Source organism: Bos taurus, chromosome 8 (assembly GCF_002263795.3).
Source record: "Bos taurus isolate L1 Dominette 01449 registration number 42190680 breed Hereford chromosome 8, ARS-UCD2.0, whole genome shotgun sequence".
NCBI classification, from domain to species: Eukaryota; Metazoa; Chordata; class Mammalia; order Artiodactyla; family Bovidae; genus Bos; species Bos taurus.
In genome coordinates, this window is record NC_037335.1 from 107,931,689 (window position 1) to 108,003,777 (window position 72,089).

Below are 72,089 nucleotides of genomic sequence, written 5' to 3' on the forward strand. Positions count from 1 at the left end.
GAAAGAACCCAGGTCTTCTACATTGCAGGCAGATTCTTTACTGTCTCAACCATTGGGGTTAGATAAGTATAACTACAAAATTAAATCAAGTCAGGCTTAAACATGAAGCATGCATTGAGATAATTCTGTTTCATTCATTATTGAGATGCAGTAGTCTTTTTTAGTTGGAGAAGGCAATGGCACCCCATTCCAGTACTCTTGCCTGGAAAATCCCATGGATGGAGGAGCCTGGAAGGCTGAAGTCCATGGGGTCGCTGAGGGTCGGACACGACTGAGCGACTTCACTTTCAATTTTCACTTTCATGCATTGGAGAAGGCAATGGCAACTCACTCCAGTACTCTTGCCTGGAGAATCCCAGGGACGGGGGAGCCTGGTGGGCTGCTGTCTCTGGGGTCGCACAGAGTCGGACATGACTGAAGCTACTTAGCAGCAGCAGTCTTTTTTAGTATAGTTGATTTACAATGTCATGTTAGTTTCAAATGTATAGCAAATATATATATATATATATACACATATACACATATATATATGATATAGAATATTATATATATATATAATTATACCAATTATAACTATATCAGTTATAGATATAGATCTATAATTGTCTTTTCAGATTCTTTTTCCTTATAGGTTATTATAAAATATCCAAAATAGTTCCCTGTGCTATACAGTAGGTCCTTACTGGTTATCTATTTTATATATAGTAGTGTGTGCATGTTAATCCACAATTCCTAACTTATCCCTCCCTTTCCTTTCCTTTTTGCTAACCATAAGTTTGTTTTGTATAACTGTTTAGGTCTATTTCTGTTTTCTGTATAAGTTCAGTTGTGAGATGCAATTGTCCAATTGTGACCCTACGTAATAGCTCATCTGGCTTAGGAACCGAGACTCCTACTCAGGGTTCAACTCAATATGAATCTATAGTATGATGTATCTGGTCAAAAAAAAAAGAAAGAAAAAATAAAAAGGATCTCATATAAATATCATCTCAGATGAAGCTCAAGCTGCTGAGGGTGAAGGTTATACGCATTCCAAAGGACCTGGGTATTACGATATTAAAGTTTCTCCTGACTCCAGAAGTTCACTCCTCTGGGAAAATTGTTTCACTAAATTTAGCAGCGTCAAGCTGGTAAGTTGAGAAGAAACAGGAGATAAGGTGAGCTTTTTTAAAACTTGAAAATTGCATATGTGAGCTCTGAACTCAGCATCTTCATTCCTTTGTAAGGAGCTGGCTTTTGCATTAGGGCTCCCTGTGGGCCTGAGCTCTGAGGAAGGAAGCAGCTGCCTTTGAGGTGGCAATGGACTGCAGGTAGAGGAGGTCCGCCTGCCTTGCGGGTCCTTCGCTGGTGGACTGCTTATTGGGTTCGTGATTGTTTTTGTTACTTTTGATAACCTGTACAATCATTTTGCTGCCAAATTCCCCTTGTTTCAGGTTAACATACTCTGGTCTTTAGGTAATGCAGTGAGGATGCCAGACAAGATCGCAACAAGCCCGGCTTCATTTCTTTTTTAAAAACTTTTATTTATTTCCTTATTTTAGTCTGTGTTGGACCTTCATTGCTGGGTGCGGGATTTTCTCTCGCTGCGACAAGCAGGGTCTGCTCTCTACTTGAGGTGAGCAGGCTTCTCATTGCAGTGGCGTCTCTCGTGAGCATGGGCTTCAGTAGGTATGGCATGCAGGCTTAGCTGCCCCACAGCATGTGGAATCTTCCCTGAGCAAGAATTGAACCGGTGTCCCCTGTATTGGCAGGCACATTCTCAACCACTGCTGCTGCTAAGTCGCTTCAGTCGTGTCCGACTCTGTGCGACCCCATAGATGGCAGCCCACCAGGCTCCCTCATCCCTGGGATTCTCCAGGCAAGAACACTGGAGTGGGTTGCCATTTCTTTCTCCATCTCAACCACTAGACCACCAGGAAAGACGCTAGCTACATTTCTGTCTCCAACAAATTGCTGACAATGAGCCACTTATATTCTCTGCCTCTACTTTACTACTCACTGAATTGAGTCATTCCAGTCCCTGGCATTTGTGTAGAAGCTGACAGTTTTAAGTCACCTTTATGGTCATTTTTTTCTTCATTAGAATCTCCGAATTACCCAATGAAGAGATCAGGGTAATACTGATATAGATTTTTAAAAATCGTTTTACTGAAGAGGAAACCCACAGGATGATAAATCAAGTGCTTGCTGAAGGTTAGACTGCAATAAATGAGGAAGAATGTCCTTGAACTCAGAGTTTTTGACTTTCATCAAAAGATACAAAATTTGAAAAGATAACGTTATGCCTCTCATGCAAATATAAAGTGAACATATTATGTTATTTAACTTGTTAATAAGGGTGACAGTCAGATATTACAACTGGTTCAAAGGAAAACTCAAAAATATCACACATTATAATGTGATCAGAAATGCTGCAATCAATGTACAAGTGAATTTTTAAACAATTTCCCCCCCAAATGTTCAATAACCATAGCATGATAATCCATTGCATTCCATGGAGATAATTTCTATTTCTATAAACAAAAATTATTTGTATTACTATTAGTTGTCTACAACTTGCAGGATTGTAAAATAACTCAAAGACAATGTGAGGCAGAGACAACTTTAATGGGTGAGCATCTTACAAAATGTTTAACAATGGCTTCCTAAACTCAAAATGTAATGTTCTCATTGTACAAATCCACACCCTAAAGAATAATCTTTTTTTTTTTTCTCTGACCCTACAACTGATCATCCATATTTGTTATATAGATATCAATATTTTAGAGTTGTTAGCATTCAGGAATAGATGCAAAAATACTCAGGTAATTATCATATGGTAAAAAAATTTTAAAACATAATGATTAGCATTTATTGGGCACTTACTATGTACTGAGAGCCAATAGCATCTATTAATAAATGACTTTGTTTTTCTTATGTCATATAATCATCAAAGCAATCTTATGACATAGCAGCCCATTTTTCAGACAAGAAAACAATCATGAATACAGAACTTATACCAAGTATCCATTTAATATTCAGTAGAATAAGATCCTAGATTTTAATATTTTTGTAGTACTTAAATGAATCACATTATGCATAAAATACTTAACTGCCCTGTACTTGAATTTGACCATCTAAAACGGAGGTGATAATATAAAAATATAGTGCTATTAATGCCAGGAGGGATTCAAGAAATTTAGGAACAAAAATATTATATCAGCCTAAGAGTATATCACTAAGAATTATCTGTGAAATCTCCATGTGAAGTAAATGGTTTTCATCAATGCCTCTCATAGGACTCCTACCGAGAGACTGTTCTGGAAGAGAGGGGTAGGGAGTATATATCTCTATTTATAACATAAAAAGCACTCTCAATTAAATCATGGTCTTCAGAACTGGACAAATATAACACTTCCTCTGAGCAATTTACAAGATTTATTTAAACTATCTGAGCCTCAGTTTCTTCGTCTTAAAATGGATAAAGTACCATTACAGATCTCAGATGGCCTTGTGGGTTAAATGAGATAAAGTACTTAGGATTATGCTTGGCACGTGGTAGAATTCAACAAACGGAAATTTATATGATTTATTGTTATTGTTAGGCCCCCTGTGTTCAAATTCAGCATCCGCCTTTAATATTAATATTACTTTACATTTTAAATAATGACTTTGTCTGGAAACAATTTTCAGTAATAGATATTTGAGAGAGCATATTTCCTGACCCTGCCATCTCTCTGAGGATTCTCTTATATGCCCTCGGGGAGCTGTGCTTTCTCCATTGAGAATATGAGACTAGCTCTTCAAGGTCCCTTTGAATTTCATCTTATAAGGCAGGCTATGCATCTTGCCTCTGACATCAGAATACGGAAAGGGACAGGGCACAGTTTAATTCTGCTGCAGTAGGAGTAATTCTTAGCTTTTGTTGGGATGAGCAACTTGAGACAACTACTTTCTTGATTTGGAAAAGATGACTTTTAAATTGTTTAAATCAAATCTCTCACTTCCAAAAGTACCATTTATAAAGCATTATGAATTTAACCCGATTCAGCCCTTCATCTACCTTGTTTCAGGTTGTCATTGAACTATGGAGGGCATAGTTCAATGTGTCCAGGAAGGATGACGTCCGTCTCCTCCAGGGGCTCAATGTCTAGCTGGGAAGCCCAACAGTCACAAGGAAACAATTCATGCTAGATTCAGAAAGTTAACATTAGAAATTAAATCCAGAGGTTAAAAACCATTGGCCAGTAGGCCGGCTTGACCTGCATATATGTATATTTGATTTGAATTCTGTTGCAATCTTTCCAAGTTTAAACATAAAAATCGCAATTTTCTAAATTAAAATAAAAGTAGATCTCATAAGAAATTCAGGATTTCAGGTATCTCCCTAACATGGACTTTAAAATCCTATCCAGCAACCATGAGTTATCTGTGAGCAGTAATAGTCACTTCTAAAAGGCTCTAGGGCTCTCTAGTTCACCATATCCAGTTTAAATTACTGATTTATCCTAACTACTCAGTCCCTGAGTATATTTGATCACGTGACCCTGGAAATAGTGACCCCTAAGGAGTATAATGTGTCCAGGAGAAGAGATAAATTCATTTCAACAGGGTAATGAAGCTGGGAAATTAGCAAAGTAAAATCTGAGCATCTCCTGTGTTTCTCATATGTCACATACATTTTCTCAATTAATTTTGCAATGACTGTCTTAAGTAGGTGGCACTATAACACTTTCAGAGATTATTTAAAAATAGCCTAATTTGCAGAGCTAAGATGTAACTCCAGTATAGCAGACAGAAAATAACCCAAGAAGATTTTATTTTTCAGTGGATATATTTGCTTTGTAGTTTATGTTAATCAGGACAGAGTAAGCTCTGCTGTAGTAATAAAACCAATATATCAATGACTCAACATACAGTAGTGGGCTCAGCAAACTCTAGGGCAATAAGCTCCTTACCTGAGGCAACCAGTGAACTCAGCGGTTTCTGTCTTGTGGCTTCATCATGGCAACAAGAGTTTCCCACAATTGCTACTGCAAGAGGAAAGGGGAGCTCAACCGTTTTGCATGGCTTTCACTGTCTCAACCTAGACATGTTACTTCTGTTCACAGTCCGTTGTTCAAAATTAATGGAATGCCCTGTTAAAAAGCAAAGAGCCTGACAAGTCTGTGTGCCCAGGAAGGAGAGGAGGCTACATGTAAGTGAACATGAGTAATGTTTATCACGATCACCTTTAGCGAGTTACAGAAACTCTTGTCTCACCTTTGTTTCTGGGACAGGATAATAAAATCTTTCTCACAAGATTTTAATGATGGTTTGAGATGTTCTTCATAAAGTCCTGTGTACAGTGGATGACTTCTAACAACTGATAAAGGCATTTTTTTGATTTGCTAAATCTGATAAACAGAATGAGAGATCCCGGTGCTATTCTGTGTGGAATTAGGCGGCTGAGTTGTAGCCTCAGTTCCAATACTGATGGTTAGTAGCTGTGGGAAAATCTCTGAAGTTTCATCCAAAGGGTGCAGGTATGTGTGCTAAGTCACTACAGCCGTATCCAACTCTTTGCAACCCTATGGACTATAACCCTCCAGGCTTCTCTATCCATGGGATTCTCCAGGCAAGAATACTGGAGTGGGTTGCCATGCCCTCCTCCAGGGAAGCTTCCCGACCCAGGGATGAAACCAGGTCTCTTACATCTCCTGGCATTGGCAGGCTGGTTCTTTACCTCTAGCACCACCTGGGCAGCCCTTATCTGAAGGGTTAGAGGGTGAAAATACGCGATCACTGGGCTCCCCTCTGCTCCTATAGTCTGGGTCTCTGTACAGTTTCCTTCAGAACAACTGTAAATGTTGTCTACCAGCACCTCGCACAATCCTCTGACCCAGAGTTGTTCCATTGGCGGAAATAGAGACCAAAAACAATTTTCCATTTGAGGATTCTACCATGTAGGGCGTCCAGCACTGTTAGATAAAATAAAAATAAATATTTGAGGAAATAAGTGACTCCCTGTATTAGACAGCTCAGGCTGACATAAAAAATCCCATGGACTGGGTGGCTTGAACCGCAGATTGTTTTGTCATAATTCTGGAGGCCAGAATTTCAAGATTAAGTTGCTGTCAGGGTTGGTTCAGAGAAGGCAATGACACCCCACTCCAGTACTCTTGTGAAAATCCCATGGACAGAGGAGCCCGATAGGCTGCAGTCCATGGGGTCGCTAAGAGTCAGACGTGACTGAGCGACTTCACTTTCATGCATTGGAGAAAGAAATGGCAGCCCACTCCAGTGTTCTTGCCTGGAGAATCCCAGGGAGGGCAGAGCCTGGCGGGCTGCAGTCTCTGGGGTCGCACGGAGTCGGACATGACTGCAGCGACTTAGCGGGGTCAGTTTCTGACGAGCGTGGCCTTCCTGGCTCGCCGACAGCTGCCTTCTTGCTGTCCTGACACGGCCTTTACACCATGTGCACACATGCCTGCTGTCTCTCCGTGTCCTTAGAAAGCCGTCAGTCCTATTGGAGGCGGGCTTCCCCCTTGTGATGTTAATTAACCTTTATTACCTCCTAATAGACTCTATCTTCAAATACACTTACATTAAGAGATAAGGCTTCAACATATGAATTCACAGGGGACATTATTCAGTCCATAATGCCACCATAAACCATGATGATTGAAAATATGGCCCTAGAATCTGGACCATAAAAATTGTTTAAAAGGATTCCCTTTTCTACAGGATACAGTGATTTTCAACAGAAAAGGCTCTACTTTGGGAGCACTTTCTTATCAAATTCTTATCGCTTCTCTTGGTCTCTGCTTCTTATCTGTGATATTAAGGTAGTAACAAACCAATGTATATGTTTTATCTCTAATCCAATCCAAAAGATTAATGGTGAAAACAAAAGAACTGAGATCATGTCTGGGATCAGCAAGAAAGTATTGTATGATTAACTACAGATGCTTTTATGGGCACAGAAAGTGACAAAATGATATTCACAAAAGTTATGTATCTGACATTTTTGTTTGAGTAAATTTTAAAGGGCCTACTGGCTCTAACATTATCACTCTATCAATGAGCACAGTCCCTTTTAGAAAGAGAGTCACTTAGACTTAGAAAATCAGAAAGTAAACAGTATTTGGTCACTTTTTCAAGTCAAGACCTAAAAGCAAATTGGAAGTAAATAATGGGGTCCTGATGCCCAAGGGGAGACCTTTGTCAGACTGAGTAGGAGACATGGTGAAGTGAAGTGAAAGTAACTCAGTCGTGTCCGACTCTGTGATCCCATGGACTGTAGCCTGCCAGGCTCCTCTTTCCGTGGGATTCTCCAGGCAAGAATACTGGAGGGGTTGTCATTCCCTTCTCCAGGGGATCTTCCTCACCCAGGGACTGAACCCAGATCTCCCGCATTGCAGGCAGATTCTTTACCATCTCAGCATGGTGATAACCTCTTAGTTAGATAACCTGAGCAGAGACCCTGCTGTGTGTTCACCAAAAGTTCAGCAAAGTAGGCCAGAAGAACTGCTCTGGGCCCACAGCCGCTGCTCTCCGTTAGATGCCAGTTACCAGGAGAACGCATGAGGGGGGAAAGCCTGATGCTTAAATGACAGAGCAGGAGTGATTTTTTTTTTTTTTTTTGCCAAGGAGCACTTGTACCATGTGGAGAGAAAACTATGGCTTTCCGTTTGCTTTGAAATCATTCCCCTCACCATCTTGAACTTCCTGACCCGGACCAGCACTTTCACCCTAAGTAGGAATAGCAAATTGCACGTCTCTTGTTGACCTGGGAGGGCTGGGGCAGAGCGCCTGGCGATTCTCATTGCAACCCCCTGCCAGTGTTTATTCCTATCTCTTGGAGGAAAAAGGCTTGTTAGGGAGGACAATTAACTCATCAGCTACTATTAGCAGGGCCTAATGACTGCCAGGTTTTTCTGGGAAATTGCAATCCTCTCGCTGCCCTTCCCAGAAAGGACTTCCTCCTTCCGGGAGGCTGTTTAATCAGAACCACAAACAATCGTGAATCAGGGGAAAGTAGTGGTATGAAGCAGTGTCTCTCCTCTGGGGAACCCAGTGATTGCAGAGGAAAAGCAGAACAAAGCCTGCTTTCATCTCCCCGGGGCGTAGAGACTGACTTCCTTCCGTAGCGTGTGAACAAGCTGCTCTTCGTTTTCCAGATGACCTCTAGCGATGCTGATCTTGATTCTGCTGCCCATCCTCTTAGTAGTTATACATTCAGTCCACATTACATAAGTATGCTTATATCCTTTATATTTAAGAATTGAGCGGGTATTTATTCTGGCCATACATGCTAAACATTCTCCCCTCCCCTTATATTGCTTTCTCCAAGACTACCCCAGTAACCTAATTGAGTTCTTTTTTTTTTTCCCCAATTCTTACCTCTTTCAATCCATTCATCACAATGATAGCCAGAGTGATTTTCAAAGAACATTGCTTTGTCAGATCATGATCAGCAACTCTCTTGGAAATTTCCAGTGGTTTCTCACTGCATTTATAGTGAATTCTCAACTGCTTACAATGACCTCCCATGCCAGGCTTGGTTGGCTTGGTAGTGGAGCCTGCCCACTCTTCAACCCCGCTTCAAGATACCATTCCCCATACTCATTCTGTTCCGTGTGCCTTTTAAATCCTGGACAATAGAAAGTGTCTTCCTTTCTCAGTGCCTTGGTACATCCTTGCTTTGTTGAGAATCTTCTCCACCTGCTCCTTACTTAGATTCTACCCATTTTTCAAGCCTAAGCTTCAATGGCTCTTTTTCCATAAATGTCTTTTCTGATCTTCGTAGAGGTTGTAACAGTCATTTAGGGCTGTCATAGCAAAATACCACACCTTGGATGCCTTCAACAAGAGAAATTAATCTTCTTGCAGTTTTTGGAGTACAGACGGTCAAGGTCAAGGTGCTGATATGGTTGGTTTTTCCTAAGGTTTCTCTCCATATCTTGCAGCCAAAGCTTAGCCCATGTTTTCTCCTTCTCTCAGTGTCTTCATATATATATACACATATTCTATTTCTGCATTTCTGTTATTTCTTCCTCTTTTTGTAAAATATTTATCTATGTATTTATTTGACTGTGCTGGGTTTTTAGTTGTGTCTTTGTGGGATCTTTAGTTGCAGCTTGGGGGATCTAGTTCCCTGACCAGGGATCAAATCCAGGCTTCCTGCATTGGGAGCATAGAGTCTTAACCACTGGACCACCAGGGAAGTCTCCTTTTTCTCTTTTTATAAAGACACCCATTATATTGGATTAGACCCTCATTCTTATGCCCTCATTTAATTAGTTCTATAAAGAGCCTATTCTCTAAATATTGTCACGTTTGGAGTTAGGGCTTCAATACATGAATTGGAGGGGGACACAATTCAATCCATAATAGAGATCTTTCCTTATCTACATTCCCCATGAGATTATCTGTTATAGTACCCAGAGCTTTTCATTCAGAATTTTCTTTCTATGTACTTTAAATTTTGTCATTATTCTAAAGCTTACATTTAATTGTCTGTTTCTTGTAAATTCCGCTAGATCGGTAAACTTAATACCCTTGTCACCGTTCTACCTCCAGCACCTGGGATAGTGCCTAGAACACAACATGCACCCAAATATTGATTAAATGGAAGAATAATTTGACTGTTCAGTCACTGGGCAGAGCCTAGGTCTGCTTGTTCATCACCTAATCACCAATATTACAGCTGAGGCTATTACCTGTATCAACTTGAATGAAAGAGCAACTCGTTACGGGAAGCAGGCCCTCAATACTAGCACTCCTAACATAGTGTATTGATCAGGGTCCAGTCCGGAGATGAAATGAATTCTTAAATTGAAAGGGAGTCCACGGCCGTACCACCCTGAATGGGCCCGATCTTATCTGATCTCAGAAGCTAAGCAGGGTCAGGCCTGGTTAATACTTAGATGGGAGACTGCCTGGGAATACCGGGTGCTGTAGGCTTCAAAAAAAGAAAAAAAAAAAAAAAATTGAAGGGTAAACTTTCAATATAAAAATTTATTAACTAGTAAATAAGGATTAGGGCTTCCCAAGCGCTGTTAGTAGTAAAGAACCTTCCTGCCAGTGCAGGAGATTTAAGACACATGTGTTTGATCTCTGGGTCAGGAAGATCCCCTGGAGGAGGGCATGGCAACCCACTCCAGTATTCTTGCCTGGAGAATCCCATGGACAGAGGAGACTGGCACATCTGAAGTGACAGCATGCAAATAGGGATTAACTGCTAAGAGGGGAAAAGAGAACTCTGAAGAATATAGTAATTGCAGACAGAGGAGTCTTTGCAAAGCTCACCTCCAGTATCACAAAACCAGGTTGAGAAAGGTGGGTTTGGAGTTGAAATAATTTGATAAATGTAATACTTACTGCTTAAGAACAGAGACCTGAGTATAGGAATATCTGGGTAAAAATTCAGTGTAGGACCATAGATTTTGATTTCTAAATTTGGAGGGGCAGCGAACTCTTCAAAGGAGAGGTAGAATTAGAACTAGACTTTGGTAATCACATCAGTCTATAAGATGAATGGTTGCTGCTCTTAGTCACTGAGTCATGTCCAACTCTTTTGCAACCCCATGGACTATAGCCCACCAGACTCCTCTGTCCATGGGATTTTCCAAATAAGAATACTAGAGTGGATTGACATTTCATTCTATAGGGGTTCTTCCTGAACCAGAGATGGAACCCATATATCCCACATAGCAGGGAATTATTTACACTGAGCCACTGCGAGAGCTTTTTTATAAGAAAAATACATATGATAATAATGTTATGTGAAGAAAAATTTGATATAGATTTTAAAAACTAAAGACCTAATTCAAAGTAACTTAATTAGAACTTTTTTCCCACTAAAAACTGTTTAAGATAGGTCTTGTGTTAGTTAACTCAATGGCTCAATAAATTTTCAAGGACACAGATCTTTTAACATATTTCCCCTTGGCCACATCCAACATGTAAACCTGTCTCCTTATAAAATTTATCTCCTGGATGCATTTTGTTTGCAGTTGTTCAAGTGATCATGTTGACTGACCGACCACTCCCAAAGACGGAAAAGGAATTGTCCTTTGCATGAACTTCTTTTTAAGAGCAATGATTTTTTTTTTTTTTTCCCCCAGAACCTCTGCTTATGATCTTCTTGGCCAGCACCAAGCTCAAGGCTGTATTTAAACTAATAATTATTAAGGGTAATAGGACAGCCATATTGACTTAGACCCAAAATGATTCAATCTTCATGGTGAGGTTGAGCATAATATTTATGGAACCACAAATGGGATTATTTTAGGAAATACAGGGATGCCTGTTGAATAGAAAATCAATAACATCACTGCAATAGAAGAAGATTTGCCCAAGGAATAGAACTTGGTGAGGGCAATTGTGCCCAAAAGAAGAGTTGATGAGAAGACACAGGTATTGGAAGCTATTAGACTTAATGAGGGAGTGGTTGACCCTTGAACAACATAGGTTTGAACTGTGCAGGTCCACATAGATCAGGTCAGTGCCCCTAACCCTCGTGTTGTTCAAGAGTCAGCAGTATTTCAAATCACCCCACTTAGCTGGACTATAGATTGTGAAAGGGGAGAGTGAAGCACAAGACTGGTAAGTCATTTGGAACATGCTTACAGTACCGCTGATGCCAAGCAGTGGTTTTGGATGAATGAGAAAACTTTGGAAAACAGATGTTCAATATGCAGTTATAATTACTGTACATGTTAAAAGTATGATTTTTCAAGTCCTGAACATGTTAAAACAGATACAATCTCTTTTACTAAATTTGTAATTTTACAGAACCATACAAAGATCTATATGGGCTTTCCAGTGATTAAGTGGTAAAGAATCCACCTGCAATACACAAGCCACAGGAGACTCGGGTTCAATCCCTGGGTCGGGAAGATCCCCTGGAGGAGGGCATGGCAACCCACTTCAGTATTCTTGCCTAGAGAATCCCATGGGCAGAGGAGCCTGGTGGATTAGAGTCCATAGGGTTGCAAAGAGTCAGACACAACTGAAGTGACTTAGCATACATGCACCCATAAAGGTCTATATAGAAATAAATAATAAAGTAAATATCAAGAAAATAAAAGAAAAAGCATTTAAATATTAAGACAAAAACATAATTTCACAACACTATAAAACTTGGGCCTGGGAATTTCCTGGAAATTCAGTGGTTAGGACTCTGTTTTTCCCCTGCAGGGGACACTGGTTCCATCCCTGGTTGGGGAACTAAGATCCATCGTGCTGTGCTGTGCTGTGCATGATGCAACCAAAATAAAACAAAAAATTGAGGCTAAAAAGAATACAATAATTTATTTTCCAAGCCAGTAAAAGAGAATTTTAATCAATGAATCATTATTTGATGAACATTCACTATAATTTTTCCAAAATTATACTCACTAGCATTTTAGCTTCTGTGTACGTTTCCTGATAAATGATACAGCTGAACTGTAGCCTGCCCTCCAATAAAAGATATAAACACATTGAATCAGTAAATGGGGCCTTATTTTGAAAAGGGGTCTTTGAAGATGTAATTAATGTAAAGATCTTGGGAAGAGACCATGCTGGCCTGAAATCCAATGACAAGCATCCTTATAAGAGAAAGACAGAGGGTGATTGGACACATGGATACATGGGCGAGGGAAAAAGTCATGTGGGATTGGAGGCAGAGATTAGAGTAATGGGTTTATAACCCAAGGAAGGACAAAGCTTACTAGTAGCCTCCCGAAGCTGGTAAAGAACCATGGACTAAGCTCTTCCTCAGAACTTCAAAGAAACCAACCTTACTGACACCTTGATTTCAGACTTATTGCCTCCAAAACTGTGAGAGAATAAATTCTTATCATTTCAAGACACCAAATTTTTGGTAATATATTATGACAGCCTTAGAAAATTTTAATGACTTCATTACCCATTCATCTATTGATGAACACCTAGGCTGTTTCCCTACATTGGCAATCGTAAATAATGCTGCAATAAACATAGGGATGCACTATCTTCTAAAATTAATGTTTTTGTGTTCTTCAAATACCCAGAAGTAGAATAGCTGAGTCATAGGATAGTTCTATTTCTAATATTTTGAGGAATCTCCATACTGTTTTTACATCATGACTATGCCAATTCATAGTCCCACCAATAATATATGACAATTCCCTGAACTCTACATCCTCTCCAACATTTGTTGTTTCTCATCTTTGGGGTAAATAGCTATTCTAATAGGTGTAAAAGTATATCTCATTATAGTTTGTATTTATATTTTCCTAATTATTAGAGGGGCTTCCCAGATGGCTTAGTGGTAAAGCATATGCCTGCCAAGCAGGAGATGCAGGAGATGTGGGTTCAATCCCTGGGTTGGGAAGATCCCCTGGCATAGGAAGTGGCAACCAATTCTGGGATTCCCAATTGCCTGGGAAATCCCTTTGAGAGAGGAGCCTGGTGGTCGACAGTCCAAGGGGTCACAATAGTCAGACACGACTTAGTGACTAAACAACAACAAAAAACAATGAGACAGTGAACATCTTTTCATGCGCCTATTTGCTGTCTGCATGTCTTCTTTGAAAAAATGCTTACTCAGATCCTCTGTCCATTTTTTCAAATTGAGTTTCCCATTGTTGAGTTGTACGAGTATATTATACGTCTTGAATATTGACCCCATAAGAGATATAAGATTTGCAAATATTTTCTCAATTCCAGTACACTAACTTTTAGTTTTAATTATTATTTTTTTTCACTATGAAGAGCAGAAACTTCTTTTTGTTGTTCAATCCCTCAGTCATGTCCAACTCTTTGTGACTCCATGGACTGCACCTTCATTTCCCGGATCTTGCTCAGACTCATGTCCATTGAGTTGGTGATGTCATCTAACCGTCTTGTCCTCCATTGTCCCCTTCTCCTCCTGCCTTCAATCTTTCCCAGGATCAGGGTCTTTTCTAAATAGGTCAGTTCTTCACATCAGGTAGCCAAAGTATTGGAGCTTCAGCTTCAGCATCAGTCCTTCCAATAAATACTCAGATTTCCTTTAGTTTTTCTAAAGTCAATCCTAAAGGATGACTTTTTTCCTTTAGGAAAAAACATATTTTCAACTGTACAGACCTTTGTTGGCAAAGTAATGTCTCTGCTTTTTAACATGCTGTCTAGGTTGATCACAGCTTTTCTTTCAAGGAGCAAGCGTCTTTTCATTCCATGCCTGCAGTCACCATCTTCAGTGATTTTGGAGCCCAAGAAAATAATGTCTGTCACTGTTTCCTTTGTTTCCCCGTCTATTTGCCAGGAAGTGCTGGGACCAGATGCCATGATCTTAGATTTTGAATGTTGAGTTTTAAGTCAGCTTTTTCACTCACCTCTTTCACCTTCATCAGGAGGCTCTCTAGTTCCTCTTTGCTTTCTTCCATAAGGGTGGGGTCATCTGCGTATCTTATCTTTGATGTATATATCTTTGAGGTAATCCCATTTGTTCATTTTTCATGTTGTTTCCCTTGGCATTGGGATCAGTTCCAAAATGACATTGATAAGATCAATGTCAATGATTTTACCACTTATATTTTCTTCAAGGAATAGTATTATATCAGGTCTTGAATTCAAGTTTTAATCAATTTGGGGTTAATTTTTGTGTATGGTATAAAATAGTGGGCTAAAATCATTCTTTTGCATACAGCTGCCCAGCTTTCCCAACATCATTTATTGAAGAGCCTACTTTTTCTCAATTGCATATTCTTTGCTTCTTTGCCATAAGTCAATTGTCATAAATAAATATTAATTTTCCACATATGTGTGGCTTTATTTCTGGTTTCTCAAATCTTTTCCACTGATCTGTGTGTATGTTTCTCCGTAAGCACCATACTGTTCTGATTATTATAGTTTTACAGTATCGTTTGAAATCAGGGTGCATTATTTCTACAGCTTTGTTCTTAAGATTATTTTGGTTATTGGGGTCACTTGTGGTTTCACACAAATTTTAGAATTATTTGTTCTAGTTCTGTGAAAGCTGGCATTGGATTGTTGATAAGAATTGCACTGAATTTGCAGATTGCTTTGGGTAGTGTGGACATTTAATAATATGAATTCTTCCAACCCCTGAACACAAAACATGTTTTCACTCATTTGTGTCTTCTTAGGTTTCATCAGCATCTTACTGTTTTCAGTGTACAGGTCTTTAATTTCCTTGGTTAAATTTATTTGTAGTTATTTTATCGTCTTTTATGAAATTGTAAATGAAATTGTTCTCTTACTTTTTATTTCTGATAGTGTGTTTAGTGTGTAGAAACACCATAGCTTTCTGTATATAGATTCTATATCCTGCGACTTCGCTGAATGTATCAGTTGTGAGAGTGGTTCGCTGGAGCCTTCAGGGTTTTCTATATATAGTATCTAGTCTCTGCATATAGTGACAGTTTTGCTTCTTCCCTTCCAATTTGGATTCCTTTCATCTCTTTTTCTTGCTTAATTGCTATGGCTAAGACTTCCAACACCATGTCAAATAGTAGTGGAAAGAGTGAGAATCCTTGTCTTATCCTCAAGGAAAAGGTTTCAGCTTTTTACTGTTAAGTATGATATTAGCTTCAGGCTTGTCACATGTGACCTTCATTAAGTTGAGGTATGTTCCCTCTGTGCCCACTTTGTCTTTTAGTTACTAGGGACCCATCAAAACTTTTATCTAAAGGAACCACACTGAGTACCTAACATGTATCTGATTGAACACTTACAGTTTAGGGACAGGATATACTACTTTTCATGAACGCAATCTATTATTTTTCACAACAAAGTTACAATGCATGAACAATTTAATGTAAGTGGGGACGTGTATCGCACTAGCATTCCAAGGATGTCTGTGTGAACGTACTTGAGAACGTATGGAGCACTGGGAATCGCAGTCTTTCTGTGCAGCTCCAAATATGCTATTACATATTTTCCGATTTTCTTTTTTTCCCCAGAGCAGAGTTAGTTTCTCCCATATGTGTCACTGCAACCTAATGAACAGGCCTCTGTGGCAAACATTATTAAATGTTAAAAAAAAGAAAAAGAAAAAAATTGTTGGAAGAAAGGGACCAGTCTCTCTCTTACTGGTTAGCTGTTAATTCTCCAGGGTTTCTTTCTCTTCTTTATAAGACTAAATATGACATAGCTAAGGACCCCTGCAGAGAGGGTAGGGAAAAAAACAGATGGTATAGTTGGCCTAGGAAAGCAGGTACCACAGAAAATTTGAGCAGACTCTTGTAGTGTGAAAGAAATGATAAAACATGAAAGGCATGAATTTTAGAGAGACAGAATTCAGGCTCTGAAAGTTATTTAGTATTGGATAATCTTGACCAGGTGCTTTAATATAGCAGGCCTCACTGTTTCTATCTTTAAAATGGACATAATACCCACCCTCACAGGAGTATGCTGAGAATTAAATGATATGAAGATATGATTCTCTTGGTATATACTTCATCTATCTATGAAGAGGTTGGAGGTAGGAAAAAAAATAGAAAGGACACATTAGTGGTAACTCTTTCTATGTTTGGGTTTTTAAAACACAGTCCCATATCCCCGGACTCAGGGAACGCCACATCTTTTTAAAACTCACAAGGTCTTCTCCAGTCACACTTATACGAAACTAGAAGCAAACGAGATGGAACTGGAATCCCTAATTTACTAGTTTACAATAAAAGCTTAAGCAAGTCATTTTCTGTAGCTGAGCTGTGGTTTCTTTGTCTAAAAGGAGAAAGAGAATCCTTTAAGACTAAAATATTTTAATCATATTTAAGCTCATTGTGAAATCTCCCTCCTCCTCCTCCTCCTCCTCCTGGTACTTAGAATTAAAAGTATGTATTAGTTCATAATAACTTTTTCAATATTTTCAGTTCTTTTTTGCACAGATGTGGTTCATCTTCCCATTCTGTTTTGAACACTTACTGTGTGTTCAACTGAACAAGTGAGTTTAATGTTTATAGTGACCTGATAAAGAAGGGAAAATTATTATCCTTACATTTCAAATGAGGAAACTGAGGCTTGAAGACAGAAAGTAGCTTTCTGAAGGTTTTGTAAGTAATAAATTGGAGTTAAGATTTGAAACCATAACTGTTCTCTGACTTAAAATCCTACACTTATTAGATCTGCATTCAATTTCTTTGATCCTTGAGGGCAGGCGCGCAGGGTCCCTCTTCTGTTTACCCTTGAATAGACAGACTGTGTCTTCCCATGAGGGCTTCCCAGATGCTCAGTGGTAAGGAATCCGCCTGCCAATGTAGGAGACATGGATTGGATCCCTGGTTCAGAAAGATCCTCTGGAGGAGGAATCGGCAACCCACTATAGTATTCTTGCCTGGAAAATTCCATGGACAGAGGAGCCTGGTGGGCTACAGTTCATGGGGTCGCAAAGAGTCAGACATGACTGAGCACATATGCACAACACCCCATGAGGAGAGGTGGAGGAGAAAAAATTCAGTAAGTAGCCTGATTCTACTCTTTTTTTTTTTTTTTTTTTTTAATAAACTGGGCTATGGTGGGAACTCAACATTCAGAAAACTAAGATCATGGCATCTGGTCCTATCACTTCATGGCAAATAGATGGGGAAACAGTGGAAACAGTGACAGACTTTATTTTTCTGGGCTCCTTTTTTTGGCTCTTTTTTTTTTTGGCTCTAAAACCACTGCAAATGGTGACTGCAGCCATGAAATTAAAAGACACTTACTCCTTGGAATAAAAGTTATGACCAACCTAGATAGCATATTAAAGAACAGAGATATTACTTTGCCAAAGCTATAGTTTTTCCAGGAATTGTGTATGGATGTGAGAGTTGGACTATAAAGAAAGCTGACTGCCAAAGATTTGATGCTTTTGAACCATGGTGTTGGAGAAGACTCTTGAGAGTCCCTTGAACTGAAGGGAGATCTAACCAGTGCATCCTAAAGGAGATCAGTCCTGAGTGTTCATTGGAAGGACTGATGTTGAAGCTGAAACTTTAATACTTTGGCCACCTGATGCAGAGAGCTGACTCACTGGAAAAGACCCTGGTGCTGGGAAAGATTGAAGGCAGGAGGAGAAGGGATGACAGAGGATGAGATGGTTGGATGGCATCACTGACTTAATGGACATGACTTTGAGTAAACTTTGGGAGTTGGTGATGGACAGCGAGGCCTGGTATGCTGCTGTCCATGGGATCACAGAGTCAGACATGACTGAGCAACTGAACTGAACTAAACTGATGGTGGGAAAACTTTTAATAATTGGAATCATAAGAATATTGGGTTTGAATTCTGACTCTGACCTTGAATAAGTGACTCAGCTACTCTGAGCCTTTCTAAAATGAAGGAGGTAGCACCACATAGAACTTTGGAATTCTCATCAATAAAATAGGGTTGTGACAGTCCCTATCCTATAGACTTGTCTCCAAGATTTTTGTGTCAAAAACTTTTGATGTAAAAATCTTGGGAATGTGTCTGGAGTGTGGGAAGTGCTCAATAAATAAGTCCCAGATATTTTCACTGTTCATGGAAGCCTGGCATGCTACAGTCCATGGGATCACAAAGAGTTAGACATGACTGAGCCACTGAACAACAAGATATTGTTCCTAATGATTGTGAACGATACTTTGAACCTTCCAGACCCTTAGTGTCTTGGGTTTCATGTCTTTTGATGTGTTTCAAAGCACTGCAGTACTTACATTGTCTAGAGATTTTCAGCAGGGAAAGGAGGACTATTAATCTATGCCTGAAGAAATTGCATTTGTAGCAAAAAGCACAAATTCTGTCATCACCAGAGCTGGAGCTAACTCAGTAGCATATTGTCAGAGTGGAAGAAGACCAGCCATGTGGGGAAGTGTGTATTGCTCGGTGGTGTTGATCGCTGAGGACTTTGTGGTGGGTGAAACAATCAACTAGAATCAGAAGATGTTGGCCCGATTTTGTTCCTGGTGTTAACCAACTGTTCAGCCTTAGGCAAGTCTCCACCTCTTTGAGCTTTGGTCTTCTCATGGTGAAATGAAGGTATTAATATTAATTTCATAGGGCTTTTGTAAGACTAAGTGAGAAGGTAGATAATACAGAGCCTGGCATACGTTAGGAATTTAAGTACTTATGGGAAGTCAGTTTGCGATCTTTTATTTGCACTTAAGCAACTTCTGACACCTTTCCGAGAAGTCGAGACAATATGTTCACAGAAAAATAGAATTTTCAATTTGAGCAGCACTCTCAAGATAATGTTATCCCACCTTCCCCCATACTTTTCATTTACCTGTGTTTGTTCAGTCAAACATAGAATGTCTGTTCTGTATAAAACAGAGGAAGGGGAAGCAGAGCAGGGAGCATTCACCTTCTCTTTGTCTACCTGTTCTTCATTCCTTCCCAAGGGAAGGAAGCAGAAATCTTTCAGATTGCAAGAGACACATAGGACCGTGTTCACAGCTAGACAGAAATGCTGTATATTAAACCATTATGCTCCATTTTACGCTCTTCTACCGTCTCCCCACCCCAGATTTATGTGATTGGTGTTATTTAAAAGGACGGATAATTTTATGTGGGGTCCAGGCAAGCAGGTTGTGCCCACTCTTAGCAAAACCACATAAGTTGACTGATCATAGCTTAGGTTCCTGTACTATGATGCTAGTCATATCATGATAAAGTTTCAAGATCTAGTGATTGGCTTACAGTCAGAACCCTATGGCCTTCAACCCGGCTCTATAGGAGCCCCATGTTGGAATGAACATGGCATGAACAGTTCCTTTAAAAAAATATGATTCTTATTTGATTGATCTTTATCTTATAACTTTCTTGAAATGAAAACTATTTGGCAACAAAAAGAATTAGGTATTTCTATATCCTCTAACCCACTGGTCCTCACTTGGGAGAAGGGTGGCATTTTCCAGTGTGTGATGATATTTTGGTTATCACAATTGGATGGGAGATACTATTGGAATCTAGTAGGTAGAGACTAGGGATGTTGTTGAACTATCTACATTACATAAGAGAAGATCCTTCAAAGAGAGAATTGTTGAGTTGGCCAAAAATTTTGTTCAGGTTTTCCTGTAACATCTTCCAGAAGATATTACAGACAAACTCGAGTGAACTGTTTGGCCAATGCAGTATATACCTCAGAGGGTGCTACAAACTAACACAGAAACTTTACTAACAAATATCATGGGTCCTACTTACCAGACATTTACAGTCTAGACCAGTCAAAATTCTCAGAGTGTGGTCTCTAAGGACCACAGGAAAGTAGCCTTGGCATTCACCAGAAAGTCATTAGAAGTGCAAATTCTTGGTCCCTACCTCAGACCTGCTGAATCCTAGAATGTGCCGCAGAAATCTGTGGTTTATAAGCCCTCCATGTGCTTCTAATGTTTCTTAAAATGTGAAAACCACTCATTCAGTCCCTGGTAAGTATGGAATGGTAAGTATGAGCAATGGGTAGTAACATTAAGAGGAGGAGTGGTAGGAAAAACTGGGATCAAATGGGTTATGGATTTAAACAGTTTTGAACAGCAGACTTAACTGATCCAAGTGAATTTTAAGATCACCAATCTAGCAATAAAGATGATACATTTATGAGTCAAGAAAGTTATAATAACAGACAACAGAAATGGTGTGCAATAACAAGGAACTAAGTAGAAAGGTAAAACCTTTTTAGGATAAATACGGTAACATCTCATGTTGATTTTCATATTTTTGTATCAGCCACTGCACTAAGTCTTACAGAATTTGGGGAGGGGAAAGATACATTTTTACACAAGAATTCAGGGCACCTATGTCATGTAGACACACGCCTACAACTATGGGAAAAAACAGAACGAACTCTCATAAACCGAAGAGCCCAAGAGAGAGATTTCAAGCCTCACTAGTCTTCAGAGATCAGAAGTCCATCTCAAAGCCATGGTATATGGCCAGAAATCCAAGAATGAGGAAGAGAAGAGCAAGGGGAGTGGGCTAATGTAAACGAGGATGTAGCAAAGGCAGGATTAGATGCTGCATCAATGTGTCGGATAGGAGCAGCATCTGGTATGCTTGCCCTAATCCGACTGCTTCCCATTTTAACTCCATAGTCCACTCTAGAGAGGTGATTATCTTGTTCACATTTATCCAATGGCATACAGATGGATACCTCCAGGAAAGGGAGTTTTATGAGAATTACAATTTTATGAGAGGTTGTTCTTTTACCAAACTAAAATACCCTGGCTAAGTTGTCTGAGGATATTCTATCTCTGCGATCTGGATCTACATAGAATAAACTCCTTTTTCTACGCCAGCCTTCAATTATTTAAAGCTGTCTTTCAAGTTTCCTCAATTTGTTTATATCAACAGAATATTCACCTTTAAATATTCCTCATGCTTCATTCATATTTAAATATTTCTCATATTTCATTCCATATTTCCTTCCTCAATATCCCCCCACTATCAATTGAGTTGCTTTCCTTTGGATATGCATCAATTCAATTATGTGATCTAATACCAGGCTCCCAGAACTGAACCCAATATCCCAGATAGAACTATGATAGTATGGAAGAATGCTGCAATTATGTGCCCTATTACTCTGACACTACATTTCTATTAATGAGCCCAGGCCAGATACTTGGATGGTGACCAGAGTGTCATCTCTATTACCCATACCAGGCTTGTATTTCCTCAAAGGCGACTGAAATTTTTCAGAGACGTTGGAGACCTCTCCTGAAGCTGCATAATTATAAATTTTTTTAAATGCGTTCAATTTCCTATGACAAGCTGGAAGTGTCTAAAGATGGCAAAGTGAAGGAGATAAATAGATTATTGATCGGACAGGCTTGTAATTCCTTAGTGAATTGGATTTAGTTTCTTCATTGAGTTCAGGTCAATGCAATAAATCTTCTAGAAAATCAATGCAACAGAGAGTCCTATGAGCTAGACTTGAAGACATTTCCCTGGCTGCTTCAGGGCTGGGAATGGTGGAAAATGATTCCATGGGGGAATCAAATACTGGGTATGTGGGGAAGCATCTGAGCACAATCAAGAGACTTGGACATTCTTAAATTGACCACTGTCATATATGTGACCTTGATTACAAAGTCACTTCACTTTGATCATCCTATACATTACAATGACAAAATTAGACCATGCAAACAATTCTCTTTACTGCTTTTACTCCTCCGAGTGGAGAAGAGCAGGACAACTACTAGAATAAACAACTCCAAAATCTGGTGACTGGACACAATGAAAGGTTATTCTCATTATAACAGATATTCAAATGTGGGTTCTGTCTCACGTAGTTCATCCTTAAGCAGTTCATTGGGAGCTCAGGTGCTCTGGCTTTTCATATCTTACAGCTCTGCTGTTACACAGAGCCTTGACATATATTGCTTCCAACCTACCTTGACTAACACAGATACTTACAGAAGGTAATGTAAAAATAGAGTGTGAAAGGGTGGATAGAAACAATTACAAAACCTTTTGAAAATGCATTCCAGCTTCTGAAATGAGCCCATCTACCTCCATATTTATAAAGAACCAAAAAAAAAAAAAAAACCTTAGGAAGGTGATATTGACATATAAATAATTTCAGTTGGCTTACCTAAACTCCACCTCAGTCTCCAGTGAAACCTATTCAAAAGTCTGATACAAGTGGGTCACCAGAAGGAAAAGTTGAAATTTAGAGAGAAAAATGGTAGTGAGGGTGTTTAAACAGATGCACTGTAGATAATTGCATTTTAAAATTGTCTTTTTGGTAATTCTTTGTTGAGATGCTCCATTTGTTTTACCATATTTATCCACTTTATTTTGCATAGAAAGAGTACATGACTGTTTAAAGACTGTGGCAAAACTTATTCTAACCTGGCATAGTCACAAAAGGCGTTGGAAGAGGACACAAAAATAAATTGAACTTGAAGCTTTGAGAAAGTGGGAAGAAAACAGAGGATCAAGGTGCAGAAGAATGGAGCCAGACTGAGTAATACCCAATTTGGTAAACCCTTAACTTCTCAGGATATCATGAAGTCTAATGTCTAGAGTCCATAATATTTACACATGACTCACTCTTAAAAGCGTACAACAACATTCCAGTGAATTAACATAGAACAAGTTTACTTCTTATTCACATGATGATCCAATGTGAGTGTTAGTCCTTGGTGCTGAATTGGTTTCCTGTTGCTGCTCTAACAAATTACCAGAACTTAGGATCTTAAAACAACGTTCATCTGCCCTCTTATATATTCTGGAGGCCATATGCCTTAAATAAGTCCACAGGGCTGCATTCCTTCTGAAGGCGCTGAGCAGTAATAGTCTGTTTTCTTGCCTTTGCTAGTTTCTAGAGGTTGTCTGAGTCCCTCAGTTCATGAACCTGTGTCACTCATTCCAACCTCAGTTTCTGTAGTCATATCTCCTTCTTACACTCTTGACTCTCCTCCTTCCTGTAAGAATCCTTGTCATCAACCTGGGCTCACTCAGATAATCCAGGAGCATCTGTCCATCTCAAGATCCTCAATCTGAGCAAATCTGTGAAGTCCATTTGCCATGGAAGGTAACATATTCACAGACTCCAGGGATTAGGACATCAAGTCTTTGAAGGGAGAGGACATAGATGTCATTATTTTGCCTGTGATTAGGACCAAGGCTATGGAAGGATTTGCCAACTTCAGTAAAAGGTTTCCAAGGTAGCCCTGGGTATCAACATCCAGCTGAAAAGTGGAAAAAAAGGAGAAATAACTGCACCTGGAAGGATTTATGCCACTGGACTGACAAAAACCTACAGTATGTACACTAACGCTTGCTTTCTTCTTTTCTTTCTGCTTATATGGAAAACTCCAAGTTACACGCTTTGTCCACAGACTTAAGAGAGAATTAAAAATTGATGGTGTTACCTAAGAAGGGAGCACAGAGAAGAGACAGTGGGAATGGGGAATGGAGAAGAAGAAACACAGGCACTGTGAATCATAACAAGAGGAAAATGTGCTTGGATTTAACGGTTTGCTTTCCCATATTTTCAAGGGTGACTGAGATTTTCTTACAGTGGCACCAGCAGGCTTTCGCTGCTTGTGGCCTCCCCAAAATAGATCCTGAGTACCCTGGAGCCCATCTGCAGTGAGAATCAGTTAGTGACACATGACAGCTATTCCTTGAAATGTGCTCAGTGAGTCACACAGCTCACAGCGGCTGTGCAGTGGGGCTTACTGGCCTGAAAATGACTTTCTCTCTTCCCTTCAACCCCCACCATCAGCTTGGGAAACTATCTTGGGATACATATGCTTATTCTTTTCTCTGGAATCATTATTGCAGTTGTAGCCCCAATGTTCAAATCCTTGTACCTCTCTGGAGAGAAGCAGTGTCACCTGGAATTGGCTGATCACATCACAGAGATCCAGGAAACCCCCAAAGTCTGCTGAGTGTTTAGCCTCCCAAGACTGTCTGGTAGATATGGTTTCTGTGATTTCTGTGACTCACTCTGTGTTTTGGAATGGTATATTCTGTTTTATCATTATTTAAGCATATTTGATTTGCACAATGTGCTTATTTGGAAATGGAGGCAGATATATTCAGCATGTCTAGGTCCCTTTCAATGAATGAATGATGTTCATTCTTTCTTTATCCACCCCTTCCCCCACTATCTCCAAACCTCTTTCTTAATAAGAGCTATGTGGAGGTGTCTGTTCACAAAGTAGATAATGAGGTCTGTCTACAAAAATTCTGACTCACCAGGTTCAAATCAAGAGTTTACGTTTCTCACTAACAACACCCAGGTTTATTCTAATTTTCAGGCAGCTTTTGCAAATACTACAGGTGTATTTTAAAAGGCAGGATGGATTTTTGTGCCAGATATCTGGATTTAAACCAAAGCTCTTGAATTTACCAGTTAGAGCACATGGCCCAATTCCTTAAGATTTATGTATCATGCTGATAAATACATCAGTTCAGTTCAGTCACTCAGTCGTGTCCAACTCTTTGCAACCCCATGAATTGCAGCACGCCAGGCCTCCCTGTCCATCACCAGCTCCCGGAGTTCACTGAGACTCACATCCATTGAGTCAGTAATGCCATCCAGCCATCTCATCCTCTGTCGGCCCCTTCTCCTCCTGCCCCCAATCCCTCCCAGCATCAGAATCTTTTCCAATGAGTCAACTCTTTGCATGAGGTGGCCAAAGTACTGAAGTTTCAGCTTTAGCATCAGTCCTTCCAAAGAAATCCCAGGGCTGATCTCCTTCAGAATGGACTGGTTGGATCTCCTTGCAGTCCAAGGGACTCTCAAGAGTCTTCTCCAACACCACAGTTCAAAAGCATCAATTCTTCAGCACCCAGCATTCTTCACAGTCCAACTCTCACATCCATACATGACCACTGGAAAAACCATAGCCTTGACTAGATGGACCTTTGTTGGCAAAGTAATGTCTCTGCTTTTTAATATTCTATCTAGGTTGGTCATAACTTTTCTTCCAAGGAGTAAGCGTCTTTTAATTTTGTGGCTATAATCACCATCTGCAGTGATTTTCAGTTCAGTTCAGTTCAGTTCAGTCGCTCAGTCGTGTCCGACTCTTTGCGACCCCATGAATCGCAGCACACCAGGCCTCCCTGTCCATCACCAACTCCCAGAGTTCACTCAGACTCACGTCTGGCACTGTTTCCACTGTTTCCCCATCTATTTCCCATGAAGTGATGGGACCAGATGCCATGATCTTCATTTTCTGAATGTTGAGCTTTAAGCCAACTTTTTCACTCTCCACTTTCACTTTCATCAAGAGGCTTTTTAATTCCTCTTCACTTTTTGTCATAACGGTGGTGTCATCTGCATATCTCAGGTTATTGATATTTCTCCCGGCAATCTTGATTCCATCTTGTGCTTCTTCCAGCCCAGCGTTTCTCATGATGTACTCTGCACATAAGTTAAATAAGCAGGGTGACAATATACAGCCTACCCAAATCCAATTCTCAGATTATATCTTCTTCATCGCAGGAGACATTTGCACAAAAGACATGATAACTGGTATGTTTACTGAGTTTTATTCTACTGGGTATGCTTTGAAAATTTAAAAAGAAAAAAAAAAGGATTCACATTGTCTGAAGTAGTCAGGTGTATGCAGGACAGAAAAGAACAACTTTAAAAATGATCTCAGAGAAGACACAGACTCTGAGCAGGCAAGCATTTTAAATTAGAGCAGACAGACATTCTCCCAGCGAAACTTTAAAGCACTCTCAGATCATCCAGCCATTGTTGGGTCGTCTTAGATCATCTGGCCACGCTCCCTGGTAGTGGCTATCTGGATTGATGGAGAAGGGGACGGCAGAGGATGAGATGTTTACATAGCATTGCCAACTCAATGGACATGAGTTTGAGCAAACTCTGGAAGATAGTGGAAGACAGAGGAGTCTGATGTGCTATGTGATACAGTCCATGGGGTTGCAAAGAGTTGTAGCCCTAGCAACGGAACAACAACAACATTGAAAGGCTGGTATTTCTAATTTCATTCACTATTATTTGAATTCCTTTTATTTACTCTATCCAGTCTCTACCCTTCTCAAGAATCACCTTTCAGACTCCTGTTTGACCATCAATGGATTTATCTCCCAGCCTACAAACCATTACTGACCACCACTCTCTACCACACACCTCTGATGGATTATACGGCATTGGCCCTTTCTGTTGACATTTTGGATGCTAGCTATTCTGCTGCTGTTGCTAAGTCACTTCAGTTGTGTCCAACGCTGTGACCCCGTAGACGGCAGCCAACCAGGCTCCCCTGTCAACACATATGTGATACTGGTCTGGACATTTTTCATGAATTAATCCACTCAATCTTCACAACGAATGCTATCATTAATTTCATTTTACAAACTAGAAAACAGAGCCATAGAAAGTTATGGAGTTGGGGAGTGAACTCTGGGAGTTGGTGATGGACAGGGAGGCCTGGTGTGCTGCGATTCATGGGGTTGCAAAGAGTCGGACATGACTGAGCGACTGAACTGAACTGACTGACACTTTACAGTACCAATCCTAAAAAAAAAAAAACAACTTAATTAAAGAGAGAATTGCTAATGTCCCCTGCCAATGATTCCCAAGATATGTACATTTTAAAAGAAGAGTTTATTAGTATAATGTAGGGATAAGTAATCATTTTAACCTAGGTAACCAGGTAATGATTTCTTTACAATGTCTTTTGGAGAGGAGGATCTTCCTGTTTAAACAATAGCTTGGGGATTTTTTATCCTTTTTGGCAAAGGGGTGTAACCATATGCCATATAACTCTCAAGTTATTGTTACACATGAACCCAGAGCTGCCTTATAGACCATCTAACTCCTTCCTTCAACTCATCTGAGGCAACTGCACTCTGCACATTACAAGCAGTTTGCTGGGATCATGTGATTGAAAGTATTTGGGGCTTCTGAAACCCGATCCTGCCTGACACCCAGGTGATAATGAGTCACTACCATTTCTGTTATTTTCCGTTCACAAAGCTCTGGGTGAAAAAAGCATTAGAATTTGCTGAAAAAATAGAAGCTTTCATCCCACATATCCAGTCCTCATTTCCCTAAAATTTTTCTTCCAAGAACAAAGAAGTAGCAAGGAAGACACCAGAAAAACAGGAATTTGAGACATGTGTCTGGTGAACAAACAAGAAAATGCAGGTCAAAAAGTAAACACTGATGAAAAATTAAAACTCTATTTTCTCTTCTTTTTCCCTCTATACATTGCTTGTCTATAAACAGCAAAGAGTTCTGAAAACACAGCAAAGCAACACTCTCTGATCTAAGCCATCAGTTTTTGAAAAACATTATGCTATTATAAGACTAGACAATGAAATACAACATAAAGGCAAAATTACTGTGACAATCATACATATAATCATATATATATATATATATATATACACACATATATATACCCCTCACATTCACACGTCTTTCTATTCTATTTGGATCTAAAAATTGGGAGCAAGAAAAACTGTAGCAGGAAAATTGAATTGAACAAAATTTCTGGGTCTAATCACAGGGCACATTTGAGATTGTATTTTCCATCAATCTTGGGACCATTAAACCAAACATGCAATATTTCATTAATTTTATCTTAGATTCAGTTGGGAGAAGAATGCGGTTAGAGAGAGGTATGGTTTTAGAGTGTCTAAAAGGACCTTGATAGTATTTAAATTTTTTTAAGAAAGCGTCTCTGTTTGCCCGTCTCATTTCTCAGTCTCACCTGTTTCCATAGATTCTACTGGGGTTTGTACTAGAATCTCAGCCACATGGTGATAGAATGGGATAATTCAAAATTCTAATACCAGTATCCACCCAGGTTCCTGACACATATGATATGATATGATGGATACATGCTATATTGAATTGATTAATATTACATTGAATCAACCCATGTTAAATTAATTGAAGAATGCCTGTTAAATCTACATTCTCTGTCTTAATCATTGCCAACCTTGGCAGACAAGTGACTGCTTCTTGTCTCTTTTATGTCTCAGTTCCAAAACTTAAATCCTTTCAATACATTGTTTAAATCAATTAAATCCCCCCAAATTCTTCCAGTGGCTGCCACTGCTTATCGAATAATCTCTAAATAACTCAGTATGAGCTTTAAGGGCCTATGAAGTCTTTGTTTTAAATTCATTTATTGACTTATTTATTATTATTGCTTCTCCTCAATTTTTACTGAATAGTATAGCCATGTTCAATTACCATTTTCTCCTCAACATACTGTTTTTTCACACCTATATATGATACCTATGCTATATGTTTTCCTATATATACTATATATTTGTATATATGTCTTATGTTTGCAATTTTCTCTCTGGATGTCTTTCAAATCTACAACTTTTAAATCCCTGTTCCTTCTTTACCAGTTCAAATACTACTTTATTGTTGAATATTTTCCTTCTTCTCTAAAAGGAAGACTAATTTCTCTTTTATCCATGGTTCTGCAGTACTTCCTACTAAATTTTAGTGTAGTATTTTCATATTTCATTTTTTTAAAGATTATTCCATCTATCCTGCTGGACTCTGATTTCATGAGAGAACCATGCATTTTAATCATCTTTACCTCCCCCATTCAATATCCATTATAGCCTATGATGGACGGGTATTCAAATAGCCTTCTAATTCCTGAGAGGTGTATTTTAAAGCCAATGTTTACAGACTCTGAATCTCTTAGGAGTCACCCACATAACATACACAATTATTCAAGTTAAGCAAAGATGTTAACAAATAAGATAGTACTTGCCTCCTCTAAGGGAGCAAATGTACTCTTCCAAGGGATTGCTGCCCTATGGAAATGGGGCCATTACTGCTGTGTCTCCAAAAACAGCCAATAACTGAAGTTTTAGTTGAAATGTCTAAGCTTTTAGACAAATATGTAGGCCACAGTGGTCTGGATTCAGCAAGTGGACAGCCAATTTGCAATCCATACCCTAATTTATGCAAAATTGATTTTTGCCTGCATGTTATCCATGTAGTCAAGGAATGGAGCTTTTGAAATATACTTCAGATACTTTAATCACTGGAATCCTCTCTTATAGCTATCTATATTTTATTTTGCAGCAATTCATGTCCTGGTGTCTATTTGCATGAAAATTTTGTTTTCAATACCCTCCTTTTTAAATTTATTTTCCCCTCCACCTCCCTCATGCTATCTCTCAGTTTGCCATTCTCCATCAGCTCATCTGCACCACCTTCCCCAAGCCCCTGAAACTCGCCTTTCTTTATTCTTTACTATAAAACAAGAATAATAAACTAATTTTATAGGTCTGCCATAAAGTTTAAACAGAAGAGATATGCAAGACCCCCAAAGTGTAATGGTTTATATCATTCTCTCAATAAGTTAATTTTCTTCCTTTTGTCTCCATCATTTTTCTTTTTTCTCTCCCATTGCAAGTAAACATTATGTGCCCTTGGCCTTAATCCATCAAGAGTCTTATAGGAGCAGAGCAAAGTGTAATCATTCAACTATCCATAAACAAATTTAGAATGAAATTGCTCAACTACTCATCCTTTTCAATTGTGCATTTGAACCTTACCTCCAGAGTCCAGTAGAATAGACTGAATAATTTTTTAAAATCAATTAAATATGAATATGCTTCCCCATCTGGGGAAGGGGCAATATGATCAGAGTGTAGTTGTTGCTCTTACCTTTCTAATGTGGTTCTTCTCAGTCTCTGTGGTTCAGGAGATGCTACAAACTAACTCCAAGATTCTGAGATTTTCACAGTGGTGTCTTGTCTATGGATAGTTGCTAGCTGCCTTTCTTATGAGGGGAACCAAAGTCAGGAACAACCTGTGTTGCCACCTATGGTGACATCACTCCAGGTCTCTTTTTAAAAGTAATATTCTCTCTCACCTTTCCTTGTCTCTATCACTTGATTTATCTTTTCTGTTTTTAACTCTCTAGATCTCTTACTCCTTCCCTGCCCTTTTCTGTTTCTCCTGGTCTATTCTTAATGAATTTCTATTTCATTGCCTTCTGTGTAAGACATAAGAATTATGGCTAGTCTTTTTTTTTTTTTTTCCACTTGTCTCCTCCTGATAGACTGCAGGCAATATTTTGCACCTGAAAACCAAGCCCAACACCTTCCAATGGTTAGTTTCCAATAAGCATTGATTAACTTAAATGGCATTCCTGAGGTCAGAAGACACAATTAGGCAGCCAGTTCAGATAGTGTGTGGCATTTCTGAGCTGTGGTCCAGCTCATGTTATTCTGAACTGATCATGCAAAGTAAAAGTGAACGTGTTGGTCACTCAGTTGTGCTCTGAGTTGTGCTCTGAGTCACTCTTGCTGATCTCATGGACTGTGGCCTGCCAGGTTCCTCAGTTCCATGGAGAAATCCATGGAATTCTCCAGCAAGAATACTGGAGTGGGCTGCCATTCCCATCTCCAGGGTAACTTCCTGATCCAGGGATTGAATCTGAGTATCTTGCACTGCAGGCAGTTTCTTTACCATCTGAGCCAGGAGGGAAGCCCTTGGTCATGCAAAGTTAGCTTCAGTCCATTGCATACATTATTTTTTTACTTCTGTCTTTTGCACAATTTTCCCTGTCTCTGGAATATCCCACTTTCATTTTTCACCCCGCCTTCAGACTTGCTTAGTTCCCATTCTTCCCTAAGTTTTCAAAATAGATGTTATCTTTCCCAAATAGTCTGCTCCACTTTGTCTAAATCCTCATTAAAGTAGAAAACCTGCTTGGTGCTTATATAATATTCTGAACCTTTATCACCACAGTCTGTGAACAAAACATGGTGCTATTAAGTTGTTTTTTTTTTTTTTTTTCAGGTTTCCTTATTCCTATGAGGGAGTAAACTTCATGTAAATGTGGGTGTCAAAAAGGAGGTCATGGTGGTTGTATTTGTTTGGAAATAATGCAAAAATGTTTCACATGTTTGGACTAGGAAGAACTTAAATATATCTGCCAAATGCATGCTGCTGTTGCTGTTGCTGCTGCTAAGTTGCTTCAGTCGTGTCCGACTCTGTGCGACCCCATAGACGGCAGCCCACTAGGCTCCCCCATCCCTGGGATTCCCCCAGCAAGAACACTGGAGTGTGTTGCCATTTCCTTCTCCAATGCATGCAAGTGAAAAGCGAAAGTGAAGTCGCTCAGTCGTGTCCAACTCTTCGAGACCCCATGGACTGCAGCCTACCAGGTTCCTTCCCCCATGGGATTTTCCAGGCAAGAGTACTGGAGTGGGTTGCCATTGCCTTCTCCAGCCAAATGCATGGATAATAGTTAAATTACTATGGTTGTGAACAGGTTGCTTACCTCTCTATCTGCAAATATACATCATATCAGATGCAGAATGATCTCTGTGATTGTTCCACTCACTTTCATCTGCCTTCAGATGAGATTTCTTGTATTAATAGAAATAAGTATTACTTAGTTATCTGTAGGGCTTCTTCATCACCCTGGATGCACCTAAGAAGTGGGTCCTGCGTGTGAGCATCTTCTGTCAGGTACATATTTTTGAAAAGGAGTTGAGAACTGTTAGATTAAACCATGTGGTTGAACTGTGTGATAGACATCCAAATCTCGATATATGGGCAGGAATGTGATTGGTGTCATGTGCCCTGAGGCCAAGGGATTAAGATTTTCTAAATGTGGCTGGGAAGGACAGATAATTAAGCGGGGAATTTTAGGACTGATACACAGAAGTATCAGTCCTAAAATGAAGGCCTTATACAGTTTATAAAACTACATGCTATTACAAGGTTTACCCTACAGAGGACTGTCTGTGCAGTGCTTCACGTTGAGCTGACGGTTAAAGGTGTTTCCCTGCTGAGGCAAACCTGTAAAGTCTGGAAAAAGAGACCGGTTGCTTGGATGCACAGATCAGCAGTGCAGTGAATTAAAGATCATGAAGACTCAGGTAAACTCGGTGCCACAAAAAGAAACTAATGATGCCCCGTAAGTGGTGCTAAAGAATGGAGATCCAGGAACTGACAGGGAATTGAGAATAGTTCCATTAGGGAAGTTCAGGGAACTACAAGAACACACAGACAACTAGACAAAATTGAGAAAACAATGTACTATCTAGAATCTCCATTGCGTGCATATAAAATACACACAATGGGATATTATTCAGCCACAAAAAAGGAAATCCTTCTGTTTATAATAACGTGAGTGAACCTCAAGGGCATTATGCCAAGTAAAATAAGTCAGAAAAAGACGAATCCAATATGATCTCACTTAATTGTAGAATCTGAAAAGAATATAAGGAAAAAAAAAAAAACTCACAAAAACGTAGAGCAGGTCGGTGGTTTCCCGGTGCAGGTGTCTAAGAGGGAGGGGTTAAAGGGTGACTATTACCAAAAGTCAAAGAGTATAAACTTCAGTTACAAGACAAATACATTCCGAGAATGTTATGTTCAAACTAGTAGCCATAGTTAACAAGACTGTATTGTGTAATTAAAAGTTGCTAAGAGACTAGATGTTAAAAGTTCTCACCACACACGAACCAAGAAAACCATAAATGCTTGAGTTGATGGATATGTTAATTAAACTCATTGTGCTCATCGTTGCCTAATATATACATATATCAAATCATTATATTGTACACTTTAAACTTACACAATGTTGTGTGTCAACTGTATCTCAATGAAGCCAGAAGAATACAAATAAACTAAAAAGAGAGCCAACCACTTCTAGTCAAAAAAATTATTCTTGTGTTAAAACGGCAGTAGTTGAGGCTGCAGTTTGATGAAACTTTTGTGACTGCATTTTGACAATAATACAAGACAGGTAATTACATTTCCACCAACAAGTGATACCACAAGGATGAAAAGCGACATGCCGCAAACAGTCAAAGAATAAAAAGGGAGATGATCTGATTATCCTGGTGCAAATATATTTCTATGAAAACTGTGAAGAGAAATATAGAACATCAGACCCACAGACATAAACTCACTAACACTTATGTCAGCTTCAAGACTTAACGTTCATGTGTTGAATGGATGTTCATATACAATGAGATGTTCCCATATGTTTCCTATGTTAATATGAGGGAATATTCCATATAAAATAAAAAACACCCAAGAGATGTGCTTTCTTTTTTGAAACAGCTTTGTCAAGTTAAAAAAAGAAACCCAAACTATAATGCCAGATAATTAGTTTATATGTTGTTATTGGTGGGCTTCCTTGGTGGCTCAGTGGTAAAGAATGCCCCTGCCAAATGCAGGAGCCACAGGGGATGCAGGGTCAATCCCTGGGTTGGGAAGACCCCCTGGAGGAGGAAATGGCAACCCACTCCAGTATTGTCACCAGGATAATTCCATGGACAGAGAGCTTGGCAGGCTACAGTCCAGGGGGTCACAAAGAGTCAGACACGACTGAAGCAGCTAAGCAGACATGAGCACACTGTTTTGGTGAGTCACTTGAAGCATGATACTCAAACTATGGAAAATAATTTCACAACATAAACTGCTTTGCTCATTCATTCCTTCATTTTGTGTGGAGCAATTGGTCAGGCAAATAGGAGAGGAGAGGTCATTCCAAGAGGGAAAACACTGACAAGAATTAGAGAATGGATCGTTCATAGTAGGTTTTAAGCAATGGTCAAAGACCACATCACCACAAACTTGGTGTCTTGCTAAAAATCAAATTGCTTTTCCTCTGTGTTCTCTCTCTCTTGTTTTTTTTGGAAGGGAGAAGGGTTTTCAAAAATTCTCAAGATGATTCTCCAGATATGCATATATCCCATCTCCCAACACATAGGAAACATTTTCAGAATCACAAACACTTGTGGTGGGGAGGCTGTCACGGTCACAGGTTGGTGGTTAGGGTTTTCTTGGAGCTTCCCTGGCAGGCCAGTGCTTGATCCCATAATCCCAATGCAGGGGGCACGGTCTCAGCCTCTTGTTCTAGAACTAAGATTCCACCTGCATCGGGGCATGGCCAAAACCAAAAAAAAATTCTTCCCTAATCTTGCTAACTGCTAGTATGCAATATATCAGTATATGAATATCTATCTTTGAGCAAACTCTGGGAGATGGTGAAGGACAGGGAAGCCTGGCATGCTGCAGTCCATGGGGTTGCAAAGAGTTGGACAGGACTGAGCAACTGGACAATAACAATCTAGGTATCCATCTATCTGCACATATTATATATATATGTGAATAAGTATGGTGGTTTAGTCACTAAATCATGTCTGACTCTTGTGACCCTATGGATTATAGCCCAACAGACTCCTCTGTCAATGGGACTCTCCAGGCAAGAATACAGGAGTGGGTTGCCATTTCCTTCTCCACAGTATCTTCCCAACCCAGGGATCAGAAGCAGGTCTCCTGCACTGCAGGTAGATTCTTTACCAACTAAGCCACCAGATGAATATATATATATATATATATATATATATATATATATATATATACACACACACATACATACACATGACAGGGATCAAGACCATCCCCATAAAAAGAAACGCAAAAAAGCAAAATGGCTGTCTGGGGAGGCCTTATAAATAGCTGTGAAAAGAAGAGAAGCAAAAAGCAAAGGAGAAAAGGAAAGATATAAACATCTGAATGAAGAGTTCCAAAGAATAGCAAGAAGAGATAAGAAAGCCTTTTTCAGCAATCAATGCAAACAAATAGAGGAAAACAACAGAATGGAAAAGACTAGGGATCTGTTCAAGAAAATCAGAGATACCAAAGGAACATTTCATGCAAAGATGGGCTCAATAAAGGACAGAAATGGTATGGACCTAACAGAAGAAGAAGATATTAAGAAGAGAGGGCAAGAATACACAGAAGAAATGTACAAAAAAGATCTTCATGACCCAGATAATCACGATGGTGTGATCACTCACCTAGAGCCAGACATCCTGGAATGTGAAGTCAAGTGGGCCTTAGAAAGCATCACTACGAACAAAGCTAGTGGAGGTGATGGAATTCCAGTTGAGCTATTCCAAATCCTGAAAGATGATGCTGTGAAAGTGCTACACTCAATATGCCAGCAAATTTGGGAAACTCAGCAGTGGCCACAGGACTGGAAAAGGTCAGTTTTCATTCCAATCCCAAAGAAAGGCAATGCCAAAGAATGCTCAAACTACCACACAATTGCACTCATCTCACACACTAGTAAAGTAATGCTCAAAATTCTCCAAGCCAGGCTTCAGCAATATGTGAACCGTGAGCTTCCTGATGTTCAAGCTGGTTTTAGAAAAGGCAGAGGAACCAGAGATCAAATTGCCAACATCTGCTGGATCATAGAAAAAGCAAGAGAGTTCCAGAAAAACATCTATTTCTGCCTCATTGACTAAGCCAAAGCCTTTGACTGTGTGGATCACAATCAACTGTGGAAAATTCTGAAAGAGATGGTAATACCAGACTACCTGATCTGCCTCTTGAGAAATTTGTATGCAGGTCAGGAAGCAACAGTTAGAACTGGACATGGAACAACAGACTGGTTCCAAATAGGAAAAGGAGTTCGTCAAGGCTGTATATTGTCACCCTGTTTATTTAACTTATATGCAGAGTACATCATGAGAAACGCTGGACTGGAAGAAGCACAAACTGGAATCAAGATTGCCGGAAGAAATATCAATAACCTCAGATATGCAGATGACACCACCCTTATGGCAGAAAGTGAAGAGGAACTCAAAAGCCTCTTGATGAAAGTGAAAGTGGAGAATGAAAAAGTTGACTTAAAGCTCAACATTCAGAAAACGAAGATCATGGCATCCGGTCCCACCACTTCATGGGAAATAGATGGCGAAAGAGTGGAAACAGTGTCAGACTTTATTTTTCTGGGCTCCAAAGTCACTGCAGATGGTGATTGCAACCATGAAATTAAAAGACACTTACTCCTTGGAAGGAAAGTTATGACCAACCTAGATAGCATATTGAAAAGCAGAGACATTACTTTGCCAACAAAGGTTCGTCTAGTCAAGGCTATGGTCTTTCCTGTGGTCATGTATGGATGTGAGAGTTGGACCTTGAAGAAGGCTGAGTGCCGAAGAATTGATGCTTTTGAACTGTGGTGTTGGAGAAGACTCTTGAGAGTCCCTTGGATTGCAAGGAGATCCAACCAGTCCATTCTGAAGGAGATCAGCCCTGGGATTTCTTTGGAGGGAATGATGCTAAAGCTGAAACTCCAGTACTTTGGCCACCTCATGGGAAGAGTTGACTCATTGGAAAAGACTTATGCTGGGAGGGATTGGGGGCAGAAGGAGAAGGGGATGACAGGGGATGAGATGGCTGGATGGCATCACTGACTCGATGGAGGTGAGTCTGAGTGAACTCCGGGAGTTGGTGATGGACAGGGAGGCCTGGCATGCTGCGATTCATGGAGTCGCAAAGAGTTGGACATGACTGAGCGACTGATCTGATCTGATCTGATATATATGTATATATACACATATATATATGTATACACACACACACACACACATATACATATATATATATAGCTCATAGTACTGAATGTTTGTGGCCCTTAATAACCCTCCAGCTGTGGAAGGTTTTCCGTTCCAAAGTTTTCAACGTGCATTTTAAGATGTGTACTGTGAGAGTGTAACTTTGGAGCAGCATGTCCTGAACCCCAACCTAAAGAAACAGCACTTCTTTTCTTTCTAACATTCTTCTCTGCCGTGATGTCTTCCTTGCCTCTTCTCTTCCAGAACATGCTTCCTGTCTTATGTAGTTCTTCTCCCCAAGAGAAGAATTCTGCTCTCAGAATAAGTAAATACACCCATGACTCAAAAAGACAGACTGGCTACCAGACTCTTGGGGCATGATGAGAGAAAGGCACAGGCAGGAGAGGCAGAATTTGAATTTTAAAGCTTCCTCCCTTCCCCCTCCCTTCTGTGTTCTCCACACTCTGGGTGAGGGCCTCAGAGGGATTCAGCTCCAGGCTTGAGTTTGTCTCTGTCCTGACAACTTGACATTTTAATAATTTAAACCATTTTTATTCTCCCCAAACACATGAACCAATATTATTATGATTTTCCTTATTCCCTTTCCTCTTCCTTTAAACTATTAGCTACTAAAAGCCCTTCACGGCATGTCAATGTCCAGTGGAGTCTTTTTTTCTTTTCAATCCTTGGACACTGTCACTCTTCAGAATAATGAGGAGTGGATAGGGCCAGATGCTTTTCCTGTGTATCAGTATTAACTACAGGGAATTCTCGTCACTTTGGAGGGAGGTGAGGTTGGAAAAGAGATGACATTTCATATGCAGAAGCCATTATGCTATTGTATCAGGATGAAAAGGAGTCAGAGGACCTTATGGCCCGGAGGTCAGAGAAAAAACCAAATAGGGTTTCTAGACAAAAGATCTTAAACAAAATTCAGGAGATAAAACCAAAAGCCAATTGAGGATCCATCAGAGTTTCTAGAAATGATTTATCAAGTTTATAGACGTTGCTTATTACTGGTAAGTCACGTCAGTCATGTCTGACTCTGTGCAACCCCATAGACGGCAGCCCAACAGGCTCCCCCATCCCTGGGATTATCCAGGCAAGAACACTGGAGTGGGTTGCCATTTCCTTCTCCAATGCATGCAAGTGAAAAGTGAAAGTGAAGTTGCTCAGTTGTGTCTGACTCTTAGTGACCCAATGGACTGTAGCCTGCCAGGCTCCTCCGTCCATGGGATTCTCCTGGCAAGAATACCAGAGTGGGTTGCCATTGCCTTCTCCAGTGGACCTTCCTGACCCATGGATCAAACCCAGGTCTTCTGTATTGCAGGCAGATTCTTTGCTGTCTGAGCCAACAAGGAAGCCCCCTGAGAACATAAGGATGATAAATATGACCTTCATCAGGCAAAACACTCCAGAGATTAAAAATTTATAGGAATTAAATGGTATATTTGAATTGAATGCTTCTTAATTAGTAGATTTTGTTTTTAAAGTATTCAACAACAGGGAACAATGGCAGAAGCAAGGAGATGCAAAATGGAATGAAGATTTTTCTGGCAGCCTTGAAAGTGAGTAACCTAAGGAGGGCTTCCCAGGTAGCTCAGTGGTGAAGAATCTGCCTGCCAATGCAGGAGATGCAGGAGACGCAGGTTTGATCCCTAGGTTGGGAAGATACCCTGGAGAAGGAAATGGCAACCCACTCCAGTATTCTTGCCTAGGAAACCCCATGGACAGAGGAGCCTGGTGGGCTACAGTCCATGGGGTCTCAAAGAGTCGGACATGACCGAGTAACTGAACATGCATGCCTGCGGTTGCATTCTCATCCTGGAGTCTAGGAACATCCTCTGAAACCTTGGAGAAATGACTGAACTTGTCCACATCTGCCTAGTTTCAAGTGATTAAAGACTGACAGTCTCAAGAAGTAGTCTGAGATAGCCCTCACAGAAGAGAGCCTCTTGTATAATACACAGAAAACTAAAGAACAGGGGAAATGCCTTCTTAAGTGGGTTGCAAAGGCTTAAATCATGTGAGTAAAAATCTTATCTTGCACAAATTACTTAAGTAAAATTTTAAGGGTCTACATTTTTTAGGCTGATGGTCTTCAAAGACATTTCTGGGATGATTGCCAACTTCTATTTCACTCTGACAGGTACAGACCCAACTAGTCATCAGTGGATAACTTTGTTTGCTCACATAGTTAAACAGGTAAGGGGCTTCGCCTGTGGCTCAGTGGTAAAGAATCGGCTTGCCAATGCAGGGGATGCAAGAGACGCAGGTTCCATCCCTGGGTTAGGAAAATCCCTGGGAGTAGGAAATGGCCACCCACTCCAATATTCTTGCTTGAAAAAATTCCATGAACTGAGAAGCCTGGTGGGCTACAGTCAGGGGGTTGCAAAGAGTCAGACCCGACTGAGCAACTAAACACACACACAAAGGAAAGTGAGGCTTTAGAGGGACTCTCTGGGTTCAATGAGGCTGTGAGGGAGGCCAAGCCAGGAATGTGGTCTGGAGAGGGGCTGGACTCGATTTATTCAGAAAAGTAAAAAACAGTGGCATGCATCCTCCTGTGGCTGAAACTAGAGCATAAGCAAGACCAGCATACAAGGCAGAATGGGTAGGAAAGGAATGAATGGGTTATCCCTACCCCACAGAATTTCTCCTGCTTTATAAGTACTATCTGCCCTACCTTCCAAGTCAGAAAATCCTTGGCGACTTTCTCTCTCCCTCATTTGCCCTTATCCAATCAACCACTCAGTTTCATTCAATCATCTTTAACTTGCATGCCCTATAATTCACCTCTTCCATTCCCACTATCTTATCTGCACTGAAGGTCATTAACTCCTGCCCTCTCTTTTTTATTAAGAAAGTATCCTTTGTGGTTTTTCCACTTTCACTTTCCAATAACCTTCCCAGAAAAGTTAGTGCAAGAAAATTTAAGAAATCAATTGATACAGTATAAGATGCCCAAATATTTCTTACCTTCTCCGCTGTTATCAGATGTAAATTTGTGTATCTTTCACTGAAGATTTTCTGATTGCATGTCTGAAGTAGCCACTGGTCTAAATGACCCAGAGCTATGGGTATAGACCAGTAAGGGGAGACAAAGCATTGTACCATGGAAAGAGTCCTTGCCTGGTGCTGGAAAGAGTTAGTGGATTTATTTCATGGCATATGCATTGACATTTCAGCTCTATCACAAGTTTAATTCCTTAGCATTTCACATATCCATGTATAAAGCGAGGATATTAATACTATGTTTCAAGATTACATGAGATAAGGACTTGGCATATTGTTCTGTATTGAATGTTTCATAAATTTGGAGTGGGGGAAGAGAATATATGGTTTATAAACCTGTTTGAGAACTCATGAGGGAAAGCAGAAAGACACCCATTCTGCTGATGCATTTTCTTTAGACTCCTAGCCCTACTGCATCAGTGTGTAAACGTGTAAATGTGTACATCAACCTTAATTCTTGTATAACTGGAAACTCTATCCATCCTCCTTGTTTCCCTTCTGACTCCTTTATTTCACCGCCTTCCTCTTATTACTGGGAAATTTACTGATGTTTTCTTTTTCATTCCTTCTTCCAATTTCCCTCTAGCCAATTACAGTCATAGCTCCCAAACCCACCCATCATTTTCTCAATGATCTTTATAACATCATAGATCTAGGAGAAGGCTTCAGACATTTTTTTTTTTTATTGACTCCATTTTACAGTTGCAGAAACTGAAGCCTGAAAAGACAAAGTAGTTTTCCCAAAAATATGTTGCTATTTAGAAGCAGGAGCGAACCTAAAACTTAGGTGCTCTAAATTCACTCAGCAAATGCCCTTTTCTTTACATGAGGCTGCTTCTGAGTACTTCAGATTATTTGTTACATTGTTGCTTCATCTTTTATCTATTCTTAATCCCTCAGCAAATTCCATTTGCTTTTGTTCACTCACAGCATACAGTATATATTAATCTTTTTGTACTGTCTGACCTCAGTGGTCATTACCTACCTTTGCTATAGGACTGCAAAAGTCCTTAAAATTCTAGGCTGATGTCTGAAGCTACCACACTTGTTATTACTATGGACTCAGTCAAAGATGTTAGTCTGATACTGACATAAATACAAAAAAAAAAAAAAATGGTGTATCTTTTCTCAACTTCAAAAATAACTTCAAAGCAACCTACATTATTGTGACATTCCCTGCAGGTTTGGAGACCACAAGATTGATGATATGAAATAAAAAAGAGGGGCTCTTTGGACCCTTCATTTTCTCAGTTGCTAGCATTATTTTGACAAACATTTTGTCATTATTGCTTAGCAGAGGAATTGGAGCTTGTTTTTTTATATCAAAATTATTACCTTCCCTGAATAATAAAAATCAATAAAGTCTCTTCTTGTGTGAAGCCTCCAGACAACCTTCTCTCAACGAATAATTAAACATTTGAATCAATTCCAGGACTAGCCTATCGTTCATAGCTTTATGAAACTTTGCCACCTGACCATCTTTGTCTGAAATTTGTTATTATTTAAAAGAGAAATAGCTTCTAATATGAGTTCTTGTGAAATTGAAACTATCACCTCTATTTCATCTAAAGAGCAGAGCAAGGCAGGACTAACTGGTTCAGGCAAATCAAGACCTGACTTGAACTATCCCAGAAACCTCAAACTGAACTAAGATTGAACTCATTTTTTTAAGCTCAAACACTCGCAGAGCTTTCTGGAAAACAATGACAGGGGAATCTATTTAAACTGAGATTCTATAAAAGGAAGAAGAAAAGGTCATAAAATACGTGCATATGTGGCAGCAATGCTAAAAAAATACCAATGTAATACACACAGACTTAGTGTGGTATCTGGGGACATTTTGAATTCAGTAAAATTAATGTCCAAAAAAACGGTTTCTCATTTTGGCCACTAACAACTCATCTTGTTTACAAGTCTTTCTATCTGAAAACCTGTCACTTAAATATTCATGCACATAATTTAATTTGAGGGACCAAATCTTTTCCATCTCAAAACCTCCTCATTACTCTTAAAGCCTGAAAATCTAGACCTTACTGCATATGCAACTTTGTCTTCTCTTCATTCTATTCTTTCCAACATCAGTCTTCTATTGGTTACTCAATGAGCCAAGCTATCACCTCCCCATCACTAACCCTCAGAATATTTGCATCAGTGTCCACCTCCACCTGGAAAAATCTCCCACTCTTAAAATCTTCTTAGTTAATATTCTTTATTTTTCATGTTTTAGCTTCACTGTGGCTTTTTCATGACCCACTTTACTCCTAGATTACTTATATATCTCATAGCAACCTGTAATTTTTATCAAGTCACTTACCATAGTTTAAAATTAGCTACATGCTTATATAATTATTTTATTAATATCTGTCCTTCAATGGGCTGAAAACTAAGACAACGATATGTCTGTCTTGTTCAGTGTTATCATGAAAGACTATTAGATATTTTGAAATGTGTTGAATGAAAGAGTAAGTGAACTTCTTTTTCTTTGCATTAAAAAATAAAGAAGACAATGTAATAATTTGTCAAATATTGGATTTTAAGAATTAAAATATTCCTGGTAAATATGAGCTAACCCAAATCTCCTCAAATGTCCCCAGATAATGCCAACCATGGCCAATAATCTGATTCAAGTACCTAGGGATATATACTTTTCATATTTAGAAATGATTTATTTTATAGTCCAAAGAGAGATATTTTTATATTCTTTCTTTTTTTAGGAGAGGAGGTAGGAAGTTTTACACAACTATTGGAAAGAGAGGAAGCAAAAGTATGGGGCAGAAAAGAAAGTACAGTTATATAACAACAAGCAACTTATTTAGAATTCCTGTCCAATAGAAATGTATAGTTGAAATAAATTTTGGAAGTAATCCATTCCACACCCATCCACTTTTCATAGCTCCACCAAATTATAAGTTAAGGCTGTCAGTATGGTGTAGCAGAAAGAACCCCAGGACCTATTCTTTCAAAAGAGACCCACTGAGCATTTGCTTCAAGCCAAACACTGTACTTGACTCTGTGGAAACAGCAAGAAAAATTATAGTCTGAGTTATACATTAGGAAAACCACTTCCTATTTCAGATGAGTCCATTTATTTCTCAAAGGTTCAGATTCTTCATCTGTAAAAAAAAAAAACAAAAACAAAAACAAAAAAACAGTGAATTACCTTGATTATCTTAGTTTGTAAGATTACTTCTCTGCCTCTAACATTTTCTATATCTATAATGTTAGGGTCTATTGTTTATTCATTCAATCACTCAACAAACATTTATTGAGCTCTTAGTGCAGATGTTACAATAACACTTTCAAGCACTGGATATAAAACAGTGCAAAAAGCATAGTCCTTGTCCTCGTAGAATTTGCATTTTATTGAGGAAGCCCATAATAAAAAGAATAGAGTATATAATAGATTAGAAGGTAAAAAGTACCACAGAGGGAAATAAGTAAAGAATAAAAATAGAGATCTCAGGAAGTAATGTATACAATTTAAAATAGGGTGACCAAGGCAGGCACAGAGAGAAGGAGAGATTTAAGCAAATATTGGATTGGCCAGAAGGTTCATTTGGTTTTCCCATAATTCTTATAGAAATATCCAAATGAACTTTTTGCCAACCCAATACATCAAGGGAGTATTTGTGACATATCTAGAGGAAGAATATTCCAGCCAATGGAACAAGTTCAAAGGATCAGGATACACATGTTCCTTGATTTTTAATGAACATTAAGGAGGTCATTGTTACTGGTGAGGAAAATGAGTTGGGATAAGAAAGGTTTGAATCTCAGGTCACTTGTGGTCTTGTGGACCATTGCATTCTTAGTGGCAGGAAGACTCAGTTGTTGGAAGGATTTGAGCAAATTATAAATTAATCTCATAAATTAATCTGAATCTCATTTTAATGAAATTAATCTGGATCCTGTGTTGAGACTTGATGAGGAGAAAGGAAAAATAGTTAGGAGGCTGTTGAAATGGTGCACAGGAAAAACCATAGCCTTGACTAGACGAACGTTTGTTGGCAAAGTAATGTCTCTGCTCTTGAACATGCTATCTAGGTTGGTCATAACTTTCCTTCCAAGGAGTAACTGTCTTTTAATTTCATGGCTGCAGTCACCATCTGCAGTGACTTTGGAGCCCAGAAAAATAAAGTCTGACACTGTTTCCACTGTTTCCCCATCTATTTCCCATGAAGTGATGGGACCAGATGCCATAATCTTCATCTAGTCAAGGCTATGGTTTTTCCTGTGGTCTTGTATGGATATGAGAGTTGGACTGTGAAGAAGGCTGAGCACCGAAGAATTGATGCTTTTGAACTGTGGTGTTGGAGAAGACTCTTAAGAGTCCCTTGGACTGTAAGGAGATCCAACCAGTCCATTCTGAAGGAGATCAGCCCTGGGATTTCTTTGGAAGCAATGATGCTAAAGCTGAAACTCCAGTACTTTGGCCACCTCATGTGAAGAGTTGACTCATTGGAAAAGACTCTGATGCTGAGAGGGATTGGGGGCAGGAGGAGGAGGGGCGACAGAGAATGAGATGGCTGGATGGCATCACTGACTTGATGGATGTGAGTCTCAGTGAACTCTGGGAGTTGGTGATGGACAGGGAGGCCTGGCGTGCTGCGATTCATGGGGTCACAAAGAATCGGACATGACTCAGTGACTGAACTGAACTGAACTGAAATAGTCCAAGTGAGAGATAAGGGTGGTTTGGGTCATAACATTAGCAGTGGAGGTGGTAAGGAATGATTAAATTCTGGATATAACTTCAAATGTAAGACCAACAGAGTTAGCTACCAAATTAGAAATGAGGTTTGAAAGAAAGAGAATACTCAGAATGACTTCATGATTTCTGGTCTGAGAAAACAGGGATAGAGTTACCAATAACTGAGACAAGAAACCTCTAAGTGGAATAGTTTTGGAGCTAGAAGATGAGTAGATCAAGCATTCAATTTTAGATTTTCATATTTATGGATACTATTATCAAGTTAAGAAAATATTCAGTAGACATTATTATACATAAATCTAATGTTCAGAATTAGTCTTCTCTAGTGGCTCACCATCCTAAAGGAGACCTGTCCTGGGTGTTCATTGGAGGGACTGATGCTGAGGCTGAAACTCCAATACTTTGGCCACCTCATGGGAAGAGTTGACTCACTGGAAAAGACTCTGATGCTGGGAGGGATTGGGGGCAGGAGGAGAAGGGGACGACAGAGGATAAGATGGTTGGATGACATCACCGACTCAATGCACATGAGTTTGGGTGAACTCCAGGAGTTGATGATGGACAGGGAGACCTGGCATGTTGCGATTCATGGGGTCACAAAGAGTCGGACACGACTGAGCGACTGAATTGAACTGAACCAAAGTGGCTCAGTGGTGAAGAATCCATCTGCAATGCAGGAGATGTGGCAGGACCCATGGATTCAGCCCCTGGATCAGGAAGATCCCCTGGAGGAGGAAATGGAAACTTAGTCCAGTGTTCTTGCTTGAAAAGTCTCATGGACAGGAGAGACTGGTGGGTTACAGTCCTTGGGGTTGCAAAAGAGTTGGACATGACTTGGCAACTAAGCAACAACAATATTCAGAATTAAACAGAAAACTTAGACCATTAAGTATAGATGATATTCAAATTCGTGGGATGAAATTTTCATGGGAATGAATGGATACCAAGAAGAAGTTTAATATTAAGCCTGGAAATACACTGAAGATAAGAAGTCAGTGAGACGAAGAGGAGCTGGCAAAGAAGACTAAGAAGTAAGTAGTCAGTGAATGTGGAAGAAGAGTATGATGTTCTGGAATAAAAGAGAAGAATATGTATCAAAAAAGGAGCAGTGAGCACTTGTGTCAAATTTCATTGATAGCTCAGCATAACAGGGTCAGCAATTTTGCTCCTGTCTCAATCACCTGGTTTATCAAAGTGTATGTCAGGGAGACAGGAAGGACCAATATAAAGGGGGTGGTCAAGACGAAAGCCGTATTATTCTTTAAGGACTTCAAACTTGTGTCCAAGCATTGACCAGTATTAGGCTTCCCTTGTGGCGCAGCTGCTAGAGAAACTGCCTGCAATGCAGGAGACCTGGGTTCAGTCCCTGGGTTGGGAAGATCCCCTGGAAAAGGAAAAGGCTACCCACTCCAGTATTATGGCCTGGAGAATTCCATGGACTGTATAGTCCATGGGGCCCACAGAGAGTCGGACATGACTGAGTGACTTGCACTTTCACATTGCTCAATATTGGATCAAATACTTGAAGTATGTTAATGAATAACATCCAGTGGCTCAAAGATTACAGTCTTAGCTTAGTGATTAAGAATTCACATTAGGATGCATACCAACTAGTTCTTCTAAGAGTAAAGACCAACCTCCATATATATGATGACATCTAATCCTCCTATAACATTCCAGGCATTATCCATGTGCACACTGAGAAACAGTTTTAAATGACGTGTCTCTCTTTGTGTGTGTATTAATTCACTTCAGTTGTGTCCAACTCTTTGCAACCCTATGGACTGTATTAAGCCATGCTCCTCCATCCATGGGATTCTTCAGGCAAGAATACTGGAGTGGGTTGCCATGCCCTCCACAGTTGAGTCTCTTGAAATCTCCTGCATTGGTAGGTTGGTTCTTTACCTCTAGTGACACCTGTCTTTTCAATGTATATTTCAAAAGGTCATCCTCCAAAATAGGTATGATTTCTCTCTCTTTTTTAAAGGATATAACCTTTAATTCCAAGCTAAAAATGTATAGAAGTTCTGATAACACATTTATATACATTTTACCAGGTGGTCCTAGTGGTAAAGAACCCACCTGCCAATGCAGGAGACTCGGGAGACATTCAGCTTCAATCCCTGGGTCAGGAAGATCCCCTGGAGGAGGAAATGGCAACCCACTCCAGTATTCTTGCCTGGAGAATCCCATGGGCAGAGGAGCCTGGTGGGCTACAGTCCACTCTTCATGCTGAAGAGTCAGACATGGCTAAAGTGACTTCGCATGCATGGTTAATTTATTAATTGCATGACCTGATGTGTCAGGAGTGGTGAGGCTCAATAAAAATATGAGATGGCATAAAAAATATTTCCCCTTTGGAGGTTCAGTTGGATGTGAGGGATTGACACTAAAAAGAAATATTACAAAAGTTAACTACAGGATAAACATCATGAGAGAGACCACTTGTTTCTCTTTCCCTGTCTGACTCTATGGCTTTCTCCACCTTCTCTCTCTCTCCCTCATTCAATAATTTTTTTTTTTTTTTTTTCTGATGGAGGGTTGCACTGCATGGCTAATGGGACTTTAGTTCCCTGACCAGGAATCAAATCTGAGGCCTCGGCAATCAAAGTGTAGAGTTCTAACCACTGGACCACTGGGGAATTCTCTCTCTCCCTCATCCAAGATTTCCAGTTATTTTAGGGGCCATCATGGGAGGACCATTGTACACAGAAGAGACTTTGGAGTCCAACAGATCTGAACTGACTCTCACCCATGAGTAGTACAGTAGGAAACCCTCTCACAGGCAGGTCTGTGGAGAGTTTTGGAATCTCAGAAGGCAACATAACCAGAAAAAAAAAAAAAAAAAAGCCCACAGAATACATGCCTAACTGCAATTGTGGAAAAGAGAGCTTTCCCAGGAAAGGCTCTAACCTAACAACAGAACATGCTGCCTGGCCCACTCACAGAACAAAGGATTGAGTGAATACCAAAGGAAATCTAGCCTGCTGTGTACCAGCCCCTATCCACCAGGAGGCAGAGAGGCAGCCAGAGCCAGAAGGCAAGGGGCTGCTGCAGTCTCGGCCCCAGAGACAGCGTTTTCAGGTTCTCAGCTGCTAACCATGTCTTCCTGAGATCCTGGATAGTTAACATCCACCAGGAGGGTCGTAGCCTGAGATCAGCTCTCCAGAGGAGACATGGCACACTTGAGACGGTGTTCTCAGGGCACATCCAGGAAACCAAGTGGCTGGGACCAAGGAGGTGATTAAGATGCACAGCTCACCTGGGACAGTGCACTTGCCAAGCACCTGGTCACCTGAGCTGCTCAGACCTGGGAAGGGCACAAAATGCCCAGCCCACAGAGACTGAGCCAGAACTGTGTCTGAGTATCTCTGTGGATGTACGTGTCAGCAGTGGCCTGCCACAGGGGTAGGGCTCTGAGTGCAGCAGACCTGGGTATGGCATAAGCCCTCTTAGAGGAGATAGCCATTAACCCCAATCACAGAACCACCAGAACTTACCCAGGACTAGGGAAACAGACTCTTGGAGGGCACAAACAAAACCTGGTGTGCAGCAGGACCCAGGAGAAAGGAGCAGTGACCCCACAAGAAACTGACCCAGACATGCCCGTAAATGTCCAGGAGTCTCTGGTTGAGGCGTGGGTCAGCAGTGGCCTGCTGCAGGGTTGGGGGCATTGAGTGCAGTGGCAGTGCATGTATGGGACTTTTTGTAGGAGGTCCCCATTATCTTTATCACCTACACCATAGTTTGGCCTCAGGTCAAGCAACAAGGAGGGAACACAGCCCCACCCATCAACAGAAAATTGGATTAAAGATTTACTGAACATGACCCTGCCCATCAGAACAAGATCCAGTTTCCCCCTCAGTCAGTCTCTCCTATCAGGAAGCTTCCATAAGCCTCTCATCCTTCTCCATCAGAAGGCAGACAAAATGAAAACCACAACTGCAGAAAGCTAACCAATCTGATCACATGGACCACAGCCTTGTCCAGCTCAATGAAACTATGAGCCATGCCCTGTAGGGCCACCCAAGACCGACAGGTAATGGCAGGGAGTTCTGACAAAATGTGGTCCACTGGAGAAGGGAATGTCAAACCACTTCAGTATTCTTGCCTTGAGAACCCCATGAACAGTATCAAAAGGCAAAAAGGTATGACTCTGAAAGCTGAACTCCCCAGGTCAGTAGGTGCCCAATATGCTACTGGAGATTAGTGGAGAAATAACTCCAGAAAGAATGAAGGGATGGAGCCAAAGCAAAAACAACACCCAGTTGTGGATGTGACAGGTGATGGAAGTAAAGTTTGATGCTGTAAAGAGCAATATTGCATAGGAACTGGAATGTTAGGTTCAGAAGTCAAGGTAAACTGGAAATGGCCAAACAGGAGATGGCAGAGGGAACATTTTAGGAATCAATCAGTAAACTAAAATGGACTGGAATGGGTGAATTTATTTTTGTAATTTTTAAAAATTTTTTAAAATATAAATTTATTTATTTTTTTGGAGGTTAATTACTTTACAATTTTGTATTGGTTTTGCCATACATCAACATGAATCCACCACAGGTATACACGTGTTCCGCATTCTGAACCCCCCTCCCACCTCCCTCCCCATACCATCCCTCTGGGTCGTCCCAGTGCACCAGCCCCAAGCAACCAGTATCATGCATCGAACTTGGACTGGCAATTCGTTTCATATATGATATTATACATGTTTCAATGCCATCCTCCCAAATCATCCCACCCTCTCCCTCTCCCACAGAGTCCAAAAGACTGTTCTATACATCTGTGTCTCTTTTGCTGTCTCGCATACAGGGTTATCATTACCATCTTTCTAAATTCCGTAGATATGTGTTGCTGCTGCTGCTGCTGCTGCTAAGTCGCTTCAGTCGTGTCTGACTCTGTGCAACCCCATAGATGGCAGCCCACCAGGCTCCCCCATCCCTGGGATTCTCCAGGCAAAAACACTGGAGTAGGTTGCCATTTCCTTCTCCAATGCATGAAAGTGTAAAGTGAAAGTGAAGTCACTCAGTCGTGTCCGACTCTCAGCAACGTCATGGACTGCAGCCCATCAGGCTCCTCCATCCATGGGATTTTCTAGAGTACTGGAGTGGGGTGCCATTGCCTTGTGTTAGTATACTGTATTGGTGTTTTACTTTATGGCTTACTTCACTCTGTATAATAGGCTCCAGTTTTATCCATCTCATTAGAACTGGGTGAATTTAACTCAGATAACTATTGTATCCACTACTGTGGGCAAGAATCCCTTAGAAGAAATGGAATACTCATTGTAGTCAACAGAAGAGTCCAAAATGCAGTATTTGGATGCAATCTCAAAAATGAGAGAATGATCTCTTCATTTCCAAGGCAAACTATTCAATATCACAGTAATCCAAGTCTATGCCCCAAACAATAATGCTGAAGAAGCTGAAGTTGAATGGTTCTATGAAACCTTACAAGACCTCCTAGAACTAACACCCCCCAAAAATGTCCTCTTTATTATAGAGGACTGGAATGCAAAAGTAAGAAGTCAAGAAATACCTGGAGTAATAGACAAATTTGGCCTTGGAGTACAAAACAAAGTAGGTCAAAGGCTAACAGAGTTTTGCCAAGAGAATGCACTGGTCATAGTGAACACCCTCTTCCAACAACACAGGAGAAGACGCTACACATGGACATCACCAGATGGTCAACACTGAAATCAGATTGATTCTATTCTGTTCAGCCAAAGATGGAGAAGCTCTATACAGTCAACAAAAACAAGTCTGGGAGCAGACTGTGGCTCAGATCATAAACTCCTTACTGGCAAATTCAGACTTAAATTGAAAAGTAAGGAAAACCACTAGATCATTCAGGTATGACCTAAATCAAATCCCTTATGATTATACAGTGCAAGTGACAAATAGATTCAAGGGATTAGATCTGATAGATAGAGTGCCTGAAGAACTATGGACAGAGGTTGGTGTCATTGTACAGGAGGCAAGGATCAAGACCATTCTCAAGAAAAAAAAATGCAAAAAGGCCAAATGGTTGTCTAATGAGGCCTTACAAATAGCTGAGAAAAGAAGAGAAACTAAAGGCAATGGAGAAAAAGAAAATTCTACCCATTTGAATGCAGAGTTCCAAAGAATAGCAAGAGAGATAAGAAAGCCTTCCTCAGTGATCAATGAAAAGAAATAGAGGAAAACAATAGAATTCAAAAGACTAGAGATCTCTTCAAGAAAATTAGAGATACCAAGGGAATATTTTATGCAAAGATGAGCACAATAAAGTACAGAAATGATATGGACCTAACAGAAGAAGAAGATATTAAGAAGAGGTGGCAAGAATACACAGAAGAACTGTACAAAAAAGATCTTCACGACCAAGATAATCATGATGGTGTGATCACTGACCTAGAGCCCAGACATCCTGGAATGTGAAGTCAAGTGGGCCTTAGGAAGCATCACTACAAACAAAGCTAGTGGAGGTGATGGAATCCCAGTTGAACTACTTCAAATCCTAAGATGATGCTGTGAAAGTGCTGCACTCAATATGCCAGTAAATTTGGAAAACTCAGCAGTGGCCACAGGACTGAAAAAGGTCAGTTTTAATTCCAATCCCAAAGAAAGGCAATGTCAAAGAATGCTCAAACTACCACACAATTGCACTCATCTCACACGCTAGCAAAGTAATGCTCAAAATTCTCCAAGCCAGGTTTCAATAGTACACGAACTGTGAACTTCCAGATGTTCAAGCTAGATTTAGTAAAGGCAGAGGAACCATAGATCAAATGACCGACATCCACTGGATCATTGAAAAAGCAAGAGAGTTCCAGAAAAACATCTCCTTTTACTTTATTGACTATGCCAAAGCCTTTGTTTTGCTTTATTGACTACGCCAAAACCTTTGACTGTGTGTATCACAAAACTGTGGAAAATTCTTCAAGAGATGTGAATACCAGACCACCTGACCTGCCTCCTGAGAATTGTGTATGCAGGTCAAGAAGCAACAGTTAGAATTGGATATGGAACAATAGACTGGTTCCAAATCAGGTAAAAAGTACTTCAGGGCTGTATATTGTCTCCCTGCTTATTTAACGTATATGCAGTGTACATCGTGGGAAATGCTGGGCTGGATGAAACACAAGCTGGAATCAAGATTTCCAGGAGAAATATCAATAAACTCATATGCAGGTGACATCACACTTATGGCAGAAAGAGAAGAACTAAAGAGCCTCTTGATGAAAGTTAAAGAGGAGAGTGAAAAAGTTGCATTAAAACTCATCATTCAGAAAACTAAGATCTTGGCATCTGGTCCCATCACTTCGAGGCAAATAGATGGGGAAACAATGGAAACAGTGAGAGACTATTTTTTGGGCTCCAAAATCACTGCAGATGGTGACTGTAGCCATGAAATTAAAAGACACTTGCTCCTTGGAAGAAAAGCTATGACCAACCTAGACAGCATACTGAAAAACAGTGACATTACTTTACCAACAAAGGTCCATCTGGTCAAAGCTATGATTTTTCCAGTAGTCATGTATTGGTGTGAGAGTTGGACTATAAAAAAAGCTAAGCACTGAAAAACTGATGTTTTTGAACTGTGTTGTTGGAGAAGACTCTTGAGAGTCCCTTGGAGAGCAAGGAGATCCAACCAGTCCATCCTAAAGGAAATCAATCCTTAATGTTCATTGGAAGGACTGATGCTGAAGCTGAAAATCCTGTAATTTGGCCTCCTGATTCAAAGTATCGACTCATTTGTAAAGACCCTGATACTAGGAAAGATTGAAGGCACGATGAGAAGGGGATGACAGAGGATGAGATGGTTGGATGGTATCACTGATGCCATTGACATGAGTTTGAGTAGGCTCTGTGATTTGGTGATGGACAGGGAAGCCTGATGTGCTGCAGTCCATGGGGTCACAAAGTGTCGGACATGACTTAATGGCTGAACTGAACTGAGTGAATTATTTTATTTCTTATTTCAACTTCCACATCTGCCATTTGACTGTTGTGAGGTATAAATGAGATCATTTGGGTAAAGTACCCAGGGCCTGAACTAACTTCCTGAACAACTTGAACTTTTCATTTGTTTATTTTATCATCTTCTCCAAAATTTCCTTTACCCTATTCTTAGAGTATCCTCTTGCCGTCTTATGAAGATGACTATCAATCCTTTATAGTCTTTCTTTAGTGACACTTACCCTCCTCCATATCTTACCATATATGTCTAGATATACTTCTCCTTTGCTACCAATGCACATTTCTCTGACCTCTGTAGTCCTCTACGTTCATTCCCACTTCAACTAACTTTTTGTCTATATCATTAGACTGTAGGCTTTCTAACACCGCCTTTTCATATGTCTCGCACTTAGTATAATACCAGCTGTTTATCAGTTTTCTTTTGGAGATTGATATCTTCATGTCATAATAGTGTCTGCAATCACATATACACAACTCATCTCCCTATAATATGCTTCTCTGTTAGAATTTTAACCATGTCATTAATTCATAATTATTTTGTCTTCTAACGTCCTTCAAATCCCATTGGTATGAATTTGAAAAGTCTTATTCATACTATTTCTTTATTTTTTCCATTGACTGCACTATTCAGTTTATATTTGAAAGCAACATCTTTTCATCAAAACAGCAATGCTTTAATTTCAATCCTGAAGTTAATTACTTTCACAATGCCGTAGAATGATTGTGTCCCCCCAAAATTCTTAGGGCTTCCCTGGTGGCTCAGCAGTGAAGAATCCACAATCCATCACCCACAAGAGGCATGAATTTGATCCCTGGGTCAAGAAGATACCACAGAGAAGGAAATGGCAACCCTGTCTAGTATTCTTCCCTGGGAAATCCCACTGACAGAGGAGCCTGGCGGGCTACAGTCCATAGGGTTGCAAAAGTGTTGGACACAATTTAGCAACTAAGCAACAACAACAAAATTCTTATGTTGACACCAAATCCCCAATGTGATAGTAGTTTGTAGGTGATTTAGGTCAGTAGGGCAGAGCTCTTAAGAAAAAGCTTAATGCCCTTATAAAGAGACTCTAAAGAGATCCTTTTTCCCATTTGCAATATAAAGTTACAAGGAAAAGATAGTCATCTGTGAACCAGGAAGCTTGTCCTCACAAAACACTGCCAGCACCTTGATTTCAGACTTCCAGCCACATGTATTTTGTCTGTTTATTGGTTATTTCAAAGTTCTACTGAAACAACTTGTATAGAATCTACTCCCTGACCTTATTATAGGAGAATCTTCCAAATAACTTAATTGCTGGAAAACCTCAATAGAAGATATAAATTGCCTGATTTAAATATATGATTGAAAATGGATCACAGATAACATAAACATTATATTTATCAATTCTGTCTTCTTAAAATCTTGGCATATGTTTTATGAGACAACCAATTTCTACATTCCCCAGACAATGACATATGGTTCCTGTGGTACCTATACAACATCAAGACTAAGAATAGGAACCAAGTGCTTGATAGACCAGATTGGAAAGTTGGAAATTTAGATATCCTCAGTGGAGTCAGCAGGCACAGACTCATCCCCATGAAAGGAAGGTGAAGGCGCATATCAATGAGTATGGAGTATATATAACCCATTTCCAGAGAGTCTGTGACCCAGTGGTACAGGAAATCCAGGTGGAAGTGATAGCCAGGTATATCAAAGAATAGATCTCGTATGAAGATGAGGAACAAGAGGGAAAAAAAGATAAACAAATATCCAATTTCAAAGACCTAAGACAGAACGAAAATGAATAATTAACATCTTTAAATATAATATAGAGAGAATAGCAGGTGCTCTATATGCAATATCCATTTTTAGTTTCTCTAAGGTAGAAATAATCAGTCCTGTTTTCCAAAAAAGAAAACTTGAGTCTACATTAGGTTAGGTAACTTGCCCAAGGTCACAAAGCTAGCAAATATTAATGTAATATTCAAATCCAAGTGTCTGATTCAAATGCTAGAAGCACACCACTACCTGGCATGTTATACGGGCTCAGATTCAGGCACGTAAGAGCAAATATGTAATTGAATTCAGTTCAGTTAAGTTCAGTTCAGTCGCTCAGTCATGTCTGACTCTTTGCCACCCCATGATTGCAGTATGTCAGGCCTCCCTGTCCATCACCAATTCCCGGAGTTCACTGAGACTCACGTCCATCGAGTCAGTGATGCCATCCAGCCATCTCATCCTCTGTTGTCCCCTTCTCCTCCTGCCCCCAATCCCTTCCAGCATCAGAGTCTTTTCTAATGAGTCAACTCTTCGCATGAGGTGGCCAAAGTACTGGAGTTTCAGCTTTAGCATCATTCCTTCCAAAGAAATCCCAGGGCTGATCTTCAGAATGGACTGGTTGGATCTCCTTGCAGTCCAAGGGACTCTCAAGAGTCTTCTCCAACACCACAGTTCAAAAGCATCAATTCTTCGGCGCTCAGCCTTCTTCGCAGTCCAACTCTCACATCCATACATGACCACAGGAAAAACCATAGCCTTGACTAGACAAACCTTTGTTGGCAAAGTAATGTCTCTGCTTTTCAATGTGCTATCTAGGTTGGTCATAACTTTCCTTCCAAGAAATAAGCGTCTTTTAATTTCATGGCTGCAGTCATCATCTGTAGTGATTTTGGAGCCCCCCAAAATAAAGTCTGACACTGTTTCCACTGTTTCTCCATCTATTTCCCATGAGGTGATGGGACTGGATACCATGATCTTCGTTTTCTGAATGTTGAGCTTTAAGCCAACTGTTTCATTCTCCATTTTCACCTTCATCAAGAGGCTTTTGAGTTCCTCTTCACTTTCTGCCATAAGGGTGGTGTCATTGGCATATCTGAGGTTATTGATATTTCTCCTGGCAATCTTGATTCCAGCTTGTGCTTCTTCCAGTCCAGCGTTTCTTATAATGTACTCTGCATATAAGTTAAATAAGCAGGCTGACAATATACAGCCTTGACATACTCCTTTTCCTGTTTGGAACCAGTCTGTTGTTCCATGTCCAGTTCTAACTGTTGCTTCCTGACCTGCATATAGATTTCTCAAGAGGCAGGTCAGGCGGTCTGGTATTCCCATCTCTTTCAGAATTTTCCACAGTTTATTGTGATCCACACAGTCAAAGGCTTTGGCATAGTCAATAAAGCAGAAATAGATGTTTTTCTGGAACTCTCTTGCTTTTTCCATCATCCAGCAGATGTTGGCATTTTGATCTCTGGTTCTTCTGCCTTTTCTAAAACCAGCTTGAACATCAGGAATTTCACAGTTCACATATTGCTGAAGCCTGGCTTGGAGAATTTTGGGCATTACTTTAAACATAAGATGGATATCCATCAGAAAGATAAAGCATAAACCCAGTTATTAAAAGCAAGCCCTTTTAGAGCTAGAATCCAGTAAAACTAGCTTTCTATGTAGTCTTCCAAATGGCTGAATTAACATTCCTGAGCCCTTCCACGATGAGGCTGGCTTGTCCTGGTCCTCTATATGTGGTCAAGCATATGTTTTTGAAAGCCAAATTATGCAACAGAATAAAGAGAAGTTGAAGGTAACAAGGTTCAGGCGAAGCATCACATGGAGTAATTGACCATGGAAAAATTAGTTCCATCGTTATCTTAATCTTATATCCTAAAACATCCCCTGCTAAACAGCCAAATTCTGCAAAATAAATATACTTTGGCTGCAAATGAAACATCTAATTGGCTTTTACTGGCTGATATTGAAGCGTACTTATTTAAAGATTTATGATCAAAACCCACAACAAAATTAAGAAGCCTGGATGTTGTATTGTTTATACATAGGGGTGGGCCGACTGGGAGAAGGGGGTGGTCTGGATAGTGAGTTCTGCCACATTCTAGTACTTTTCACTTGCCCATCTCTGAATCCACTTAATAAAAGGTCACCGGTGATTGATAATTGCTACCAACTTAGAGAAATTAGAAATGTTTTAATGAACAGAGAAGCTGAAGGACTTTACAGTCAGGAAGTGTATCATACCGGGTTCATTCTCCAGGCATTCTTTGCTTTATAGAGTAGCTGTGCCCTAGTCAAGTGAATTAAAGGTAATTTTTTTTCCCATTGGCTCCCTTTTAAAAATCCAATCTCAACATGCCAATCCCTGAGGGCTTAATGGGTAAGGGGTTCACGTGGTAGCTAGCTTCATAGGTTGACAATATCTTAACAGTGACAGCCCTTGGGGATCAGCAGGATGTAAAGAACAGAACAAAACTGAAGATTCAGAGAACTGAGTAACAGTTTGCCACCCTCTGGCTATATGACCTGGAATGATTTTATTCTCTGAGTCTCAGGTCTCCTCACTTGTGAAATGGGACCACATAGAACCACTGATCATTATGGTCCATCTCTGCTTAAGGTTTCTTTGCGTCCTGCCCCTTGGTTCTGAAATCCCACATGCCCTGTGAATCATATACTGCTGCATCATATGTTCTGATGTTAATAAGAGGCTCTGGTGAAATGAGTTTTATAAAGGCTTAAACAACATTGAACAGATTTCTGTGTAGATGTTCCAGTGTCTTCAATACACAAACAGGTATAATGGCTCACAACAACTCAGAGCAAAGTTGTTTTTTTTTTTTTTTTTTCAGAGATCTAGCTCATTCTCAACTTTTCCCTATGCCCTAAACTCTCAGCTTTTTAGACAGTGCAAATTTCCTGCTTATCATTAGGAAGATCAATCGTATTTTCTGTCCTGAATGTGGGAAACTGGGACACAGTCAAACTGGAACTCTTTTCCTGAATGGTGCTGATAAAGGTTAGGGAACTGCGGCCATCTCCAAGACAGAGCAGTATGGTTCAGTCCACTTGCATCAAAGAAGTTTGGTGTGTATAAAGAAGAGCGAGCATAGTGAGAAGCTGGGCCCACCCAGAGAGAAACCTGCTGTCTGCAGGCCCTCTTAGTGCCTGGCTCTGGACCACTGAAAAACCTAGCAGCCCCTTTTGCATTTGAGTTCCCTGCCCAATCATCTATCATATTTGTAATCCCCTTGGCCAAGGCCAGTCAGGATGTTTTTCTGTTTCTGGAAACCACTACTCTGATTTAGATAACGATAATATGACCAGTGAACCTCTTCATGAGCTATCAACAGGATTAAGTCTCTACAGAACATCCTACATACAGGCACAAGATATTTCTTTATCTGAAATAATTATTGATGATATTACTTTACTAAATATAATCATAATATAAGCTGACATATATGCCTAGAACTCATTATGTTAAGGAAATTGGTTTTTTCTACTTTTTCCCTAGATATTTATGTTACTAATTTTTTTAAGTTACTATGGTAGGATACTAACAATATATCAGGCTTGGTACTAGACCCTGCATGAACATTATTTAATTTAAACAATTAGACAATGGACTATTATTACTCAGCCACAAAAAAAAGGAATGAAATTAGGTCATTTGTTGTGATGTTGATGGACCCAAAGTCTGTCATACAGAGGGAAGTTAAGTCAGAAAGAGAAAAACAAACATTGTATATTAATGCATATATATGGAATCTAGAAAAATGGTGCAGCTGGACTTATTTGCAGGGAAGGAATACAAACACGGATACAGAGAATGGACGGGTGGACACAGGCAAAAGAGGGAAGGGTGGGCTATATTGGAAGAGCAGAATTGGCACATACACACTGCTATGTATAACATAGATAGCTAGAAGGAAGCTTCTGTGTAGCACAGGGAGCTCAGCGAAATGCTCCGTGATGACCTAGATAGGTGGGACGAGGTGGGGGGAGGCAAGAGGGAGATCCAAGAAGGGGGCTGGCTATACGTGTGTATATATATATATAAAGACACATACACACACACACACACATACATAGAGCTGATTCACACTGTTGCACAGCAGAAATGAACACAACTTTGTAAAGCAATTATACTCCAATGGAAAAAAAATAAAACAAAAAGACTCAGTAAAAGAGATATCCCTATCCCCATTTCAAAAAAATAAGAAACAAGTATTCAGAGAATTTACGTATTTGTGTAAGGTCTCACAGTTACTAACTGGCAGAGGTGGGTTCCTAACTCAGTTAGTGTAGCCCCAGCATCTCTCCATCTTTATTAAGTGGTGTCTTATTAATTTGCAAAGGTACATCCTCATGTGTCCTTTCTCTTCTCTCTGCCTCATGTTCTTTATGGATTCTCTCCTCTCTCCCCTCTTCCTCCTTGTCTATCTTCCTCCTGCCCCTTCTCCTTTCCTTGCTTTGCTAGAATCGAGCATTTCCCAGGCTGCCCCCAGATATCTTACATGTGATCTCCTCTGCTTTTGGAAGTTTGTCTTTTCTGGTCTCCCTGCTCCTCCTCTCACCCTGTCCCTGTTCTGACTTCGTAGTCTTTGCCACCTCTGCCCAGCTTCTGAGAGTGCCTCTAAAAAGCTGCATTTGTCCCAACACATTCTGAGGAAATGTACATTTCCCATAAGGCCCCCGTTTAATTTTTATCACCAGCACCACTAAAATAACTGCTCTCAATGCAGTCATCCAAGACTTTTCACAGCCAGCAACTCTCTTCCTTTACTTCCTTTGCTTTTTTAAACCTGTCAGAGAAAGGTGTTCAGAAATATTTCATTTTGTTGCTACTCAGAGAAGTGATTTTCCATCTTCACCATTTTAGGACTGTGAGTCAGTGCTGAGAACAGACTTGTGATTTCTTTAGTTTTGTTCAGACTAGAAAAGGCACAGAGCCTTGCACATGCCTCTCCTCTCCAATAAAACATTCCTAGTGTTTGATGAAGCTATCAAGACTGCCTTACCTGCAACCCCAACCCTTCAGCTCTGTTGTTTTTAACATTCTCTGGAGTCTTGCTATCACTGGGAAAAGGTACACTATCAAACCTTATATTAGACTCTCAAGAACACGACAAATGACTCGAAGTAGGGCTGTCACAGGACTAAACACCTGCCACCTGTCACCACCAAACATCCACCCTCCTGCTCTTTAAAGGACTATTGCACTACCAACACTATTTATTTTACTTTGCATAGTCTTTCAAAGTTTTAAATAGCTTTCACTCTCATCTAGGCACCAGAGATATGAAGATGAATGATATGAGACCCAGTTCCTAAGGAATTCACATTCCTGTTTAGAAGGTCGACATCTGGAAGGATTGATCATAAAGCAACGTAGGAAGAGCAATGATATAGAAACAAAATGTAGTAGAAGTGCACTACAGGGAGAATAAGTTTTGCCCTCCATTTAAGAATTCATCTCATTCATAAATTGGGAATTATAATACCTAATCCACAGGATTGTTGGAAGATACAGTCGACTTCATGTGTACTGGAGAGTGGCACAAGTCACCTCATCTAGTGACTTGTGGTTTGTAGGTCTGGGAGCAAGGACACCATCAAAAGAACCATTGACACATTTCAGGAGAGAATCACTGAAGGTATGAGAAAGGGAATTGACCGTAGACTTAGTAAGGGATCGTCAGTAAGAGGGACATGATGTCAAATTTGTGTGAGAAATGATCTTGACTAAATGTTTGGGGCCAGGGAAGAGCTGGGCAAGCCTTTTTAATGAGTTGATTGCATTGGTTAGGTCATAGCTGTATCCAAAGAGCTGATGGCTTCTGGCTGATCTACGTAGAGTGAGCACAGAGCCCTCAGAGATGAGTCAGTTCACTTTGTCACTCTTAGGGTACTTTTCATTTCTCATCTCCACCACTTTTCCCTCTTGCCTTTGGCAGATTTGATCTCAGAATTCCACTTTGCACTTCTCCTGTGAATTGACTTCCCCTCTCTGGGCCCGCTCTGTTGTCTGAAACTTAGCAAGACATGCCATGGCCACCGTGTAAGACAGTCAGCTGATCAGAGCTCAGCATGACCCACCACTGGACTCACAAAGCCTTCTGGATCTGACTGCACTTCCCACAAGGTGAAGATCTAACATCCTGCTTTGTGATGCTCTTTTAGAAACCCAAAGGATAAAGTATACTATATAAACTCAAACTCTTTTCTCTTGTAAACTGCATTAAAAAAGAAAAAAACTTTTATGTCTCAAAGGTTGGATCTGAATCAAGGTCCAAAGTAGCTCTGGCAACATTCATGCAAAAGGCAATGTACACTTATTATATTTAATATATTTTAACATAGTCTGGGTACATTTACTGCTTGCTCAGATGGTTTTGTGTGTGTGTGTTGACTTTTTTTTTTTTCCTTTTGGGTGGTTTTAATATGCTCTGACAGCAGAATGAACAAAAAGAGGAGTGGAGAAGAGAACTTTGGCTTCAGCAGTACCCATCTTTCAGGTGTTTGCTCTAAATTTTTTTTATCCGAGAACCACGCTATGGTAGGGAACTAACCAGAAGTGCAGGAAATGAGTAGCTTGTCTTTGAAATCTGCAGATTGGTGAAGGGTACAGTCAGAGGACAGTCAAGCTCAAGAGCTACTTCAGAGATCACAATCAAAAGGGTAGGCGCGCTTCCTTTATTTTCGTGTCGGTAAAATACTTTTCACATATCTTGGTGAGGCAAATTTTATATATGAGAAAAACAAGACCTAAAATTATAAATATCTTTCACAATGTTATGCATATGATAATTTTGTAAACCAGGATGATGAGCAATTCGTGTCTTCAAATTTCTTTAATTACTTGAGCTCTTTTCACCCTATCATATGACTTCTAGACCCCTCATTCACTCATTTAATCATCCATTCCTTTAAGGGTTACAGTGTTTCTGTTATGTGCTACGGTAACACCTGGTGCGGTTTTGAAAAACGTAGGTGTGTGTTCAGTGATGTTGGAGCTTCAAGTCTGGTTCCACCAATGAGGAAACTAATGCTTAGAATAACTGAGCTGTTTTCTTTCACAAAGCTAATTTGTGGTAGAGCTGGGACTTGGCCGGGTCTTTGGAGAATAAAAAAGAAAATTAAAAAGTTGCCTATAAGTCAAAATTGCATGAATGGCATCCCATTTCTCATCAACTTCCATTATAATGGCAGAAATGTTTTATATTCACTTCTGATTGATTTCCAATGGGCCGTGGCCCTGAACACGTAACTGTTTCTCATTCCTGAAACGCCCTCCTCCCAGCCAGATTCCTCTCTAGTAGATGATTTTTAAACAAACTTATTTGTTAAAAGGAAATCAATATTAGGGAAAAACACAAAATTGAATGAACATTTTCTGGTATAAGTCACAGCCTACTTTATTTTTTTATCAATGTGCCTGTGTAGATGGGGAAAGTGTGGGAGGCTTTCTTATTTTGGATTAATCTGTAGTGTATCTTGCCTGCTCTTTAAAAATATTTTTATGGAAAGTCATGCTTATAAGTATAAATAAAATTATAGCAGTACATATTTCTATTTACATGTAGATTCTCTGTCTTAGTAAAATTGCAGAGAAAACAATAGAAACATAGAATAAGAAAACTGGGAGCAATTTTAATCAGGTCTCACATTTCTTAATTTTTGGAGATCAAAGCTTGTTTTAAAAAATTGGATTCATTATGTTTCAATAAAAAGATTTTTCTGGTTTTGCTTTAGTTTTTACAAAAATATATTAATGAAAATAGCACATGCTTTCTCTAGGAAAATCCAATATACATATTGGTTTAGAAAATATATGTAATATCAAAACATCCAATGGTTCTCTAGGGTTCCATGGTCTTCCTAAGTAAGAACACTCCCTACCCTATGGGCCCTATAGAGCATAGGCTCTGCATATTGGATTCAATATCATTTCTGAAAGTACCCAAAATTGTGCCTGGCTCATCACAATGTTTCATAAGTTTATATTAAGTGATACAGGGCTTCCCAGTGGCTCAGCAGTAAAGAATCTGCCTACAATTCAGGAAACAAAAGAAATGGAGGAGACCTAGGTTTGATCCCTGGGTTAGGAAGATCCCCTACAGAAGGAAATGGCAACCCACTCCAGTATTCTTGCCTGGAGAATCCCATGGACAGAGGAGACTGGTAGGTAGTTAGTTAGTTCAGTTGCTCAGTTGTGTCCAACTCTTTGTGACCCCATGAACCGCAGCACACCAGGCCTCCCTGTCCATCACCAACTCCTGGAGTCCACCCAAACCCATGTCCGTTGCGTCGGTGATGCCTTCAGTCTATGGGGTTGCAAAAGAGTCAAACAGGACTCAGCGACTAAACAACAACCGTGGTCATCACATTAGAAGAGACCGTGTTAGTCACTTAGTCGTGTCTGACTCCTTGTGACCCATGGACTGTAGCTTGTCAGGCTCCTCTGTCCATGGAATTCTCCAGGCACGAATATTGGAGCGGTTTTCCCTATGTGTTACTTAATCCAGCACATTCTCTTTCATATTTTACCCATGAAACATTGTTCCCTAGAGAAAACATACATAGATCATAAATATATAGATGGTAAAAGTAGAAGTGTTCTGGGTGAATTCTGGAGTGGTACAAAGCCCAGACCCTTGTTCATTTCCCCTTGCCCCAATTTGTAAAACCTGTGTTTGAGGAATTCTTCTTTTTACAGATGAAAGAAATAGAGGCGCCAGTTTGTTAGTTAAGGTCAGACAGCAAATAAATTACAGAGCTGAGATTCTGTTCCAGGCAGCCTTAATCCCAAATGGTGATTCTTATTCCAAGCATTTCCAAGTGCTATAAATACAGTGATTAATATTTTTAAGGGATTTGTGATAGAAAAGAAATCAGGGAGAATTGTTGCAATGGATCATGTTATGTTATAAAACGATACATCTCTTCATCTCACATCCCTACTCATTGGCTGATCCTGTTGGCTATACCCTCAAAATCTGGTCGTGTCTTCCTACCTCCACCTCTGCTGCCCTGATCCAAGTTATCTTTCCTTCTCACCTGGATAATCACAGTAGCCCATTAACTGGTCTTTTTGCTTTTGTCCTTACTAACCTACAGTCTGTATTACTCACCATACCCAGAATAATTATTTTTAAGATTTAAGAGAGATTGTGTTCCTTCTCTGCTCAAAATCTTCTAATAGCTTCTGGCTTCAGTCAGAGTAAAAAGAATTTAAATTAGCAGTAATACCTTTTACCTCAGATACACAGATGACACCACTCTTATGGCAGAAAGTGAAAAGGAACTAAAAAGCCTCTTGAAGAAAGTGAAAGAAGAGAGTGAAAACGTTGGCCTAAAGCTCAACGTATAGAAAACTAAGATCATGGCATCTGGTCCCATCACTTCATGGGAAATAGATGGAGAAACGGTGGAAACAGTGTCAGACTTTATTTTTGGGGGCTCCAAAATCACTGCAGATGATGACTGCAGCCATGAAATTAAAAGATACTTACTCCTTGGAAGGAAAGTTATGACCAACTTAGATAGCACATTGAAAAGCAGAGACATTACTTTGCCAGCACAGGTCCGTCTAGTCAAGGCTATGGTTTTTCCAGTGGTCATGTATGGATGTGAGAGTTGGACTGTGAAGAAGGCTGAGCACTGAAGAATTGATGCTTTTGAACTGTGGTGTTGGAGAAGACTCTTGAGAGTTCCTTGGACTGCAAGGAGATCCAACCAGTCCATTCTAAGGGAGATCAGCCCTGGGATTTCTTTGGAAGGACTGATGCTAAAGCTGAAACCCCAGTACTTTGGCCACCTCATGCGAAGAGTTGACTCATTGCAAAAGACTCTGATGCTGAGAGGGATTGGGGTCAGGAGGAGAAGGGGACGACAGAGGATGAGATGGCTGGGTGGCATCACTTACTCAATGGACATGAGTCTGAGTGAACTCCGGGAGTTGGTGATGAACAGGGAGGCCTGACATGCTGCGATTCATGGGGTCGCAAAGAGTCGGACACGACTGAGCGACTGAACTGAACTGAACTGAACACCTTTTAGAATCTATCCCCTGACTACATCTCCTATCTCAACACTTGTACATTCTCCTTCTGACTCTGCCACAGTGAACTCTTGCCTATGGTCTCTCGGACAGACAGACCAAACCATCCCACCCTGGCAATTGCCCTTGTTCTGTCCTCTGCTGATATGCATTGAATACTTCCCCAGATCTTTATGGAGCTCACTCCTTGCTTTAATCAAATCTCTGCTCAAATATTACTTTCCTAACATGACCTTCACAGACTTCCAGATCTAAACTTTCTAATCACAATCCTCATCCTAGCTAATCTTCTCATTCTGTGAGTGTGTGTGTGTGTGTGTGTGTAGGATTGTTCTGTAGAGCAGTTTTAAATTCTCAGCAAGATTAAGAGGAAGGTACAAATTTTCCACAGGATCCCCTGCCCCCATACAGACATCTCCTCCTCCATTATTAACATCCCTCACCAGTGCGGCACATTTGTTACAATAGATGAACCTACAGTGACACATTATAATTACCCAAAGCCCATTGCTGACATTAAAGTTGATTCTCAGTGTTGAGGTTTCTTTGGGTTTGTTCAAATGTATAATAACATGTATCCATCATTGTAGATACATGTTAATTTACATAGTGGGCTTCCCTGGTGGCTTAGATGGTCAAGAATCTGCCTGCAATGCAGGAGACCTGGGTTCTATTCCTGAGTTGGGAAAATCCCCTGGCAGATGGTATAGCAGCCCACTCCAGTATTCTTGCCTGTAGAATCCCCATGGACAGAGAAGCCTGGAGGGCTAAAGTCCATGGAGTCACAAAGAGTCAGACACGACTGAGCCACTCAGCACACATCACTACAGTATCACACTTCCCTAAAAATCTGTGCTTTGCCTGTTCATTCTTTCTTCTCTGCCCTCACCCAACCCCTGGCAACCACTGATCTTTTGTGGCCCTTATAATTTTGCCATTTCTTGAATGTCTTATAATTGAAATTTCACACCATGTAGCCATTTCAGATTAACCTCTTTCACTTAGTAATGTTTGTTTGGTTTCCTCCATGTCTTTTCATGGCTTGACATCTCATTTCTTTTTTAGCATCTAATAACATTTCATTGTCTGGATGTACTTGCTCATTTATCCATTCACCTACTGAGGAGTTTCTTGGTTGCTTCCAAGTTTTGGCAATTGTGGGTAAAGCTGCTATAAACACCTGTGTGCAGGTGTTTGTATAAACATAGGTTTCCAGCTCCTTTGAGTAAATATCAAGGAGCATGATTGCTTTATCATATGGTAAGAGTATGTTCAGTTTTGTAAGCCGCCACACTGTTTTGTGAAGTAATTGTTCCATTTTACATCCCCACCAGCCACGGATGAGGATTCCTATTACTGCACATTCTTGCCAGCAGTTGGTATTGTCAGTGGTCCGGATTTTGGCCATTCTAATATGTGCGTAGTAGTGTCATTTCCTTGATGGTGTGTGATGTAGGACATCTATTCATTTTCTTGTTTGTCATCTACATATCTTCTTTGGTGAGGTGTCTGTTAAGGTTTATGGCTCATTTTTTAAACAGATCATTCTTATGGTTGAGATTTAAGACTTTGTATATTTTAGGTAATCATTTCTTATCAGATCTATCTTTTGCAAATATTTTCTCCCAGTCTGCAACTTACCTTCTCAATCTCATTTGTTTTCTCTTTCTTAACTGCACCTATCATTACTGGTCATTTCTGTGAATTTCTCCATTATCTTTTTCCTGAACTCAAGTTTAAGCTCCTTGAGGGACTTTGGTTTGTCCACAGCAGCTGTATTAGCAGTGCAATGTCTGTCTAATGCACACACACACACACACACACACACATATATAATGTACATTGTCTAAATACATATATATGTATTTAATTAACAAGTTAATTATGAATAAATGATAAGTCAAAGTAGACTTATCATATGCATATAAAGTTATATGCAAGCTTGGAATTTTATAATCCAAGAATGTATGAGCCAACGCATTCCTCACAATAGTTTTTGAAGTTTTACAACTCATTTGAAAGCATCTTGTTGTCCCCAAATCCATCTGCCTCCTAAGATTGCCTCGGGTCAGATGCTTATTCTCTCAGGCAAGTCAGACACTGATCCACCCCAGCTCTTTTCTGGTGAAAAATGTATTCACAGTATATTAATATTGCCAAATTTAAGACTTGTTCATGTCTATCCATTCATGAAAATGATTTGCACTTTGAGGTTCTAAAAACTGGAATGGACCCCTGGCTTTGTACCTGGATGATCTGTAAAACTTCTCTGAATCTAAGCATCCTTGATTTGTAGAAGAGGTGGAACATTTGCCCCAAAGAATTGCCATATTAAATATAAAAGTATTTGAAGCACTGCTTATAGATTTCCTGTCAATTGTCCCTAGTATACTTAGGGAGGTGGGGAAAATTCTTTTATAAAATCACACTTTTATGCTTCTAGATTCAAAAGTATTGAGGATGTTAATCAGTGTCAGGACTGATTTTCAATGGCTTGGACAAGTGGATTTCTACTTGTCCTCTGGGAAGCTCCTTCAAAGTCTAATTGACCGCATTGTCAGGACACGTTTCTTAATATGTGGACAACATTTTTATTTCTGTGTTCCATCCTCTAATTTCTATTTATACCTCCGTGGGGCAACATTAACAATCTTTCTCCTTCTGTGTATATGCCCTTCAAATATTTATGTTGTTACTATGTCCCTCCTTAGTTATGCTCCTTCTATGCAGGCAGTATTTAGTTCTTTTAATCTTTCCTCATAAATCAATCCCTCCAGTCCTTTAACCATGCTCCCTGATGCTCTTTGAATCTCTTCCAAATTCTTGACAGCTCTCGTGTGTTGAGATGCCCAGAATTGTTTACAGTATTCTAGGTGCTGTCTGATCAGCCTCACACTGAGCAGCTTTCTCCCCTTGATGGTTCTTGACAGCTTGCCTCCCTGCTTGCAGTTCAAGGATGCTGTTTGGAGCCTCCAGTCACCATTTAAACTTGCAATATCTTTACCCACCATTCATTGCAGGCATCTTTTAATGTCTGTTACCATTCCAAGCAAAGATTATATGATGGCAACTTTTCAGAACTGACAGGTAATGATCGTGAGTGTCAATATTTAAGGCTGTAGACACTGGAGAGAGCTTGATTACAACATGGACATTAAGAGTCCTTGCTCTGGTTGAAGACTGCCTAGAATTGACTCTCAGCCATACTGTGTCTTTGCTGTCTGACCTTGACTAATTTACCAGCGCCTCAGCTTCTTCTTTAAAATGAGAAAGAATGTCTATAAGATTCCTCTGAGACACAAGTGACATGATTTATATAAGAGCTTAGAATAATGACAGATACAATGGAAGTGCTCAACAAGCAAAAGTTTAACTGAGGTAAATTTAGATAGAATGCACTTACCCTGCCTATACAATTATGAGCTTTTGGAAATGTATACTCCTGTGTAACCAGCATTCAAAGATATTTTCATATTCTCAAATAGTTAGGCCATGCTCTTTTCAGTAGATCCACCCCCCTCCCCAGAGATCCACTTATTTGATTTCCTTTAGCATAGCTTGTTTTTTGCCAGTTCTATAAATTCATTTGAATGGAATCATAAGTGATGCATTTTTGTGTATCTGTCTTCTTTTACTCAGCATAATGTTTCTGAGATTCATCCCTATCATTGGCTGCGTCAGAATTTTATTTCTGAATGACATTTCATTGCATGAATAGTACACAATTGCTTTATTCAATCACTTGTTGAAGAATTTATAGTTTTCACTTTTCCACTATTATAAGTAATGCTACAGGGGATGTTTGAAAACAATTTTTATTGAGTTGTACTTAAAATATAACATTATATTAGTTTCAGGTGTACAACATAATGCTCCAGAATTTGTACACATTATGAAATGATGCATATCCATCACCATATAAAGTTGTTACAAGGTGTACATTATAGCTCCACGACATTTATTTGATAGCGGAAGTTTGCGCTTCTTAATGTCCCTCACCTATTCCATTTCACCCCACTCTCACTTGCCTCTAGCCATCACCAGTGTGTTCTCTATATCTAAGAATCTGTTTCTGTTTTGTTGTATTTGTTTGTTTTTAGCTTCTACATTTAAGTGAAATCATCTGCTTCTTGCTTTTCTCTGTCTGACTTATTTCACCTAGAATAATGCATTCCATGTCCTTTTGTGTTGCCACACATAGCCAGATTCCATTCTTTTTTATGGTTGAGTAATATTCCTTTGTGTGGTGGGGTGGGGAGGGGAGAGAGGGAGACATTGTCCTCATCCATTCATCCATTAATGGCTACTTAGATTGCTTCCCTATCTTGACTATCATAAATAGTGCTTCCATGAACATAGGGATACATATGTCTTTTCAAATTAGTGTGTTTATTTTTTTTGGGGGGGGGTGTAAATACCCAGAAATGGAGTTGTTCGATCACGCTGTGGTGTGTGTTCAGTGTTTTGAGGACTCTCTGTACTGTAACTGCAACCTGCACCAGTTTGCAAGCTCACCCACAGTGCGCTGGGGTCCCCTTTTCTCTGTGTCCTCAACAATACTTGTTGTTTCTTGTCCTTTTGATAAGAGCCATTCTGACAGGTGTGAAGTGGTGTCTCATTGTGGTTTTGATTTCATTTCCCTGATGATTAGTGATGTCGAGTACTTTTCAGATGCCTATTGGCTATCTACTTGTCTTCCTTGGAGAAATGTCTATTCATATCATCTCCCCATTTTTAATTGGGTTGTCTGTTTTTATTTTATTCAGTTGTATGAATTCTTTAGATATTTTGAATAGAAGGGCCTTATCAGATATATCATTTGCAAATATCTTCTCCATTCAGTAAGCTGATTGTTTTGTTTTGTTGATGGTTTCCTTCACCATGCAAAAGCTTTTCAGTTGTAGTACAAGACTTTTTTGATACATTTTTATTTCATTGCTGCAGGATGGGTCTGCATACCCAGTGAAGCAATTGTGAGGCAGATTTTGGTCAGCAGGATACTATTTACTACCTATCCATCATCTGCCTTGATTTTTTAAAAGTGAATATCTCAGATCCCTTGGTATCAATGCCAACTCACAACACTGTATCCAGCATCTCTAGAAAATTCTGGCTATTCTTTATTGTCAAAGAATGTCCCCAAATAGTACAGTTACTCTAGTATATAGGAGATATATATATATAGTTCATAGGTAGTGGTAGACTTTTAAATGTTTAAAAATATGATTTCCAAGGGGAAACTAACAAAAATTTTAAAAATAAATCCATGGTTATAGCACTTGCCAATTTCCATGGTATAAACTTCCTACTCACGGCTAATCAAAGCAATCATCACCGTGTCACTGAACAGAGTTGGGAGGAGACATGAGCTATTTGCTCTTGATGGTGGTACAAGCCAGATTCAGCGCAGGACTAGCTACAGTTCATTTGAAGGAAAAATGGAAAAATGCTTATTGCAATATTTTTAGAGTGTTATAGGCTCCCTATCTTCCCTTCTTTTTTCGACCTCAGACCAGACACTGAATAAGTGATCATGATTTCCTTTGCAGCTCCTGATGGAGTTTTCTTATGGCCAGCTCTTAAAAGTTTTTGGTTATATAATCAAGAAATATGTTTGTGAGTTTCCCATTTATATCGGTCCTAGAGACATCATGGTTTATTAGCCATTTCCACAAATCCAAGGTGGTTAAAACCCTTCCGAATGTTAATTTGACCTTGCTCCTAATTATGGTAAGCCTACCTTGTGTCTGGTGAAGGTGAAACCTCATGTTTTCTGTACTAAAATTCATCAATTATTGAGACTATGGGTCCTAGTTCCAAGATAGTACCTCCTAATCAACACTGACCAACAGAGTACAGCCAGCCATGAATAAAATAAGAAGCGAGTAGAGTGTATCAGTGATGTTTACACATCATTCCCTTTAGCACATCTCTTATTTTTTCCTTGTGGGAAGTATTCCCTGGGCTTTCTTTGGTAACGTTTGATAGTTTATTTGGTAGGTTTCCATTCTTATCTGATATATCCTTGCTAATATGTTTGCTTACATGGACTTTCTAACTTTTTTCTCAGTATTTTGATAAGGTAGCTCTGTCATATCTACCGCATTTGCCATAACCTATGATTGTATCTAAGCTTCAGTGATCCATCCTTATAGTTTAATAAAGTTGGCTTCAGATGTCTTTTCTATGATGTTAAACTCCAAATTCTGGGCATGTTTCCATATCAGCAAATACCAACTTTCTCTGATCTAGCCTTATATACCATGCTCAAGATTCACTTCCTAGTTGTCCCTCTACATTCTGAGTATGCATCAGTCAGCTTCTACTGTTCTTCTTGTTCAACAGGCTATCTCCTCCTATATGCCATGGATACTATTCTAAAATATGACCCTAGCCACTCCTGAGGAGAAAATGAGAGGAGATGGGAAAAAAATATCAAGGAAGATGATTACTCATGGTGATAATTATGTTAGATGTTATGTTTGAATGATCTCTAGGACATGCAAGTCTACTTTTCTTTAGCAAGGACAATGAAGCTATTTTTTACAACCTGGGGAGTAAATGGTCATCTAGGGACTTCATTTTTTCAGGAGCATTGCCTAGATATTTGCTTTCCAAGTCTTTGAATGCCGCTCTTTATCGAAGCCTTTACTTAGCATTACACCTAATGGGACTAAATATTCTGTCTTCTTTGTAGTTCTTTAGAGTGGCTGTATATTTAATATCGTGCCTGATTTTCATGATGGTCTGCCCTCTGGCTGCTAGAGATGAGAAAGTCACATTAACTTCCTTCCTTATTACTCTTTTTAAAGAAAGTTTTGATTTTTGAGAAAATCATCAGCCCAACTTCTGTGTTGATAATGAATCAGCCTCCTCTAGATTAGAAATACTGCCATGGAGATATTCTGGCTTCCACATGACACCCTGAGCTGACAGTGATTAAATTAAACCTACATTTTTTTTTTTTTTAATCCCTCGAGACCTCTAGGGCATTTACCAAAATATATCCAATTCCATCACCCTTATAATTACCACTGTCCGCATAGATTTCAAGGGCTAGAACAGTTGCATGCAGTTCTATATCTGAATGCTGCCAGACACAGTGTTCTATCTATATCTCATTTCAATTCACCACAGGTAAGTCTTGGTAATTGGGATGCTATACCATGGCATGGGTTATCACCACCTTAAAAAGCAGCAATCAGCCCCTTGTTTTTATCTGACTAGTGATCATTCCAATTCCAGAATACCATCCTGAGGCTTATTTTCTAGAACCACTTCTATCCTTCAACACAGATACTGAGAGAGTGACTTGGGAGCAGATCATTCATTTGGGAGACTATACCAGATGCACTGGCAGGGCGAATGGAGGAACAAAATAGGGAGGATAGAAACAAAGTATGCATTAATAATTAAGTTACCCCTGTGAGCTACTGGAGCCTTTTGAGTAACTTTGTAGAATGTGCCTGAGTTATCCTCCTAAGGGATGGGAAACTGGGCTACTCTCTCCCATCTCTCATTGCCTAAGGGTTGCCCTTGGGAGCATTAACTCCTTGACATTTCCTGGATACTCTGATAAGCCCTGCCTCTAAAGAAAGGCAGGCAAGAAGCAGAGCAATGAAGGCACTTGAGGAAGGATGCTCTAAGTAAGCATCATTGTCCATGTCAACCGCAGATGAACTTAAACGGAACCAAGGGATGAGTGGGCATCAATGGCTATCTGCAGTAAATGAGATATGTGTGTTAAATCTCATGAGTCTGACACGTGATAAATACTATTATCACCATCATCAACATGATTTTTACTATTATCTGTGTTTTTACACTGTATCT

The 72,089-nt window shown here is 39.8% G+C and overlaps 1 pseudogene; it reads left to right on the top strand.

Annotated features, from left to right (window-relative positions):
• The first annotated feature begins 9,808 nt into the window (after positions 1–9,808).
• Positions 9,809–9,927, top strand: LOC112447940 (uncharacterized; annotated as a pseudogene).
• The last annotated feature ends 62,162 nt before the right edge of the window (positions 9,928–72,089 follow it).